Below are 72,089 nucleotides of genomic sequence, written 5' to 3'. Positions count from 1 at the left end.
TAGCAAAGGCAGTTAATGATACATGTTTGAGATCAGTTTGTGACTCTTATTTAAACTGCTGTACTACCTTTTAGCATACCGAGCTTATATGGTTAGATAAAAGGTTAATTGTAATATTATAGTAAACTAGCTTTTATACTGGTAGCATGTTATTGGTACGAACTCTCATGTTATTTTTTAAATATGTAGTAGCACACACATGGTTCGCCTCGGTCAGGTTATTTATTTTTTTTATGCCCAAGTTGATAATGTGTTGGTTAACTGCCATATTATGAGTAAAAAGAGGCCTTAATTCATAATACCTTTTTTTTTTTTAAAAAAAATTGTATGCTAAATTACTTATATGCACTTTTTATTATTAAGTAGATGACATGCTTACCTAATTTTGAACATTTTTTTTTATTCTTTAAAATCCTGCAGTTCTCATTCAAAATTAAATATATTATTAATATTATTTATGTTATATTTTTGATAAGCAATTCTTGTAAAATGTGATATATAAAAGAATCTTTAATATTATTCAAGTTTTATTACTGTTAGTGATTGATTGTCAATTAACATTCAATGCTTTTTGATGCAGTTAGATCGATATAGGTGGTTTAGAAATTAATGAACAAACAAGAGACCCGTCCTTTATGTATATATATATATATATATATATATATATATATATATATATATATATATAGGGTGGTCCTTAAAATGGTCATTGTCGATTTTTCTTGCTCCCAGGGGCTCAAATGGTTCCAATGGAAAGAGCATGGAAAAAATTTTGAAAATTTAAAAAAAATGTGTTAGGTATAACTTAGCGACAAATGAATGAGTTTTATTCATTCATTTGTTCGCTAAATTACATCTAAAAAACATTTTTACAATTTTTGAAAAATTTTCCATGCTATTTCCATACAAAACTTTGATTGAATTGCGCTCTATCTAAACGTTAATATTAAGAGCTAAAACTTTCAGAGAATCGTTTTTTATCAATTTGGAACCATTTGAGCCCCTGGGAGCAAGGAAATTCGAAAATGACCATTTTAAGGACCACCCTAATATATATATATATATATATATATATATATATATATATATTGTTGAAAAAATATGTGTTAAAGCAGCCAAACTTCTAAAATCCATCTAAAACTTCTAAAATCAAACTCTTTATATTAGACTAATTTAGACGAAATATGGTTTTTCTAGGCAAAACTTATACTATATTAAAATTTATCAAACAAAATATTTTCAACAAATTTCTGTGGTCTAAACTTCAAGAAAAATTATTTTTTTTAAATCATACTTTTAATATGACTTGCAAAAGGTTGTGTTAAATAAATAACATATATTATATGTATATTGAACTAAAACTGCTAATGCGACTTCTAACAAGGCTGAGTAAACATTCAACGTTACTATGGAGAGAGTATAAAATTGACCAATCAAGAATTGTCTGAATATGTTGCAAATTGCCTGAAAATGTTGCAAATTGTCTAAAAATCTAACTGATTTATAAAACCCATTGATTTAAAAATAAAATCATTAGATTTTCTCCTATCTGCAAAATACTTGTAACAATGCTCAGTTTAAAGATATTTCAAGCACTAAACTCTGTTTCACTAGAATGCATAAATTATATTTGCTAGGTGGCATTGAATAAATCGATAAAATTTAAGACAAAATAAAAAACGGCTTTGATCTCTAATATCTAGCTTAATATTGCACTTACTACTTTATAAGAAAAAAAGTTTTTTCATGTTTTATATGCTACAATTTTGTGCATCATGATCGAGAAAATGTTTATTATTGGAGATATTTTTTTCAAAAAAAAGGAAAACGAAAAAGTTAATAAAAACCTGAATTTTTAATTTCCGACAACTTCAAAAGATTTTTTTTTTTAATTTTATAGAACATTTTTTTCTTGAAATTATTTATTATTTTACTATTACATTTTCTATCGGTATTTTGAAAATATCTCTCTCAGATTGGGTGTGTTTAGATCACTAAGTTAAGGTTAAGATGAGCCGCCTTCCACAATTTTATGTAAAACTATTCACAGTAAAAAAAAAAATCGGAGCAGTTATTTGCTTTCAAAATACTAATTGTAAGTAAATAATATAAAATAGCTCAATAAATATATGAAAATAAATAGTACAATAATTATTTTTATGTATATTTTGACATAATATTTTATATTAATTTGTAGTCTGAGAAAATGTATTACAATATGAGTACAATATTTATAAAATTAGATTTTAGGGAAAATGATTTTTTCAAACCAAAATGGGAGGCACGGTACAAAAAGGTTCGTAATCACTTGTGTAAGTCATCTAACTTTACTCATACGTGATTTGATTATTATTCTTCTTTTTTTAATAATTATACATTCATATATGTAATAGCATTTGATTTGAATAATCTAAAAAACATTCAATTTGTAATGATTGGAAGAAGTGATAATTAGTTTTTGACAAAGGCAGGTGCAGCCATTTAGAAGATACAGAGCTAAATGTACAAAAAATGTCAGTTTTTGAGAGAACTAAGCGTCCGATTTAAATGATTCAAAAAACTTTCTGTTTGTGTTGACGAAATAATTGCTTTTGTAAAAAAAAATCGTTTCAATTTTTTTTTGAATATCAAAAATAATTGAGATTTCAATTTTAATTCTGGTTAAAGTTCTAAAGCTCACTTAAGTATATACTTTAAGTCAATAATGTTAACTTTGTAATTCTGTTTATATAATTCTTATAAATATTAGAAAATGTTACAGTATTTATAATAATCTAATTGAAAGCATTTAATATTCTCCGAACATTTCGTTACGGTACGAGAAGTTCCAGCAATTTGCCCTAAAACACGATACTATACACCACTAGTTTACTATATTATTTATATACGATTATTCTTATTTAAAGATATTTTATTAACTCTGATGCCGCGTTGATATTTATAATTAACAAATTTTTGGAATTATTTTTATTTTATATACTATTAATTTACTAAATATTAGCTTGTGGCGTGCGACCAGACAGGTAAGCGAGGGGTAAGCCACTGCAACGAGATTTCTGAAATTTTCATACATTAATACATTTTAGTTATTATGGTTATTACATACATTAATACGTTGGTTGCTATAGCAACAGATTCAACAATTAGGTTTGTTATAGTGAATGTCAAGTTTATTGAAATTAATGAAAGTCTACTACAATATATTTATTTATTTTAGGAAGTGATTGTGATTAATTTATTTATTCATATTCACAAAAGAAATGAACAAAAGAAAATGTTTCAGCGCTAAAACGGTTTTAAATGAACTGCACCGGCTAAAATGTCAACAGAATTATTTAGAAAAAGTTAACGGGGCGAAGAAAATTATAGAAAAAATATCTACAAACAATATCTTAGCTAAACAATTTTTGGAAAAGTTTGAAACTTGTAGAAATGACCGGTAAGTCTTTTTAAAAAATTTAAAGGCATATTGACTTTTCTTATCTTAAGTGTTAAATATTACCTATTTACATATATTTATAACGCCTTGTCAAAATCTGGATAATTAAAATTAAAATATATATAATTAGGTAATTTATTTTTGCAGAATTTCGGAAAACATAGAGCACCGTCACCGATTGACAAAAATTAATGATGATCTCGACATCCTCCGCAAAGATATTATATACGACGAAAATTTACAAAAACATGGTAAGTTTGAAGTGAACACAAAAACAAAATCATATCGAAATTTTAGCTTTTAATTATTTTTGAGCTTTGTAAATTTTTCTAATAAATTATTTTAAATTCAATTTTTAGATATTCAGTATTACGAGAATCATGTTTTGAATGTGGAAGCGGAGCTAAAATCGTTAAAGACTAAAATTAAATCGGAATTACGGGCCCTAGAGTCTGATACGAGTTTCAATGACGTCGATACATTGACAAATCGGTTGAAAAAAAAGGTTTCCCAATTGCAACCTTTAAAGGGTAAAGTCTGTATCATGTCTACATCGAGCGTGATCGATAAAAGTAAAGAACATAAGGTATAAAAACTATTAAATTTAGAAAAATATATAATTATATTTTATAATTCTAATTATAATAGTAATTATAATTATAACTATAATTTGAAATTATATATTTGAAACTAGAAAACAAATTTAAAATAAATGTTAACATTAACGTAGAAACACGTGGATATAAAAATTTAATTAGTTCAGAGCAGGGGTACTTACAAAGTGAAAAGTTCGATCTATTTTGAACTTATTTTGTAATCTTGGTTTTTATAAAAATTTTGATTTTTATAATATTTACCCTCTGAGACCGACTGTCTCATTTTGAGGACAACGGGCTGTCCCCTTTTGAGGTAAGTCTAGCATATGGCTCGGCTGTCTCTTCTGAGGCACTCATCAAATGACTCAATTCGCATTGAAGCGTCGAATAAAATAGATCACTGATGAACAACTCGCGAATTTTACTTATTTCACCAACTTTCGTCCATCAATAAATTATTTATAATATATTCTTTTCATGTTGCATTAATTTATGAAATATTTACATTTTCAATTTCGTGTTTTTATAATATATAGCTTATTAGTATACATCTACTTTGCAAATTAATAATAAGTTTTTAAATTAATAAGAATAAATCTAAGCAGTGGTAAGACCGTGTTGTCTTCTCAAAATTTACTATTAGTAATTTTCAAAGTCGTTTTTACTCTTTTTATTATATAATCATTTTTTCTGAATATTGTAAAACGACAGCAATTTGTAAAACACAATCTTCGTCAAAAAACAGATTTAAAACTAACATATTTCACTTTTAAACACAAACTGTAATAAACGGTTAAAGCGCTTATATATAAATAAATTCGCATAAATTCATATGAAATAAATTGCAAAACATGAGCAATAATACCAAAAGCGATGCCGAGTTGCTGATAGATTGTTTTTGGAAAACTTGATCCGGGGGAAAGACGAAGGGTTAACTTTAAAATATGTTTACAATGGGTCTAAAAATATTAATATTAATAATAATTTATTTGATGATTTATTCTAATTTATAGAACTCCATTGATTATAATGTTTTGGTGGATCCAAATGGGAAATGGACTCCTGAAGAACATGCGCTTTTTCTACGTGCCAAGCAACGATATAAAGATAATATCGAGAGCATAATTAAAGCTATTCAGAAAGTTATGCCGGGTATATATAAGTATTTTTTTCATTTTTTTTTTGATAAATTGATTGGAATTAAATTTTTTAATTAAGAATAAAATTTCTTAATTTGTTCCGTAGTTGTTTAGTGTGTTTTTGTGTGATAATAAAACAGGTTTATCTATTTCACGCTTCGTCAATCATAGCAATCGTAATACGTATTTTTATATACCTATAGATTAATATGTATTCAAGTGAAAATAACCTATTTCTGCACTGCGACATAGGGAATTAAAAGTTTTTCAAACTATCTCACTGGATCGGGCTGAAGTTCAACTTACAATTAGCTTACTGTCCTGATTTTGTATGGAGCACCCATTACTTTATTTATTACTTTAACATTGTAGCTTTGATATTGGCGTAGCATCACAGCTAATCTATACCAAGTTATTGCACCTGCTTTAAAGTCAATATATAACTTACGCTTAATTAACATTAATTATTATTAAAGTCCTTTATATAGAAAAAATATTCAGTGCAGTGATACAGTTTTATTACCTACTATATATATTACACGACAAAGCAGATATTAATTAGTACAATATTAATTTGATCAATACGTTGATAATAATTAAAGTGATGTTAGAATTCAAAAATATTTTAATCATTTTGAAGTACATTTTCCGGGTTCTATTTTGATTTTTGTTACAATTGGTATAAATGACATCTGAATGATCTTTTTATGTAATCAGGTTGCTTTTCGTTCCTTGATATATTCCTTTGTTTTATATTTTTTGCAATAGATATCTCAGCGGAAGAAATTTGCGATCACGACGAATGGCATAAGAAATTCCTTGCTGCTCGTGAAGAACGGCGTGCCGAGATTCGCAAATGGCGGGAAGATAAACGCTCCTCAACTTCTCAAGATGATTCCTCTCAACATTCCAGCGGATTTGATAACGTATGTAATTACACCTAGTACTGAATATAATTGAGTAGTGCAGGCCTTATTGTAACGATTTTTTTCTCAATTGGACATGTAAACCATCGTGCATAATATTGTCTTAGTTACCGTCTCGCAGACTGACGCAATATACAGAAATGTACTGTGAAGGTTCGTCATTTTTGACATGTTATATAAACTTGTACCATCATAAAATTTCTGTTTGCGTTATAATTATTAACTAATTATAAATTTTATACATTTTTGTGATAGTTAAATTGTTTAAATAGCTTGTATTCTACTTGGTATTGAAAATGAGAGATCATCTTAAAAATATTTCATGGCAGTTAATTTCGAAAATTTGATAAATTAGACTGTTATTATATTTAGGGTAAAAGAAAAGTTATGTACATATTATTTAGTTTTGTAAGCTTAATGTGAAATAGACATTTTTATCGGTCAGGTATCACAACGTGAAGCTTTGCACCCAACAAGCAAAGAGGCGCAATTGAGAGATCGCAAAGAGCGCGCAGAAACTAAAAGGAGAATTGAAAAGTGGAAGCAACTTAAAATCGATAAAAAACGAGCAGAAGAAGAACAACGGGAGAAGATGATCAAGGAAATTAGAGTAAGAGGATAAAAGATTGATTAATTACATATAAGAGATCTCGCTCGATCAAAAATTACTATTTTCTAGACCATAATGCAATCAGTCATTCAACAAGAGGGTCAAAATTTTCATTTAATATTCGAAAAGATTACATTATTATTTTTCTTCGTTCTGTTCTTCAAAACATAACAAAACCAGGTATTGCCGGCATTTTGTGTTATAGCATGTTACATAAATATTCCGACATGTGTGACATAATCGACTTCATTCATAAAAAAAAGATTTAAGAAAAGGTTTAACTGTTTTAGGCATCCAAGTGAGATACATAAATGTTTAGTGTCACTTTTGTAGATTTTTTGTTCGTCTTTTACAAGCTCTCGTATATTCCACTGCACGAACGAATAAGCACGCGCTTAGGACATACACGTGTGCGCCTAAGAGCGTGGTCTATTATGCTAAAATTTAATGAATTTTTGTAATTTAACTACTTTCCGTAGATCTCTAAGACTTTAGATAATCGCTTAGGCCATAATTCTTATATCAATGCAAATTTTCAAGAAAATCGTTTTATTTCAACGATTAATAAACAAAAAACGGCTCCCACAATCTACATCAAAACTATCAATAACATAATTTCCAACTGATAACTTTCGAACAATTTTTCGGTTTTTAAGTATCATTATTCGCCAAAACTAATTAATAATCTGTTCAAATAATTGTTTCTTACAATTAGTTAAAAAAATGTTCAAACTAATTTTTCTTAGGAAAAAGAGAGTGCGAAAGTATTGAAATGTGAGCTCCGTCATGAAGCAGTAGTGGAGTGGAAAACTAAGAGAAGAATGGAGGCGCAGAAAGTGCTGATGCAAAAAGAAATTGAACATATGCACAGTATGCAAAGAAGTGCTGAAGCCAATAGGACTTTACCCGATTTTCGGTAAAATATTATATATAAAATATTATAATTTGTGTCTTTTTACTGTTATTATAAATAATTTAAAATGTAATGCAGTTACTATAATTCTCTATAAACATCACAGGATATGGACTGTTGGTGATTCAAGCTTGTTTTCGGGATACATTCCCCAAATATGTTAGCCATTATAACAAGTCTTAAATATGATAACTTGAATGCGATACAATAATAGTGTTACACTTATATAAGAATACGAACAAACGCTGAAAAATTTGTATAAATTACATTTAACGGAAACTAACATTTTTTGATGCGGTAATAATGGGTAAAAGTTATTTTTACTTGAAAACATATTTCATTAACTTCCCGTAGGGCAAGTTATAGTAATCGCAAAAAAATCGAAAATGAAAATTTTTGCATTTCTCGACGTTTCAAAGGTTTCTGAATATTTTGGCATACCTTAGAAAAAATGTATGCGTGTGTGTGTGTGTGTGTGCGTGTGTGTATGTATGTGCGGATACAAATTTTCGTCGACGATTTCGGGAACACCGATCAACCGATTCGAATAATTCAAAAAACATTCGATTCGTATTGATAAGGAGACGTGCTGATTAGTTTTTGGCGAAGTCAGGTCTAGCCGTTCCGAAGATACGAGGCAAAAAGTGCCGAAAACGGTAACTTTGTTTTTAAGAGAACGGAGCGTCCGATTTTAATAATTCAAAAAACATTTTACTTGTATTGACAAGGTGAAGAACCGATTTTTATAAAGGCAGGTCTAGCGGTTTCGGAGATCTAATAAAAAAAATAAAAAAAATGCCATTTGGCGGTCAAAAATGATCATTAGATATATGCACATCAAATTATCAGATATTTTATAGAGATTTTAACAATAAGTATAATTTTGGTTTACATTCCTATGGGTTCCGTACCAATGTTTACGCGTTAGACCTCGACGCGGCGCTTACGCGGTTTGATATTTCGTCTTTATGCAGTTAAAGCAGTACGATTGCTTTGAAAAAAAGTTTAGATCTTTCAAAATATGTCAAAATAAAGAAAAATAAAAATATGTCAAAATAATAAAAAAAAAAAATTAAAAAATTTTTTTTTTTCAAAAAAAAGTGATTTTTTGTCTAATTGTTTGTCAAAAATCTTATTTTTTCGAAGTAAATTTTTTTCAAAAATGTTAATCGTTTTTAAAAAAATAATAATTTTTGGTACGGGAAGTTTCAGCAATTTGCCTTAAGGCACGATGCCTTAATTGCCTTAAGACAGAATTCCACTTACAGCTACTTTATATTTCCAAGTGAACCGATATCATTACTGCTTGAACCATGCGTTTCCAGAAGGGCATCAAACCTGGAATCTTGGGTTTCAAAGCCAAAGCTTTTAAAACAACTACTTGATTTATAAATCAATTTATGATCAAATATATCACATTGAAAATAATAATTAAAAAACATAAGTGAATTGTATATATTAGTATTAGTTATTTAAATTTATATATGCTGTTTATTTATGTAATGATTAAAAATCCGATACTTGTTAATTGACCTCATATTTGATCACATAACGTTAAATTATTTTGATAAAAATAGTTTATATACTATTTGCACATAAGCCCGCATTGTGCTTGTATTCTGTACATTTCATGCTGTCGACAATATCATTATCATATTATCTTCAAGTGCACAAGATCAGAAATACATAGCGCGCCGCCGTGAAGCTTCGCTAAACCGCATAACGAGCACGAGCCGGCCTCCGCTGCGCGTGCGGGCCTGCTTTCCGTCGCTCCAGCGCGATCCAACGCACGCGATGCGCCCGACCGAGTCGTCAATCAGGCGGGAGCAGCGACAGATCAACGTGAAAGGGTCACCGAGAGATCTTAGCGAGCCTCAACAGGCGGAAGCAATGAGGCTGAGAGAGCAGGCTAGGTCGCTTAGTGTTCGGAATATACCTAAACTGTGAGTGAATTATCGGTATTAATAGTTAGACTTATAAAACTTATAAGATCTTATACTAAAAAACTGCTTGCTTAGATAATAAAAAAACAATCAATTGAAGTATAATAAATAACAAAAATGAAGGAACTAAAGGAAAATAATCAAATGAAGTAAGAAATAAAAAAATTAATTAAAAAAATTGGCTTGGTGAAAGGTGTTGTCGACTAAGTTTTGCCGGAACACGCATTTGTTTACTGCAGCGGTAGGTCACAGGGCCATTTTCTTGTCAGTCTTTTTCTGGGTCTGATCAACGTTTTGATTGTTGGATTTGTTTGCATTCGCAGTTTGTCGTAAGTTTTTTTTTTACAATAGTTAAATAGCAATCAGAAAAAAAATCTATAAGCTATTGTGTTGATTATTAGAAGCCCAGTAACAGTACTGGAATTCTATATATATGACATGACGGAGATCACCCCAGTGGGTTACTGCATTTTAATGCATTAGATCGAAGGGATGCTTCTTCTTCAATCTTTTAATATGTGATGCTTGTAACACTTGGAAGTAATGTGGGGATGAATTCCACTTCTGTTTTTCACTACCTCCTGGACAGTATCGATTCTTAGATCGTTATGTAGTATTCGGTTGCTGACATACCAAGGTGCATTTGCAATACACCTTAAAATTTTAGATTGTTTCCTTTGGATAGATGAAATTCTTGATTTACTGGCGCAGCCCCACAACTCTACGCCATAAGTCCAAATCGGTTTTACTTTCGCTTTATAAAGTAGAATTTTGTTTTCTAATGATAATTTAGATTTATCATTAATGAGCCAGAACAGTGACTTCATTTTTCTTTCCATTTGTTTTGTTTTGCTGTTTATATGAGTAATCCAATTTAATTTGCTATCCAAATGCATTCCCAAATATTTTACAGAAGCAGATTCAGGGATATTTTTATTATTAATAGACGCCGAAGGACATTTACCCTTCATTAATGTAAAAGTTATATTTGTCTTCATTGATTTTTGTGCGCCAATAGTTAGACCAGTTTTCAATTTTATTTAGATGATGTTGCAGTTTGATGCTTGCCAGTAGAGGATCTTTGTCAGTAGAAATAATTACTATATCATCTGCAAAAGTTTCAATGGTTGTATCTTTCAAAACCGGAATGTCTCTTGTATATAATATATATAATAAAGGTCCTAGAGCGCTGCCCTGCGGAACACCTGCTTCAAATACGCGAAAATCAGAAAAATCAGTACCAATTTTTGTGCGAAATTGTCTGTTATGTAGATACGACTGGAAAAAATGATGGTATTCGGGCAACAAATTATTAATTTTTGTTAGGAGTCCTTCATGCCACACTTTATCGAATGCTTGCTTGACATCTAGAAACGCTGCAGTACAGTATTCCTTCTTTTCAAATGCTTTAAGTATATTATCCACAACCTTGTGGCATTGCTGAATCGTGGAATGCTTGCGTCGAAAACCAAATTGGTGATCTGGAAATAAGTCATTATGATTAACAAATATATCATTCAGTATAAGTTTTTCAAACACTTTTGCCAAAGTGGAAATGAGATTTATTGGCCTATATGAATCAACAATCTTAGGGTTTTTGTCCGCTTTTGCTATCAATATAATTTCTGACGATTTCAAAGCATTTGGCCAGTAATTAAGTGTTGTAAGTTAAGTCTCTTGATTTTATTTGTTCATGGATTGTTTATGGAGGCAGGAGTTGGAGATATGCCATGGTGCATTTCTAAGTAAATTTTATTTTGACATCATTGAAATGTATTGATGTTGGATTTACTGGCACAGCCCCAAAGTTCTATGCCACTTGGGCTCCAGATCGGGATGATAGCCGTTTTGTAGATAAAGTCTTGCCTTTAAGTGATAAATTACATTTTTTACCTAATACAAATCTTTTATTTTTAATTGTATTTGTTTTTTCTTGTTATTATATGCTTTTTCCAATTTAATTTGGAGTCCAGGTGCATGCCTAAATATTTTACACTGCTGCAATTCGGAATGATTGACTTATTGAGGAGGACTATTGTGCTTTCTCAATGAAAAAATAATGTGTTGCGATTTGTCGGTTTTGATATTAATATATCATTTGTGGTACGAGAATTCCAATGATAATAGGAATTTTTAGACTTTTTTAGTGGCAGCTGTAATGTCCACGTTGTTGGAGATTATTGCTACGTCAGAGCAAAAAATGATCGAAAATTTTGTGCAATGAATACGAAGCTGGATGCTGGTTTCGCGATTATTATTATTTTTTTATCTTTGGCTATTTATAATTGTTAATTAAAAATTTTTTATAATATTCATTCAAAATATTGTTATAATTTTAACATAAAATAATTGAATATATGTAAATATATATGTGTGTGTAGTATGATTGTAATTGATGAAATTAGCTACGTTATAATAGCGATACATGAAAAATCATAAGCAACTAGAAATCGGGTTGATTTTCAGCTCAGGTGAATGATGTCGCATGTATAATATAGAAGTTTTATACACAGAGTAGATTATAGAATAGAATATAAAAAGCCCAATTGACATTGATTAGTTTTAACATAATGCATAATTGCATAATTGCGTTAATTAAATAAAATCAAAATAAATTCAAATTAATTAAATGTATTCTAAACATAGTAAATGTATTAAAAATATGTGTTTTGTCAGAAATCTAATTCAAATAATATTTATATAAATTACTGTTTATATTTGTGAAAAGAATTGACATTGCATTCACCGTACCCCATTTTTAACTATATTAGGACATTATAATTCAGATATTGACATATGAACAAATCGAAAAATCCTTCTTGAAGTTTTTTATTATTTAAATTAAAAATGGTATAATTTTTTTTATTCTATTTCAGGAAAACGTCGCCTTGGATACAGGAAACTAATAATGTCTAAACGCAATGCGATATTCCAAATGAAAATATTCATGTGCGGTACTTTTTTACATAATTGTGCTATTTGTGTGGAATTTGACATAAAATTTTATAGTTTTACTTGAAGATAGTTTTTCATTTTAGATAAAATGTGAACTTGAATAAGTTCACAAAAGTTTGCCTTATCGTACTAATATCATAAATTTTATATTTTAAATAAATTTATAAATAATGTTTCAGATTAGCAAGTTTGTCAATTATTAGTTGAAAATTATATAGGGCAAATTATAGTTAAACTATAAAACTAATAAATTAAAAAATATTAATATTTTTTGGCAAAAAAAAACATGTTTTTAAATAAATTAAAACTTGTAAAAAGCCTAGAGCACAGTACAGAGTTTTTTTTTGATAGAGATTAAAAAAACAAAAAGTTCTTGTTTTTAAATTGATAAAAATTTGTAAATTTTTAAAAGGCTCATATTTTATATGTAAAATTTTATATTGAAAAGACTCATATTTTATATGTAAAATTTATATGGAAAATTTATATTGAAAAGGCTCATATTTTATATGTAAAATTTATATGGAAAATTTGTAAATTTTAAAAAGGCTCATATTTTATATTTGTAAATTTTAATAAGGCTCATATTTGACATATATATAGCTCATGTTTTAAATCAATAGAGAATTGAAAGAAGCAATGGAACCCATGGAATATTATCCATGAGTTTTATTCGATTGGAAAATATTAAATTGAAATCATGGACTATTATTATCTATAAGCTTTTATAACAAGTTTTATTCGATTTGAAACATGGCTATCCAGTAGAAAAAATCAAATCATTTTTTTTTTAATTTTTCAGCTTGAAAATCTATCGACAGTCTTTAGTTTTATACAAACGTGATTCGATTCATAAATTTAAATATTTCAGTTTGAAAATTTGTGAAGTCTTTGATTTTATAACAAGTATTTTCGATTCATAATTTTCAATTTTTCAGTTCGAAAATCTTTGGACTACAGTCTTTAAATTTAAACTCAATTGAACTGTTAAAAACGTTTTCTTGTTTGAACTGCAGATTAATTATTATTGAATGTTTATGACATATGCGTCAGATGTCACATAAAAAAAATTTGGGATGTCACATAAAAAAAATTTGTCATGGTAACCGTTAATATAAAATTTTCAGTAAAATTATTTTGCGGTGGCAACCGTTGCCATGCTTACCGTTTGATATAATTTGTTGGTTTATTTAAAAAGTTTGAACCGACTTTATACAAGTTTTTACTAATTTTATGTTATTTTTTTCCATTTATAACTTTCGCTGTGGTGTACTGATGATAAGTTGTACATTTTTTACAACTCATAACGCACGCTGTGCAGTACTGTCTGTGAAATTAATAACTAAATTCCTTTTGTTGCTTGGCAACCGTTGTCATGGTAACCGTTAATATAAAATTGTCAGTAAAATTATTTTGCGGTGGTAACCGTTGCCATGCTTACTGTTTCTATGGAAAGTTTCAGTTCATCAATAGCACACGACGTGCAGTACAGCTAGGAAAATGTTAGTCAGATCCGTATCGTTGCTCGTATGCAAAAAAAAAAGAGGATATCTCCACACAAGGGCGTCCCGTACGCGATTGTCCCCATAACGCTCGATTTCTCGATTTTGAAAAATTAGTAGAAGCAATAAAAATTCATTTCATTATTAATGAAATTCCTTTCATTTCATTATTGTACGGCAGTACTGCACAGCGTGCGTTATGAGTTGTAAAATATATATAACTTATCATCAGTACAGCACAGCGAGAGTTATAAATAAATGGAGAAAATAACAAAGTTAGTAAAAACTTGTATAAAGTTGGTTCAAACTTTTCAAATAAACCAAGATTTTATGTCAAAAATCAATCAAACTCTGAGATCGACGAAGACTTTGAAATCTGTCGTGATCACTAGTCGACTGGAGACCCGGTCGACCAAAATCGACGGTCTCACGCTAGTCGACACAAATATTGAGGCCATACCATTATCTCCCGATGTACGGGACCCAAAAAAGTCCAGATGAGACGACTCAATCACATTCTGCTCCAACCGATCTCGAGGCATGTTTGCAAAAGTTGAGTTGACACTCTGGATAATACTAAATGCAATGAAACAGCTGTTAGGTCGTTATTTCATAGTCACCCTTGCTGTATTTTGAAGCGTGCTGTATGCATCAATGCCAAATGCATTTATGTTTGGCGCCATCTTATTGTGTTTAATAATAACTGGCAGAATGACTAGTATTTCACCGTGTATAAGATTGTTTATGATGATACCCTGATGAAAGTTGTAATGAGCTAGCGGAAGAAAAGGGTATGGTTAAAAATGACAGGGTAGCACGATCGAAACATGAATAAAACTTAAAGAAAAATGGTATTTGTTTCATTAATCAAAATGTAACAATTATATATTAATTAATATTATTATTTATTATATCACTATTTGAAATAAATAATTAGGTACGGTGTAAATAATTACTTATCATTAGTAGCTATGAAGTGTAAGTAAATATTATTGTTATTCGTATTGATTTAATTGAAAATTCCATGCAAGCAACGGTAACCATGGCAATGAAAATCACAAAAACATTTTTATTTATATTTTGATGAAAATATATTTTATACGCATATATTTTGTCCTCATTTCATTTATTCAAATTTATCAGGTTCATCTATTTGTACTACTTATATTGAATTATTTCATATACAACGCCACCCTTATTCTTTATCTATGACGTCACCATTGAGATTTATATAAAAATGACCGTGATCATCCTAACCTAGGCAATATAGGGTGTGTTCGGAGTGGCAGTTTGTGACGATCCACAACTCTTACAAACTCATTGTGATTTGTTACACTGCGCATGCGCCATCTCATGACAGTTTCCAACTATTTGAGAGGACGGTTTACATCAAACGCGACCAAACCTTCACAAACAGCTGAGCATTTTTTCAGATGTGTTTAGTATAATTTGTTTTGTTTTTTATGTTTGTTTGCGCAGTTTAATATTGATCTAATACTACTAGTTTTAATTAAATTATATTATTTATTATTTATATTTTTTTAGTTTTATTGTTTAATATAATAATAGATCAAAAATATAATAAATAAGTTTTTTTATGTTTATTTTCATCAAATATATGAAACAGTTATTCAATTATTTATTTTTAATCGTTAAACTCCTGTAACTTTTGGTTGTGGACTGTCGGTGACTGCACTTCGAACAAACCCATACTAAGTTTTATTCAATTTCATAACATGGACTATTTATTAGCCATTAGATTTTCTAAAAAGTTCTATTTAGTTTGAAAATATCAATTTTAAAACATAGAATATTATCCATGTGTTTTATAAAAGGTTTTATTCGATATGAAAATATTAATCTGAAAGTATGGACTATTATTCATGTGTTTGTATAAAAAGTTTTATTCTATTTGAAAATATCAGTTCAAAAATATGGACATATTATCTATGGTTTTTTATAACAAAATTTATTCGATTTGAAAATATCAAGTTTCCAACTATTTGAGAGGACGGTTTACATCAAACGCGACCAAACCTTCACAAACAGCTGAGCATTTTTTCAGATGTGTTTAGTATAATTTGTTTTGTTTTTTATGTTTGTTTGCGCAGTTTAATATTGATCTAATACTACTAGTTTTAATTAAATTATATTATTTATTATTTATATTTTTTTAGTTTTATTGTTTAATATAATAATAGATCAAAAATATAATAAATAAGTTTTTTTATGTTTATTTTCATCAAATATATGAAACAGTTATTCAATTATTTATTTTTAATCGTTAAACTCCTGTAACTTTTGGTTGTGGACTGTCGGTGACTGCACTTCGAACAAACCCATAATAAGTTTTATTCAATTTCATAACATGGACTATTTATTAGCCATTAGATTTTCTAAAAAGTTCTATTTAGTTTGAAAATATCAATTTTAAAACATAGAATATTATCCATGTGTTTTATAAAAGGTTTTATTCGATATGAAAATATTAATCTGAAAGTATGGACTATTATTCATGTGTTTGTATAAAAAGTTTTATTCTATTTGAAAATATCAGTTCAAAAATATGGACATATTATCTATGTGTTTTTATAACAAAATTTATTCGATTTGAAAATATCAAGTTTATTCGACTTGAAAACATCGACTATCATCCAAGTGTTTTCAAACAAGTTTTATTCGATTCGAAAATATAAATTTTAAAGCAAAGAATATTATCCATGTGTTTTTATAACCGGATTTATTCGATTGGAAAATATCAATTTGAAAACATAAATTATTATCAATGTGTTTACGTAAAAATTTTATTTGATGTAAAAATATGTTTTTAAATCGATAAAAATAATTTGTAAAAAAAGCAAGAGCATAGCGTACACGGGAACAATATTTCACTCCGATGCAAACCTCTGACGGAGCAAGCCTCTAATAGTCAGTCGTGTCGGAGGATTGATCTTTTTCTAATTTCTTAAAATTTGAACCATTCAACGATTTTTCGATTTGCTTATTCACATTACAAATAACATTGTTTATACTAGAGCAACAGAAATAGCGGAAAGGTTTCTCAAAAAATCGCCTTATTGCTTTCAATGTCAAGCATATCATTATTATGATTATATTGATTAATAACAAAAAGAAAATTAATAAATATATGTTTACTAAAATGTAGTTTTTACAAAAAATCTTAAATTATAATTAATCACAGATAAATTGAACAATAGAAAAGTATTATCAAGCTTGCTGCACAAATCTTGTTCTTTACTAAAATGTAGTTTTTTACAAAAAATCTTAAATTATAATTAATCACAGATAAATTGAACAATAGAAAGTATTATCAGCTTGCTGCACAAATCTTGTTCTTCATCCACCGGAATCTATCGAGGAGCATGTCGGCACAGCGATCGGAAATCGGACGATTTCAAATATCTTGCCCATTTTTCATTGCTTGAGCCATCTGAAAGATATGGGGAATACAATTAGTCAGTATTTCATCCTAATGCATAGTGGTGTATAATTTGCGGAATATCATGAAATTTTTGTTACCACAAAATTTTAACGGAAAATTAACTCCGCCAACTTAAAAATATTCACAAAAAAGAAAATTTTTAGCAACATGGTGGTGAAATGTGCATAAGTTTTGTTATATCCATGGATTTCTGATTTTCCAATAATATTTTAAATAATTTTAATTTACTACTATTTTCCGTAGTTCTATCAAAGTAAAATTTTATTCGTATTAAAGTCTAGATGAGTTAATATTCTCAAGACTGAATGCTAAAGTTTAAGGATACCTTTGTCCCCATGTGATAGGTCTTCCTGTAAGATAAATTTTAATGAGACAAAACTTACACTTGAGCATCATATGCGTTCAGTGATTCAATCTTGAATTGCAAATTAAGATAATTACGTCATGTTTACATTTCTAAACCAAACATTGATTTAATGTAAGAATGTAAAGGTGTATTTTTTTTGAATTTTTATTTTTAACTTTAAATTGAATTTGACGTACCTGTGTATTCTTCAACCGTCCCCAGGCCCATAACTGCAACATCGGCCTTACCTTCTGCTAAACATCTGCAAGAAAAAGCTTTTAATTGTTTTGCATACATTTGTAGTCGTACTTTGACGCTTTAGTGCAATGACGTACAATTTTAATTTAAAATCACACCAACAAAAAGTAATTCATTAAAGTTTCGATACATCCACAAAAAAATAAAAGCAAAATGATAAATAATAAAAATATATTTATTAACTTCCCGTAGAGAAAGTTATAATAATCCCAAAAAAATCAAAAATAAAAAATTTTATGTATCTTTGCGTTTCAAAGCTTTCTGATTATCTTGGCATACCTTAAAAAAACTAGATGTATGTGCGGATACAATTTTTCGTCCATGACTTCGAGAACACAAATAAACTCAATTGAATGATTCAAAAAACATTCTATTCCTATTAATAATGAGATGTTCCGATTGGTTTTTGGCCAAGACAGGTCCCACCGTTTCGAAATTCGCGGAAAATGTGCCAAAAATGATATTGATTTTAATGATTCAAATAACATCTTACTTGTATTGACAAAATGAAGAAGTTATTAAATTTTTAGCCAGCGGTTTCGGAGATCCAATAAAAAAAGTAAAAAAATGCTATTTGGCGGTCAAAATAAATCATTAGACATATGCACATCAAATTATCAGATATTTTATAGAGATTTCATTAATAAGTACAAATTTTGCTTATACTTCTAAGAGTTCCGTACCAAGATTTATTACATTTAACCGTTAGAATCTGACGCGGCGGTTACGCGCTTCGATATTTCGTCTCTAAAACAGCTAAGCAGCGCAATTACTATAAAAAAGAATTTTCAAAAATTTCAAAAGTTTTTAAAAAACTTAAAATTACAGGACGGGACGTATCAGCAACTCGCCATAGCATCGTGCATGCAACACTAGTTATGTATATATATATTCAATAATTTATTAATTCCACGAATTCTCAGAAATCGAAGATCCAATAGATAAAAGCTGAAAAGTCCAAGAAATAGATGGAAGAATAATTTTGCTTTTAAATTTTCCATGCGTTTCAAGTACATTACTTGTCTCATCATCAAAGTAAAATTTAACATAAAAAATATATATCAATACAACACTATATCAATTATTAACTTCCCGTGGGTAGTTATAGTAATGAGCCAAAAACCGAAAATGAAATTTTTGGCATTTCTCGACGTTTTGAAGGTTTCTGAACATTCTGGCATACCTCAGAAAAAATGAATGTGTGTGTGTGTTTTGTGTGTCCGCATTTTTTCGTTCACGTTTTCGGGCGCACGGATCAACCGATTCGAATGGTTCAAAAACATTCGATTCCTATTGATAGGGAGATATGTTGATTAGTTTTTGGCAAAGGCAGGTCCAGCAGTTTCGGAAATAAAAAGCAAAGATTGCAGAAAATAGAAATCGAGTTTTTGAGAGAACGGAGCATCCGATTTGAATTATCTAAAAAACATTCAATTTGTAATGATTGGGAGAAGAGGTGATTAGTTTTTAGCAAAGGCAGATCCAGCCATTTCGAAGATACAGAGCTAAATGTGCAATAAATGGCAGTTTTTAGGAGAATTAAGCGTCCGATTTGAAAAATTCAAAGAACTTTCTGCTTGTTTCAACAAAGTAATTGCTTTTGGAAAAATATGTTTGCTTCTAATTTTAAAATTTTAATATATATATATATATATATATATATATATAACGTGTGTGTGTGTGCGTTGTATGTATGTATATTCGAATAAAGTTTTCATTGACACATGGGTTTTGTGTACTGATTCGACGATTCATCGACGATTTCGAGAGCACCAATTTGAATTTATTGATTGTATAAGAAGTACATATATTGTTTCCATTTCTATGGGTTCCATAACAAGATTTGTAATATTTAAAGTTCACTCAAAATGATCCAAACAAATACCCTCGGTATTATCAACGAAAAGGAACAACCGACTTGAAAAAAATATTCAATGCGTACTAAAAGCATACTAGTTCTAGAAATCGTAGAAGAAAAATTGTATCCAAACCTGCATACTACACATACCCACATATCTCAATTTTTTTAATGTAGAAGTGGACAGGCATTTTCAAGTCAAATTTTATAGAAAAAAGTAAATTTTACCTGAAAGCCCCTTCCTCTCCTATATATTCTTGATGCGCGCCGCACAATTTGTTGTCCTTGCTACCAGGTATACAAAGTTCGGAGAAAAAGTTTCTCAACAAATCTTTTTCATTGCAATTATCAGCGTTTTGAATCATACTTTGATTTCTCAATTCGTCTAGTGCAGAAAACCAAGCTGATCCTTTGTTTGATGCAAAGCAAACCCTTTTGTTCTTCAAGCCAGAAATGCTGTGAATATCAGAGGTCGACCTTACCACAAAAGCTGAACGATAAAAATGTTTAGCTTCTAGCGGGTACTCGAATAAAATCGGTTGTAAACCTAACCTAAATGTAAACGTGATGCATTTTATCTAAACAATTATGAGATTAAATATAAAAATCCTGGTTTTGAAAACAATACCTTTCAGCTTCAAATCTATCCTCTTGCTGCACTATTGTAACATCTACTTCTCCATATGCAACAGCACGAACGCACTCTGTATCATTCATCTTTCTGATACATTGAACGTCTGGTTCAACACCTTGGACTGCTGCTGATTCTTGCATCCATGTACATTTTGCTAATGCTATGGTACTGCTTGTACAAATAGATATCGATCTGAAAAAAAGTTCGATCTTAGGAATAGGTGAAAAAAAACATCTGACTAAATAGTAAACACTAAGGAATACATCTTAATGACTCAAAAAAGTGGAAAGCATATTGATATTGATACAATCAAGAATTTAATTACCTACATTATTATTACACTTCCCGTAGGATAAGTTATAGTAATCGCAAAAAAATCAACCGATTTGAATGATTCAAAACACATTCGGTTCTTACTGATGAGGACACGTGCTAATTAGTTTTTGACAAAGACAAGTCTAGCCGTTTCGAAGATACGGAGCAAAAAGCACCAAAGATGATATTTCACTTTTTGAGAGAACAGAGCGCCTGATTCGAATGGCAGTCCCAGCGGTTGCGAAAATCCAAAAAAAAATATCATTCGATATATGCACACATAAAATTATCAGAAAATTTATAGAGATTTCAATAATATGTACACATTTTGTGTAATTTTTTTTGAGTTCCGTACCAAAATTTCTAATTTTAAGGTTCACTTATTTGCGAGGGATAATGAAGGATCGCATTGCCTTTGTACTAAACTATTTTTAAAATACTGAAATAATAAACAACAGTTTTACTTTAAAATAAATATTACCAGACAAAGCGACAGTATAAAGAAACCAATTTGAATGATTGTAAAAACATTCGATTCGTATTGACCGCGAGTCGTTTTTGTGAAAGGCTCGTCTAACCGTTTCCTGTGAAGTGCAATAGGTGTAAAGATGGTCATGCAATTTTTGAGAGAACAGATCATCTAATTAGAATAATTAAAGAAATATTATGCTTATATGTACACGATGTGAAAAAAAAATCAAAATTTGTTTTAAAAATTCAAAATTTGAAATTTTTCATATTTAAAAAAAAAAAACAAAGTATTGACAAATTAAAAAAAAAAATTTATTAAACGATTTTCAACAAAAATTTCAGAATCCTTCGAAATTTTCAAAAAAAGCAAAACTTTCAAAAAAAACGAATATTTTCACAAACTTGCACATTCTCAAAAATAATCGATTTTTTAAAAAAATCCAAAAAAATGTACGATTAAAAAATTTTCAAAATTTCGAAAAAATTCCAAAATTATTAAGAAAATTAAATTTTTAAACTTTTCACCATTTTCAAAAAAAATCAAAATAAAAAAAAGATAAATTTCTTGTAAACATACACATATGTTTATAGAATACACTTGTTTTTAATTATTCAATAATTTGTATTGATTATTGATTATTTTGATTACTCGAATGTTTAATTACGGTACGGAAAGTTCCAGCGATTTGCACAATGCCATGCACCACTAGTTTTATAGTGTTATTGTATTTTGTCGCCATACCCCAAAATGACTCTGTACATCATCCAATCTGACCCAGGCCACTTCTCCTTGACCATCTGTCAAACAAAACAGTGGACCTCGGCGTCCCCAAAATTTATCACCTGCTGAACAAGCGCTCGGGCTGTAGCACAGCGAACATAAGGACGGATATCGTTTTTCTTAAATAAGTTTAATAAATCTAGATAATATATTCAAAATTATTAATTACAAGTATTAAATTCATCATACTCAGTTCTCTGTCTTCCACAATATCCGTCACCCAAGGTCCTGCCTTGCATGCAGAACTGAAGAACATGGATGACGATTTTATCCTATTTTCGGCGAGGGATAATGAAGGATCACATTGCCTTTGTACTAAACTATTTTCAAAATACTGAAATAATAAACAACAGTTTTACTTTAAAATAAATATTAACAGACAAAGCAATGATAGATCATGAATAAACAATACAAAATAATGTTGATGCTCGGATTCAATATTTCTGATATGTTGATAACATAATAAATAAATGCTTATAATAATTTTTTAATTTTGCTGCTAATATTTTTTTTTGTTTTTATTTTAGAAAGTACTTACATTAGCTAATATATCATTCCAATCTGCTTCATATCCATGTCCAGGGTGGCATAGCCTGCTGCCTTTCAAATCTTGAACGGTGCTAATTCTTGCATCGTTGTTAACCACTGCAACTACTTCGTATTCAAATGGTAAATTATGAAAACTAAAAATAATAGATTAGAATTTTTGTAATTATTACAGGAAAAATAAGAAAACATTATTAATAGTTCCCGTAGGGTAGTTATAGTAATGGGCCGAAAATCTAAAATGAAAATTTTTGCATTTCTCGACGTTTCGAAGGTTTCTGAACATTTGATGTGTGTGTGTGTTTTGTATGTCCGCATTTTTCCTCCACGTTTTCGGGCGCACGGATCAACCGATTTAAATGGTTAAAAAAACACTCGATTTCTATTAATGGGGAGATATGTTGATTAGTTTTTGGCAAAGGCAGGTCCAACCGTTACGGAGTTACGGAGCAAGGAGTGCAGAAAATAGAAATCGAGTTTTTGAGAGAATGGAGTATCCAATTTGAATGATCTAAAAAACATTCAATTTGTAATGATTAGGAAAAGAGGTGATTAGTTTTTGACAAAGGCAGGTCCAGCCATTTTGAAGATACAGAGCTAAATATGTGAAAAATGGTAGTTTTTGAGAAAACTAAGCGTGCGATTTGATTTATTCAAAAAACTTTCTGCTTGTTTCAACAAAATAATTGATTTCAGAAAAAAAATTGTAGAACTTCAACACTTCAAAATGTGTATGTGTGTATGTATGTATGTATGTTCAAATTCATAACAATTCATCAAATTTCTAACAATGAATTTCCTTATGGCGTAACTCACATGGTAAATTCTGCCACAGTTCTTACAAACACTCACACTTGCAGAAGGTTTTGTTTCACATCAGTTTTAGGATTTTTTGGAATCCGATTCCGGAATATTTAATTGTGTCAGAGCCATTACAATACTTCAAATATTCCTCCTTATCTCGTATTTTTGTAGAAAGTAAGCCGACTGTTGATCCATCAATATTTTATTATTTCATTATTAGAAATTATCTACCAGGGATAACTTATTACAAACTTCCCGAAGGAGCAGTATGTGTAAAAATTTAGAGGTTTTTTGCAAAGAATTGTTAACAAAATTTGTACTTATTATTAATATTCTTATAAAGAATCTGATAATTTGATGTGCGTATAATCCATGATCATTTTTCACCAACAAGTGTTATTTTCATAACTTTTTTCTGGTTCTTCACAACCGCTGAACCATTATTTCAGCCTTCTCAAAAATTGGCTAATTCTTCATTTCGCTAATATGAGTAAAATGTTTTTTGAATAATTCAATTCGGACACTCCGTCCGCTCAAAAACCGAATTTCTATTTTTGTCATTTTTTGCCCCGCATCTTCGAAATGGCAGAACTTGCCAATGAGAAATCGTGAACCAGCAGCAAACTACAGACCCATAGCCAAATTGCCGATATTTTCGAAAATTATAGAAAAGTTGTTAGCATTGGGAATTAGTGCTTATTAAATTGGGCGAGGAGCGTATTTCTCTTGAAAATTTAAAAAAATACCATTCGGCGGTCAAAAATGTTCATTAGACATATGCACATCAAATTGAAATGTGTAAATTTCTTTGGGTTTCGTACCAAAATTTTTAATTTTGAAGTTCATTTATATGGTTCAAACTGATGTCCTCGACATTTTCGACACTATGGAATAACCGATTTGTATGATTAAAAAAACATTCAATTCGTACTCGATTGCGAGGCGTTTTTGCAAAAGGTGCATTTAGCCCTTCCGGAGGTATGGAGCGCAAAAGATGTAAAAATGGTCATGCAGTTTCTACCACAGCCCGACATTTATTGGCTTTTTTTAAATAATATTTTATTGATATTCATAAATTTTCTGGTCATCTGTGTAACTTTATAGCAAAAGAATTACCCTGTTATTTCAAGTTACACTCCATCAATTCAACTGATGTCAAACTTAAACTTCGACATCAGTTCTATCTTAGTCTTCTTGACGGTCGCAATAGTTCTTTCAATATATCAATTAATCGAGTATCTGTATAGCAAAATTTGTAAGTGCGTTTAAGTGAATTCATCATCAGAGCAATGGCAACTGGACCTAAAACCAGTACTCTCTGGAATCATTTTTCGTCAACGGGGTATTCTAGTGCAGAAATTCAAATCAATAGTTTTTTTTCATATTTTTTAATTTAACATTTTAAGAATATGTGTACGAGAGGATTTTCAAAAATTTAAATTATTTTCGGAGATACAGCTGTATGACCATGATAATCCTCTTCTGTCTTTATTTTGTATAACTTGAAATGCGTTTTTCTAAAAACTGTCTTTTTCAATACGACGCCCACGATTTCTTAGTTCCACTGGACCGATTTACATGAAATTTTCGGAAATTATTCTTTATAGACTTTTCTCATACATATACTATACTTATCCCCAAATTTTATTTTTACTATTTTTGAAAAAGTTGTGAAGCTCAAAAGGTGTTAAGAAATTGATCCTTTTTTTCAAACAGTCGCCATTTTATCAAAATTTATTTTTTAACTTAATTCTAGTATATACCATTACTAGGAGGGTTGCAATCGTGGGCTTGGTCACGAGTCAACTTTTCAGATCACCCACTGCTAATTTTTAAAATTATTTTTTTTTTAATTTCCTATAGAGCAAGTTACAGTAATCGCAAAAAAAATCGAAAATGAAAATTTTTATATATTTTAACGTTTTAAAGGTTTCTGACTATTTTGGCTTACCTTAGAAAAAATGGATGTATGTGTGTGCGTGTGTGTATGCGGATACAAACTTTCGTCGACGATTTCGGGAACACCGATCAAGCGATTTGAATAATTCAGAAAACATTCGATTCGTATTGATAAGGAGACGTGCTGATTAGTTTTTGGCGAAGACAGGTCTAGCCGTTCCGAAGATACGGGGCAAAAAGTGCCAAAAATGGTAACTCAGTTTTTAAAGGAACGGAGCATCCGATTTTAATAATTCAAAAAACATTTTACTTGTATTGACAAGATGAATAACTGATTAAATTTTTGGAAAGGCAAGTCTAGCGATTATGGACTCTCAATAAAAATAAGTTTAAAAAATGCCATTTGGCGGTCAAAAATGTTTATTAAATATATGTACATCAAATTATCAGATACTTTATAGAGATTCTAATATTGTGTACACATTTTGTGTAAATTTTTTTGGGTTCCGTACCAAGATTTAGAAATTTATTTATATGGTTCAAACAAATGTCCTCGACATTTTCGACAGTATGTAATAACCTATTTATAAAATTGAAAAATCATTTGGTTTGTACTCGATCGCGAGGCGTTTTTGCAAAAGGCAGTTTTGCCGTTTCAGAGGTATGGAGCGCAAAGGGTGTAAAAACGGTTACGCAGTTTTTGAAAAAACGGATCGTCCGATTAGATTAATTCAAAAAACATTTTGCTTGCGTAGACGGTGTACAAAAAATGCATGTACAGAAAATTTTGTAATTTTGAAAATTTCGAAAAAAAATCCAAATTTTCAAAAAAATCAAAGTTTCAAAAAATTCAAATTTTCGAAATTGTTTATTATTTTTTTAAAAAAATCTAAATTTTGAAAATTAAAAAAAAAGATTTCTTACAAAAATTGGAGAATATTTCGAGAATTTCAAAAAAAAAAATCGAATATTTTCAAAAATTTCCAAATTCTCAAAATATTTAGAAAAAACGTTTTTTTTTTAAATTCCAAAAAAATTCGAAATTATCAAAAAAATCTAATTAAAACAAATGGACTCTTGTAAACGTACTCATAAGTTGTTCATAAAATACGCTCATTGCCCAGCTTAAGAAGCACTTATAAGTTTACAGTATGTAATAAATAATCTATTTTTTTTTCATACTTCTGAAATTAATTCACTATTAAATTCATATATTGATTAATTTATAATTATTTTCAAAAATAAATATGATAACATTAATTTAATAGCTCATAAACACTATTTTAGATATAAATGTTACTAAATATTCCATTTTATATATTATATATATATATATATATATATATATATATATATATATAAATGTAATGTATCATACATATGCATATTATACATACATACCGACACGCGTATATATGTGTAATAGAAAAAATAACGGTATTATTGGGGTTGTTCTTAATACGGGCTATGTAACCGTATCTACTCTCCAAGAATATTGTTTATTCTCTCAAAAAAAAAATTTTTCTTATTTATTTTTTATTCAGAATATATTTGATATATTTGTTATTAATTAATTTTAATATACATCTGTGTAAAAACGATTTTTTAAACAATAACATGGTTTTTATCATATTTAAAATTTTTTTTTTTCAATTTTTCGGTTTTATCATGATACTAACTGAATTTAAAAGCAATATTTTATCATTTTGAAAAATCCGATACAAAGAAAAAACCAAGTTGAGAGATATGTATAGCACTATAATACACCAAGCGCAGCGGTCAGGCTCCCGAGTCGAAGGTGTTAAAAGATAAAAGAGCAACTCCTTCTTTTGCAAATACTGGAAATTTAATAAGACACTTGGAAAGAAAACACACCAAAGAAAACACGTAATAAAATTATATAGTATGTTTATAACTCCTACCGCATTTCGTTCGTGACGAGTATATCAATTCCGGACCACCTCGCCGCCACCAAATCTTCAGCGCTGAAAACCGCGAAATCTGCGACGCCTTTTCCAATCCGCCTTAAGCAATCTAAACGATCTGCACCCAGGATGCATTCTACTGGTGCATTTAACTTGTCCAGAGTAGGGCAAAATTTATTTGCTTTTTTGTAAGCACCCCGAGATTCCACTACGCAGACACGATCTGTAAGAAGTTATATAATCATAAGAAAATCTTTTAGGCGATACATTTTTGGAACAGTTATCTACAATGTTCTATATAGATTCCAACCATCAATTTTTATTAAAAAATATCGGCAATTTAGGGTCCATTAATGTACAAGTTGTCTTTGCCGTTTCTTTGTTTTTAGCACATTATTTGAATGTTTTTATAATACTGCAAAAAAATAGATAGAAGATAATAGATAGTACTGAAAGAAATAGATGTAATGATTGGATAGCACCAAGTTTCTATAAAATTTATTGTTATTAAAGAAACTTGTAAATTATTAAGTTCAAAATTATGAATCATTTAACATTAATGCCGTGTTAACATACGCAGCGTAAATTAATTCAACTCTCCTGAATTTGCTACAGTAACAGTCTCTAGTTTTGTGAAACAGATAAACAATATAACATGGAAGCACCTTGCCTTATCGATAGTAATCTAAAAATGTTTATATATAAAAGATATCATATAAAATTTGTAAATCCTGTATAGTGTAAAGTAGCGCATAACGTACAATAAATCCTGTATAGTTTAAATAATTTAACATGGAAGCACCTTGTTTTATTGTTAATGATCTAAAAACTTGAATATATAAAAGATATCATATAAAATTAGTGCAGTAAATCCTGTAATCTAATATCGGTAAATCTGGTTAAATCATGCAACAGATAGTGTAGTTTCTTTTCTTTTTTTTTTTTTCTTTATTTATTATAGACAATTAGAATTACAAATTTCTATGAGCCTATGTGGTCCATTAAATATGACATTTAGAGGTATCTTTCACTGAAGAAATACCCCTGTAGATAATCTATGTTAATAAAATAAATCAACGTTAATAAAATATATCTATGTTAATAAATAATCTATGTTAGTAATATAACAGAGCTTAAATTAAGTTAGTAGATCTTCTGGCCATTTTCTTTTGAGCCTTCTAGTTGGATCATGATTTTTGATTAATTGCATGGCTGGATTTGGATGTTGGTCTAATCTCATATGGCAAGAATTGCTTCTTTGCTGAATTACTTCTTTTACGGTCAGTATGTTTAAATCTGATGGAATACTGTTATTGGAAACGTATCATGGTGCATTAACTATTGCTCTTAAAATTTTATTTTGAGTTCGTTGGATAATATTTATGCTGGACGTGCTTGCACATTCCCATAATTGAATACCATAAGTCCATATCGGTATAATTACTGACTTGTATATTAGTAATTTATTGTTGTATGACATTTTAGATTTTCTTCCTATTAGCCAGTAGAGTTGTCTAAATTTATTCATAATTTGCTTCCTTATTTGCTTTATGTGAATCTTCCATGTTAGTTTGCGGTCCAGATGTAAACCTAAGTATTTAATGCTGGCACAAGTCAATATTTCCACGTTGTTTATAAATACAGTAGGACAGTTTTTCTTTCTTGTAGTGAAAGTGATATGTCGCGTTTTATCCGTGTTTAGCTTTATTTTCCATTTTATTAACCATTTCTCTAACTCAAACAGGTGGTCCTGTATGTTTAGTGTTGCAATTTTTGGATCTTCGTGGGTAGCCAGGATCATGGTGTCATCGGCAAATGTGCCGAGGGCTTAGTGGCATGTCGTGTCGGAGATACGGAGCAAAGAGTGCAGAAAATAGAAATCGACTTTTTGAGAGAACGGAGTATCCGATTTGAATGATCTAAAAAACATATAATTAGTAATGATTGGGAAAAGTGTTTATTAGTTTTTGGCAAAGGCAGGCCCAGCCATTTCGAAGATACGGAGCTAAATATGTAAAAAATGGCAGTTTTTGAAAGAACTAAGCGTTCGATTTAAATGATTCAAAGAACTGTCTGCTTGTCTTAACAAAATAATTGATTTTAGAAAAAAAATGTGTTTCAATTTTTTTTTTCAAAAAAAAAATTTTTTGTATATCGAAAATAATTCAGATTTTATTTTTAATTCTGACTATAGTTGTAATATACTTTAAACAAATAATTTCAACTTTGCAATTCAATTTATATAATTCTTATAAATATTAGACAATGTTACAATATTAATAATAATCTATTTGAAAACATTCAGTATTTCTCGAACATTTCGTTACGGTACGGGAAGTTCCAGCAATTTGCCTTAAGGCGCGATGCCATACACCCCACTAGTTTTCATTTTGCATTCATAAGACAACACTCTACTATTAAACTGATTCATAGTGTTGTTGACATCATCAATATGTCAACGTATGAAGCTTTTCACCTCAAAAATAGAGAATAAAAGTAATCACTATTCAATTAGTATAAATAGCGCAGGGGTCTAAAATAAATTTATAAAGATAAATTTTATTAACTTATTATATATTATATCTTAAGATCCACTTATTATATTTCTACGAAATAAAGATAAAGAGTTTCTACAACTATTCCTCTACAAGTAAAAATAATTTCACTAATGTTGCTCATTCTTTCACAATTAATCAATTTCTAGAAAAAGTGCGCTCTTACAACTTATCACGTGTTCAAGGCTAGTTACTATACATTTCATTTAATCTTCTCTAATTGTTATGTCCTCATGTTACAACTAGCCCCAAGGTATTGTCTCAACTAACCCCAGGCGCTATTTTTTACACAACATACTAACAAGAATTGATAGATTTGAAACAAAATTAGATATATATTAGGTGCGCAACTAAGTTCTCGCTGTTTTTAGATAAAAATGTAACTTTTACATTATAAAAAAACTCTTACATCTGAATCATTCAAAGTACTGCCCACCGCTAGACACAACTTTTGCGCATCTTTCTGGCAGAGCTCGAATACGTTGACACCAGAAGTGTTCGTCTTTTGAGGCTATCAACGAATCAAGCCATTTCCAGCCAGGCCATTGTGCCATCGAACGGAACAAGTAAAAATCGAACAGAGCAATATCTAGAGAATATAGCGGGTGGTGTAGGACTTGCCATTTGAGAGTTCCCAAGTAGGTTTTAATAGGCATAGCAACGTGAGGCCGAGTATTGCCATGCAATAAAATCACTGTTTCGTGCCTCTGCTCGTATTGCAGCTGTTTTTCGCGCAGTGCTCGGCCAAATTGCATCTACTGAGTTTGATACCGTTCTCCAGTGATGGTTTCGCTCGGTTTCAAAAGGTCATAGTAAATAACACCGACCTGGTCTCACCATAAGACCATAAAGATGATAACCTTCGCAGCGTGAATATTCGGCCTAACCGAGATTTTATCCTCTTTAAATTGCTGGAATGTATTTATTTTTCGTCACCTGTCCCGATGCGATGAAGAAACCCTTCCTGTCTTGCCGCTGCAACAGTTGTTCATTGGCGAAAATCGACGCTCCACGAATCTTGCCTTCAACTCATAATATAAGGAACCCAAGTTTCCTGCTTCTGAATCATCCGCGACGCATGGAATCGCTTGAAAATGGTTTGACGGGTAATTTCTAATTCTGAAGCAAACTTTTCTTGAGTTTGGCACGAATCCTCTTAAAGCAAGGTCTTCAATTTAGCGTCTGTGAAGGCTTTGGGCTTTCTTTCACGATTGCGGAAGTCAACATCAAAATCACCGTCTTTGAAGCGACAAAACCAATTACGGCATGTTGTTTCGCTCAAAGAAGCATTTCCGTATCTCTCGCTGCGCTTGAGCTACCGTTTTTTCGATTGGAAGAAGAAAATCAACACTTCCCGCAAATGACGATTGTTTGGCATAAAATTAGACATATTTACTTAACCAGATGCATATAATGCAAAAACGAAATCACTTATGTGTCGCAGCAGTTTGTTTACCATATGTCTAAGCTTGGTTCGTGAAGTTTTGGACATGTCAAAACTGAACAACCCTTATACTGCTAGAGTCATATACTGACAAACAGCGAGAACTAAGTTGCGCACCTAATAATATTCAACATAAGTCGATAATAATAACTCAAACCGAAATTTTATGATTATCATAAAATCTATTGATCTATTAGATCAATTTTATATCGCCTGTCGAAAATGACGGACCGGTACAGTTCTGTTTATTGCGTCGGCCTGCGGCACAGTAGCTTTGACAATATTATGCAGAGCGGCTTACATGTCCAATAAAGATAAAAAAATAATTTTAAGAATATGTATTTTTGAAAATATCGTTTAAAATTTTATTGAAAAACGCCTGTTCCTAGTTGGCCCTGTTACAGATAGCCCCTATACCGGCATAATAACGTTTCTTAACATGAATTCTTGAATAATGAATATTTAAATAAAGAATTCAAAAATATCGCAATATCATAATGAAGGACTGACAAAAAACGATTACAGATCAGCGTAGGAACAAATAGAATAAAAAAATGAATAAATCCAAGTTGTAAGAGCAAAAATACATATAAAAAATAAGGCTATCTAAGGGCATCTAGCGGTAAAAATGATCATTAGACATATGCACATCAACTTATCAGATATTTTATAGAGATTTTAACAATAAATATAATTTTTTTTTACATTCCTATAGGTTCCGTACCAATGCTTATTGCGGCGCGGCGCTTACGCGCTTCGATATTTTGTCTCTATGCAGTTAAAGCAGTACGATTGCTTCGAAAGAAAAGTTCAGAATTTCCAAAATATTTTAAAATACACTTTTCTTCAAAAAGTCTTTTTTTTTCAAAAAAAAAGTAAATTTTTGTCAAAAATGTATAGTTTCTCAAAAATCTAATTTTTCTGAGTGAATTTTTTTCAAAAATGTTAATCTTTAAGATAAAAAAAAAATTGGTACGGGAAGTTCCAGCTAGTTAAATTTGTTCAGATGTAAGAGTTTACATTGATTTAACAAAAATGTTACAACAAGCCCCTAGCTACGCAACCATTTAAACAGATAGTGATTATAAATAGCATATAAAATAAAAATAGATCTAATAATAATTTGAAGATTATTAAAGATATAAGCAACTTCAAATTTTCAATGATTGTGAAAAATTTTCTCTGTAATTTTGTGAATATAATATTAATTTTTTAACATTCTTTACTGCCTAACTAATTATTAATCTATTGCTGACTTATATCGATATCATCAATATCAGAAATCATTAAGTTAGCATAAAACAAAACTGAGCACCCTTGACTTACATATTATAGATCATGAACACATTTAGCACGCCAGAGTTTCCATGCAACGTTAATTAATATTTATGATTTCGAAGGAAATTTTTCCATATAAATCATATAATTCGATGGTATGTTTAAATTTAACCCTTATGATATCATGTTTGATACTATTGTCCAACTATTCGTTTAAGTATAAACTAGTGGTGTATGGCATCGTGCCTTAAGGCAAATTGCTGGAACATCCCGTACCGTAACGAAATGTTGGAGGAATTTTAAATGTTTTTAAATAGATTATTATAAATACAGTAATATTGTCTAATATTTATAAGGTTTATATAAACAAATAATTTTTTTTTCCAAAAGCAATTGTTTTGCCAACACAAGCAGAATGTTTTCTGAATCATTCAATTCGGATGCTTATTTTTCTCAAAAACGGCCATTTTTTGTACATTTAGCTCTGTATCTTCAAAATGACTGGGCCTGCCTTTGCCAAAAACTAATAACCACTAACTCCCGATCATTATGAATTGAATGCTTTTTAGATCATTCAAATCAAATGCTCCGTTCTCTCGAAAAATCGATTTCTATTTTCTGCACTCTATGCTCTTTATCTCCGTAACGGCTGGGCCTGCTTTTAACAAAAACTAATCAGCGCATCTTCCTATCAATAGGAGTCAAATGTTTTTTGAACCATTCAAATCGGTTGATTCGTGCACTCGAAAACGTGAACGAAAAAATGCGGACACACAAAACACACACACATCCATTTTTTCTGAGGTATGCCAAAATGTTCAGAAACCTTCAAAACGCGGAGAGATTTTTATTTTCGAGTTTCGGTCCATTACTATAACTACCATACGGCAAGTTAAAAATTACAGACCTGATGTCAAATATCGCAATTAATCCTTACGTTAATGGTGCAGTATATATACGGCGGCTTGCATATATGTATGAATATGCAAATAAATTTGCAAAAAATAAATATGTATATATGTATGAACATATGAAACAGTATTACCCAAATTGTACTTAAAAAGTGTAGATATGAGAAAATTTCAAGGTAATGTTGAAAGACGTTCAGTGGTGTCACTCCGGCGGAATGGACTGTCGTAAAGAAAGGGTTAATTTATCTAAGAATATTTCAAAAAGCAATTTTTTTCTGGCATTCATAAAAAAGTAATCCTTGTTTTAAACTATTGAAAAATAGTTTCATCTGTTGTAAATTGATTTATTTTGAATTTTGTACTTCTCAACACCAATCAGAACTATAGTCCAGTCATTTAAGCCTAAATTAGATAAAAATCGCAAAACTTACATATAGTACGTACACCCTACCATATGTAGGTTTTGAGACAACTTTTAATTGTCAATATACAAGTATTTACAGACTTACAGCTGCGTATCTCAAATTCCGAGGTAAACTTATTATAATGACTGGACTACACTCATAGCTGCTGCATAGAATTGTGTGTGACTTAACCTACTATTTCAAAAGTAGGTAACCCAGCGTATGTTTTAGCAAAGTGCCCGAAAAGCTATTTTCACGTGAGACTTTATTTGAAATTTATGATATCAATGATTTTTGAGATTTATAAAAATCTGATCTCATACTGCTTGATACCGAGCTGCCCGACTAAGGATTGATAAGCCACAATTGTTAGTAATATTAAATTTTCGACGCTCATTTAATAAAATAAAAATGGTTTACATCGATATTTGCACTGTTCGATAATATAACATAATATAGGATAAAACGGAGCACAAAGGTCCAATTTGACTTTGAGCACTTATATTGTGAAAGCCAAACTAAGCACATATATATCATAAAAATAACTCATATCAAATAAACAACTATCTGTCCATGTTCTGTGAATATCCCATCTATTTCGTATTGAAGAAATGTGTTTTTTTTTTAGTGTTTGACAAAATTTAGAACGTGGCCCTTTTTACCCCATAAGCGAAGTAAATTGGCACGGCCAGGGGGCAAAGAGGACGAATGTTTTATTTTAATTTTGAAGGAATGTTACAAAATAATAGCTACATTATTTAACCAATGCAAAATATAAATTTCATGGGTGCATTTTTTACAAAGATAACACTAGAAATAACTTTGATGGGGTATTTCGTCAAAAATAATTATCAGAACAGTTGGAATAACTATTTACCTAATTTATCTCTTATAAAATTGCTTTCTCAATTTAATTTACTTTTTTATTTACTCTTTTGTATTTTATACACCTTTGCCAAGGTAAATGTTCAGTTGATTCTTTTTACCCTAGTCAATTATTTGTAGAAGTTTTTATAGAGGTTAAATAAAAAAAACTGTTGAATCTAATGTAAAATTAACGATGCCTCTTATAAATTAATTAAGTAACAAATACCTAAAAATTATATTAAAGTCTCGTAAACCAGCATCAGTGCTCACTAGCGACCTAAAGAAAATACGTATGTTTTGGATTTTCAAACATTGTGAATTTTCCCCGAAAGCAACGTCATAAGAATCACGGAGATGACTGGTTTCACATCTTTTTCCCTATATTTTAAAATATTGTTAAATTATTGTAACAATACTTGTTTTTGGATATCGGTGGTGGACCTTTTTATCCGGGAATCTTTATATAACAAGTTAATTAAAAATGTAAAGTAAATTATAGTATGAATATATGGCATGTATTAAAAATGTGATCAATTGCAAACAACGAGATGACATGATTATTTTTTTATGTTCCATCTGGTGAGATTAGGCTGACGTTATCGTTCCAACACACACACACACACACACACACACATATATATATATATATATATATATATAATAATTAGATTTTATTGTTCGACAATATATATTACTGATGTGCCGACTCGGAAAATTCCCGATGCGAATGATTCGAATCAGAAAAAAACCTGATTCAAATCATGATTCGAATCAACTCGAATCAAGTATATATATTGACAAAAGAAAATCATGGATGTATTTATTTAGTAAAAGTGATTCAAATTTATAATCAATATTATTAGTTTAACCAATATAACAGACAAAGTAGAAATTGTAAACATAAATTACTATCAAAAAGTATATTCTAAAAATTATTAAAAAATAATTTAATTTTGAAGGCGGTTGATACATATCTACAAGTTGATTTACAATAATAGATTACCAAACAATTGTGCATCACTAAAGCATATGAAATAATATTTGGAATCATGGGTCAATTGTTGATTTTACTATGTTATCAGTAAAGGATGGCATATAAACTGAGAACTGAAAGTTAATTTCATTAATGTGAATTTGCCATTACTTACATAATCAGAAGTTGAATATAATTTACTAGCTTTCTGGTGTTTAGTACCATAATTGTTTTAAAAGGGTATTATATTGAAAAATTCCCGAAACTCGTTTCATAATTTTGAGTGGATTATTCTGATAACATTTAAAATCTAAAACACTTAATTATTATTAAAATTGGTTATTGATACTTCACGAACAAAATCGCTCTCAGCGCTCCGTAAAATAAATAAACACGCAAGAACGACGACGCATTGTATCTGTTTCGAACTCATATCGCAAGTCGGATTGATTCGGTTTGAGTCATATGAAGTCGATTGAAGTCTTATCGCTCGAAGTCGGAATGATTCGGCTTGAGTCATATGAAGTCGATTGAAGTCTTATCGCTCGAAGTCGGAATGATTCGGTTTGAGTCATATGAAGTCGATTGAAATCTTATCGCTCGAAGTCGGAATGATTCGGTTTGGGTCATATGAAGTCGATTGAAGTCTTATCGCTCGAAGTCGGAATGATTCGGCTTGAGTCATATGAAGTCGATTGAAGTCTTATAGCTTGAAGTCGGAATGATTCGGTTTGGGTCATATGAAGTCGATTGAAGTCTTATCGCTCGAAGTCGGAATGATTCGGCTTGAGTCATATGAAGTCGATTGAAGTCTTATCGCTCGAAGTCGGAATGATTCGGTTTGGGTCATATGAAGTCTATTGAAGTCTTATCGCTCGAAGTCGGAATGATTCGGCTTGAGTCATATGAAGTCGATTGAAGTCTTATCGCTTGAAGTCGGAATGATTCGGTTTGGGTCATATGAAGTCGGATGATATAGTTAATAGATGAATGCGGTTAAAGTCATATAAAGTCGATTGGAGTCAGGTGATAGATTTAAGCGTATTAAAGTCGGTTGGCTCGCATGATTTAATTCATGATTATTTTTTATATTTATGTCATTTATGTTATTTATTATTATTTTTTATATCATTATAATATTAAATTAAATTAAAACATTTTTTTATATTTATGAAAAAATTGTGTTCATGCATATTTTATCACAGTAAATATTTCGCGGCTTGATACAAGTTGATTCGAATCAAGTAAAATCTGATTCGAATCAAGTCGTTAAATGATTCGAATCACTTGATTCGACTTGGCACATCACTAATTATATATATATATATATATATATATATATATATATATATATACTAGCTGTACCTCATCACGCGTTGCTGTCCTCTACAAATAAATGAAGATCTAAACAAAAAATCCATACTGTTACATCTAGTTATTAATATGGAAAATAGCGCCCGTATTTTGCATGATTGATTGTTCAGCTTCATCATCGAGAGAAATATCCCATTCAGCAACCCAATATACAAAATAAGCTTATAAGCATATCAACAGTAATTATAATGTGAAAACATCACAGCATATGACACATAACAAACAACCAACTACCGTAACATGTTTAGTACATTTTCCAGCTAAATATATTGGTGAGGATCACTTTGATTAATTTGATATTGAGTGGACTGTAAATTATAAATATTTCATCACCATAAGAAGATGTGAATAAAACCACTATTTAATTTATGACATATATTGAGCTACTCTCTACAACCTTCTTCTCTTATTACATTTGCTAGACTCCCTTATTATTATATGTTACAGGTATTTATACCCATATAATTGTATACCCTACCCCGAAGGGTCCCAGGTTAAATAAAAGCCCTGGTCAAATCTTGACCATATATAAATATATTTTTTCTTGTTTTTTTCTAAAATTCATCATCTGTCGCCTCTTACCCTATAGGGGGCAAATATGTACAGCTAATTTCATGGGCACATTGTTACGATTATTTTTTTATATTATACTCAAATGTTCATCAGCATAGTTGAAATAACTATTAATGTAATTTATTTCTTATAGCTAAATATACTCTTTCATTTACAATTATTAACTTCCCGTAGGGTAGTTATAGTAATGGGCCGAAAATCGAAGATGAAAATTTTTGCATTTCTCGACGTTTTGAAGGTTTCTGAACATTTTGGCATACCTCAGAAAAAATGGATGTGTGTGTGAGTTTTGTATGTCCACATTTATTCGTCCACGTTTTCAGGCGCACGGATCAACCGAATTGAATGGTTCAAAAACATTCGATTCCCATTCATAGGGAGATGTGCTGATTAGATTTTGGCAAAGGCAGGTCCGGCCGTTACGGAGATACGGAGCAAAGAGTGCAGAAAATACAAATCGGGTTTTTAAGATAACGGAGTATCCGATTTGAATGATCTAAAAACCATTCAACTTGTAATGATTGGGACTTCTCTTGGGATTCGTGATCAGTTTTTAGCAAAGGCAGGTCGAGCCATTTCGAAGATACATAGCTAAATATGCCAAAAATAGCAGTTTTCAAGAGAACTAAGCGTCCGATTTGAATTAATCAAAGAACTTTCTGCTTGTTTCAACAAAATAATTGCTTCAAAAAAATTTTGTTTTGGTATATCGAAAATAATTCAGATCTTAATTTTAATTCTGTTCTAATATACTTTAAACAAATAATTCAACTTTGCAATTCAGTTTATATAATTCCTATAAATATTAGACTATGTTACAATATTTATAAAAATCTATATGAAAATATTTCTCGATCATTTCGTTACGGTACGAGAAGTTCCAGCAGTTTGCCTTAAGGCACGATGCCATACATCACTAGTTTTATAAAGATTATATTAAAAATCTATTGAATCTAAGATAAAAAACAATGCAATGCAATTGAATAACGTATAGTTATTAACTATATTTAGGTCTCACAAAAGTAAACATTTTTATACCCGCGGACTTAAAAATGTATAATTTGGTCACATGTTTTTTTTAATCAGTTTGACTAGTTTTATTTAAAAGAAATTTGTAACAGATCAAATTTTCTATATTTTTGTTGAATACCTTTATTGAAAATAAGAATTAAAAATTCATAAAATTTGACGAACAAAATAAATCTATAATATAACTAGCCGGCCCGACAGACTTCGTCCTGCCAAAAAAAACTGTAATGTGGCGGTGTTTTGTGTCTACCTTTTTTCTATTATTTGCAAAAAATTATCCTGAACAGAACCGTCACCCTGGTAATAATTCGGTGTGAATTAAAAATAATTAAATAAAACACTATAAGCATTTAAAAGTAAGTAATTTTAATAATGTAAATCATAATTCAAAAATCAGTTCAATTTTCATTGTAGTGCTTTGTGATAAACGATGTTTTTTGTTTGATTACCTGGCGCATAGACAAACAAATCTGATGGTTTTCCAATACGGGAATAAACAACATACAATTTTCCATGTGAAAAACATGGGTTTTTTAAATTAATACCACAAACACTTAATGATACCATAAACGCACTGGAAACGCATTGGGATGCATGGTGCGAGAACATCTTCTGCTTTATGCTATCCTTTGAATATAGTTGGTCGATATTTCGCAACATTATAATTGCCGATCCAACCTTTAATTGAAGATTGTGAGGTGACAATCCTAGCAAACCCAGCAAGTTTAAATCCTAGCAAATCCAGCGGTGGATCGTCTTGATTAGTTGCCGAATCAATTGATTCGCCTGTAATTTGTTCTTGAATTTTGAAATTTAATTAATTTACATCAATGTTTTTGGCTGCCAATATAGCTTGATTAAAAGAAAGATATTTCTATGTTTATATAAATATATTCAAAATTAGATTATCAAAAACTACACAAAATGTCATGACATAGATCATTGTTTTTTTTACAAATTGCGTTGCCTACTCGATTAAAGAAGAAAAGGGCTGTTTTTAGGGTTTTCCCGGCAATTATTCGTTTTTTTCTCGCCGTAACAACCATCCTTGGACTTCAACGAAAATTTTAAAAAAAGAATTGGCCAAATTGGTCCAAGCGTTGTTGAGTTATGCGCTTACCAACACATTTTGCGATCCATTTTTATATATAAGGTATATCAGTATATATTATTACTAATAAATTTTAATGAGCAATTTTGTAAATTTTGCTCAAATGTCACAGTACAATTGACACAATTTCAAGTATATGTACTATATAAGAAATGTTCACTTTCTCATTTATAATATATGCTTTTGAAATAAATACTTATGAACAACCTACTGAAATCCAATATTTACTGGAGCGTTTCGAGGTTATTTATAAATTTAGGTTATGTATTTAATCGATTTAAGTAAATACACAGCATTAATGAAGAAATATTTTAAAGAAATAATTAATTAAATTAAATTTGTATAAGGCTTAAAATAAATTCATTGAATAAAAATAAATTTATAAAAGTTTGGAAGCAAAAGTTCAAAAGAGAAAATGCTATAAGCGTATAAAAACATGAACTAGTTGGTATTGGTATTTTACCTTGAGGCATGAACTTCCCGATAGGTGTAAGTAATCAATATCAACAAAAAATAAATTAATTTATGAGTGATTAAAATTATTCCGAGTGGATTTATTACACATATTTGAATAAACACGTTAACTCGGAGTATTTTCTAAAAGCAAATTTTCAAAAATCAATAATTTTTATAATTGAACCTGTTACCGAAGGATTTTAATGATTTAGTACGTTCATTAAAACCAAGTACTCTATCGTTATACCAAGTAAATCGTCTAATTTTAATTTTAACAAACGTCAAAAAAACTACTCATTTTCTCAAACTTTGATGAATTTTTTACATTAAACTACTTGTTGTAAGGCCGTAATATTTCAGTAAGTTCTATAAGACCATGATATACATATATTGCGATATATATATATATATATATATATATATATATATATATATATATATATATATATATATGTATATATATCGCTAAAAAAATTTTTTTTTCAACAGTTAATTACCAGAAAACGGTAAATTTTTACCTAAAACTTATACGTATCATTCCCAACTAATATCTTTAAAACAAATTTTGATTTTTTAAAATCCATTCGATAGTATGAGGACGAAAATGTGGACGAAAAGTTTAACACTTTTTTAAAAAGTTTAACACATTGAGATACATCAAATGGCTATTAAATTTCTGAAATAGGTTCAGGCGTTTTTGAGCAAACGTCGATGAAAGGTCTAGTTTTGATAAATGCCAAAAAAACGATACTAATTTTTGCAAACTTTGAAGAATTTTTAAGATTAAACGACTTGTCGTAGAGCCGTAATATTTTAGTATGATCTATAAGATTATGGTATCTACCGCAAAATAAAAAATCATAAAAATCGTCGAAATTTTTTTTAACACTTTATTATAAGAAAACGGCCTAGCCGATCTTTACCAAAAACTAATCAGGTCAATTCCAAACCAATATCCTTCGAACGGTTTTTCAATTTTCAAAATTGATTCAGAATTGCGGTCTAAAACGTGGACAAAATTTTTTTCACTTTTCTGCTATTTACAAAGAAACGGTTCGGCTGATCATTGCGCATTATTAATAAACGCTAGTCCTCTTCGAGATATATCGAATGGCTTTTAAATTTTTGTAATCGATCCAGTCGTTTTTGAGAAAACGTCGATTTACGGCAAAAAATCTGTTCACATACACGCACACACACATACACACATACTAGACATAAATTAATTTAAAAAATATATATTAAGAAGTTACAAAAAATTAGTAAACACTTTTGGAAATACAATACATATATTGTCTTATTTTGAACATGTTTTGCATACTTTGGACAAATGACTCAAAACTTACAAAGAAATAATGCCTAAAGTGTCAAAAAAGTTGCTGCTGTACAAATAGTACAACAGGCTAATATCAAAAATAAAAATGATGACGATTTTATGCTATAAATATGATGACAATTTTATCACCAAAATGATATCACAAAATTACTCAACTATCCTCCTCAATAAATTTATAAAATAATTTATAGGAAACAAAAATTGTGACGCAATCTTTCGAAATATTTTTGTGATTACTTGGATTTTCCTTTGGACTGTTATTCTTGGAAAATCACATGTCCAGCAATTGTACAGTTTTGTCCGTACAAACATGCTGAAAGTTATTCAGAAAACAAATTAACGATTCAAATATAATGGTGCTTCGCAGAAATATCACAACTAAAAGTAGCACATTCAATTAGGTGTTTGATTTTATAATTATAATTGATTATAGGCAAATGATAATATATATATATATATATATATATATATATATATATATATATATATATATATGATAATACATGATTTTCTGTTCGACGTTGAAATATATTCTAGTTTGTGTGCCATCATTCAGCAAGTTATATAAAACTACAAAAGTAAACATTTTACCAAATATTACTACATTTTTACAATATTTTACTAAATATTGTAACAAATATAATTTTATATATTAATATATACATTCTAAACCAAGAAAAAAACTAAAATTAAACATTGTCCTTTGCGCTGAAACTTTGCGTAATTTAAACTTCTTCGGGAATTAATCTTTCGAGAAATGAAAATATACAACGATCAATGAAAATTATTTAATAATTAATTACAATTGATTTAAATATTTTCAAATAGATTTTTCATTAGAATAATTGTAAATTTTTGAGTGCTTATTAAATTAGGCGACGAACGTATTCTACAAACAATGTATGTTTAGAAGAAATTTCTTCTTTTTTTTTTAATTTGATTTTTTTGGTAATTTAGCAATTCAAAATACTGAATTTTATCAAAGTGCAAATTTTAAGAATTTTTTTTTAAAAAAAATAGAGATTTTACAAATTTACTGAGAATTTGGAAAGTTTTGAAAATATTCGATTTTCTGGAAATATTCTAAACTTTTTGTAATAAATCTTTTTAACTTCGCATAGGGTAAGTTATAGTAACGGGTCAAAAATCAAAAATATTTTTTTGCATATCTTCTCGTTTTAAAGCTATCTGAATATTTTGGCATACCTCACAAAAAATGTGTGTGTGTGTGCATATGTGTGGAGACAATTTTTGGTCGACTATTTCGGGCGTATGGTTGAACCGATTAGAAAAATTCAAATAGCGATCGATTCCTATTGATAGGGAAATGTGCTGATTAGTTTTTGGCAAAGGCAGGTCCAGTCGTTACGGAGATTCGGAGCAAAGAGTGCAGAAAATAGAAATTGAGTTTTTGTTAGAACGGAGCATCCGATTTGAATGATCAAAAAAACATTCTGCTTGTGTTGGCAAAACAATTGTTTTTGGAGATTTTTTTATTATAAAAATGTTTTTTTCCAAAAAAATTTTTTTTTGTATATCGAAAATAATTCAGATTTTAATTTTAATTCTGGCTAAAGTTCTAAAGCTCACTTATATACATTAAATAAATAATCTTAACTTTGTAATTCAGTTTATATAATTCTTAGAAATGTTAGAAAATTTTACAGTATTTATAATAATATATTTGAAAACATTTAATATTTCTCGATCATTTCGTTACGGTACGGGAAGTTCCAGCAATTTGTTTTAATGCACAAAGCCATACACCACTAGTTTTACTATGCCACATTTTTTTACGAAAAAACTTTTCTAATATTGATATATTTTTTTAAATTTTCTAAAATACGAAATTATCCGTAAAAGCATTTTTTCACACCGTCCACACAAACAAAATGTTTTTTGAAATAATCTGATAATCCGTTCTCTCAAAAACCGTATGACCATTTTTACAATCTAGAATGTTGAAATCGCGAAAGCTAAATCGAGAATGTTGAAAAATAAAGAACTTAGATTTAGAACTATATTTTCTAACCATTTGATATGTCACATCTACGCCAAATTTAGTGTTATTATAATAAGCAACATTTTCAGGTAAATATTTGTTTGTTTTCTCAATTTTTACAAATTTATGTTTTGAACTTAGTAAAAAATTTTTTTTCGGTTTGCTTTTATAATTTGTCAGTGTACAATTATGATTTATAAATCTGAGATGAGACACGTGGCATATTGCCCTTTTTGTCTCGCGGATTTCGGCAGTTTTCTTTTATTCGATCGAAGGTAGTTCTCTTCGATAATTTTTGTTGCCAAAGATAAGCTTGTAAAAAAGTTACCAGTAGTTATATTTCAACCGCATCCTGTAAATGGTCCAGCGAGTTTGAGTACAACATATTCACTAAGTAACATTGATGAAAGTCTAGTTTCATCTTTTCCCAAATATGGGAATCCATTCACAACATATTTGCTATCAACATCCGATGCCAACCAAAATTTGATTCCAAAGTTATCTGGTTTGTTGAGCATATATTGCGTGAATCTACATGTTACTCTTGTTGGAAAGAGCTGTTCATCAATAGTAATATTTCTCGGTTTATAGCAGTTTTGGCTGTTCTCTATAAATGTGTTCCATGCCTCCGAGATGAGCGCCAACTTGTCAGTTTGCAAACGCTGGCTCCGGTCCCTTTTTATATCAAAACGAAAAAACCGCATAATTTCCGTTTGTGCAAACTATTGTTGTTTTTATCATCACAAAAAAGAGCGGTCAAATGACCGACTACGGTAGTAATAGGTATAGTACATATGTATATTTTACATATGTATCACATACATCAATACATAAATTACACATACATCAATTACAATATATGACACATACATCCATTTTTCTAAGGTATGCCAAAATGTTCAGAAACCTTTGAAACGTAAAGATATATACAAATTTTCATTTTCGATTTTTTGCGATTACTATAACTCACCCTACGGGAAGTTAAAAATATATAAACAAATATTAAAATAAAAGTGTTTAGATTTTATTTAATATCTGCGCCTATTCCATTATGAAACATCAGCAAACTTTTGATAGTTCTTAAAATATGTCTAAATCGAATGTCAATTCAGTAATTGGACGCGCGGGTATAAAAAAGTATTTCGGGTTGCAACATGATTTATGAAACTCAAATGAACGCAGTCAAATATAATGTCCAAAAATGATTCATAACGTACTATGCCCAATTATATAAAAGTAGAAACTATTATATAATATATAATGGTTATATTTTTTTAAAAAAAAGTTTCAATTTTCAACATTTTAATTATCATTTTTAACATTCCTACGCATTTCTACTATTTTTTTACTGAAACCCGAAACCGCTAGACTTGCCTGTTCAAATATTTATTCAGTTCTTCATTTCATCAATACACATAAAATGTGTTTTGAATCATATTCATTCATCATATATTTGAAAAATAAAAGATCTTCGGGTGTCCAACTCCTACCACTTGGTTTCAGTCAAAATATCGGAAAACCTGTTCAGGATTTACTTAACAGTTTCCTAAATTTTCACGGCGATCGGACGTGTGAATATGAATGCATACACAAACAGGAACATTCCAATTTGCATGCAAGTCTGTACACCATATTACTTTATAAATTGGTTTAGTTTATTTAAATTATGTTAGTTATTTTATATTTTGTTTCTTTCAATTTGTAGTCCACTGAGGATGACGTAAAAGAAATAGAAAATAAGAAAATAGAAGTTCGGAAATATTAATTGAGCGGCTGTTTGAACTCTTTGAATTTTGCATTGTTTTATATTGTTTAGTATCATATAAGCATAGTCGTCGCATATATAATTTTCAAATATTTGATGGGTAGAAATTGTTTGTTCAGTAATTTGTTTAATTGTTTTGTTAAGTCATGATAAGATTCAATTTCAAAGTAGATTTTTCAAAAATTTGGGCAAGCCCGGGAGAAAAAACCTGAATGTGGAACAAATATTGCTTCTAGAAAACCCCGGACCGCAAGGTGGAAATCACGGACCGTTTCGGCAAAACCTGGACGTATGGCCACATTATATTACTTAAATCTAACTATTAATATTAGTTAATATCCAAGAGATTTGTTAAATGTTTCACCGATATAATAATAGTAAATTATTATATGGCTTTCACCCAAAGCGAAAGTGTTAAAGTCATTACTTATCAATTTTTAAATTGCCACCTGAATTTACAATTTGCATGTTAAAATCACGGATCTAAACTTTTTTTGTTATATTATTATATATAATCTGTCATACTAAGACATTTAATTATATAGTTTTTTGAATGGGTGGCAACAGAGTAGTTGTCCAATGCATTTGAGACTAATACTCAAAGTATTTCTTGACATTTTATGTTTTTATATTGTAACAACAATTGGTATTGTCGTCAAAGGATTGCACAACCTTTAGTGCAAATGGACTCCCCCACCTACTTCTACTAGGTTCCTGCAATATAAGGTCCAAGTTGAGGGTTGAAAATGTTCATTAAGAAATGTAACATCTTTCGAGGAGGTCGCTCGGATCCAGGCGCGAGTCGCTGGACCCGCTTTGCGTATAGTGGTGTGTGTGTTGTGCCAGGAGAGGAGAACCTGTTCCAGCAAAGGTCAGATGCATTATTGTTTAGTAGCTATTCCCTCCGTTATGTCAGTTAGTACGTTCCAATACTCCGTTATTTAAGTCCAATACTCCGTCAGTTAAATTAGTCCGTTAAGTAATTAATAAAGATATTATCAGTACGTTAGAATTTAGGCATAGGTCATGACTGTACGTAGGTACTGTCATGACCTCACACCTGTAACCTTAATTAGTTAAATTAAATAAGCTAAAAGTACATTCTCTTTCATTCGCGTAGGTAGTTGGTTTAGTTTTTACAGGTAATTACAGGGTGTTCCTAGAAGTCGGGTTAAGGAGTTGGAGTAACCCTTTCATAATGGGGATGCAACGCTAAGATATAATATTTGGTAGTCGTTGCAACACCCGAGAAAGGGCCTATCAACCCTTTTTTAACTCGTCACAATGATGGAAGCGCATTCGATCCCCCTTAAAACTCTCCTCACAAATTTTTAATATTTTTAATTATTAATTAATTTTAATTATTATTAATTATTTTTATTAAAAGCTAAGCGAGTCGCTCCCATTAGTTACGCTTCTGTTCTATGTAACTATTTAAGATAGTTGTTTGTTGTTAGACTACGTTTTTCGGTCAATTTATTGAATATAATATTTGAATAATATGTGATGTAATTGTAATTGTAATAATGTTGTAATTGTAATTGTATTTTTTTATGTGTATTTGCGTTTATCTGTGACTTTTTAAATCGGTACTTCTAAGTTAAGTAGTATTTTTAATTTGTGGAAAATATAAGTGATTATTTTTAATAAAGTTTGGATATGAAATTTTAATGTGATAATTTAGGTTAATTTCTCAAATCTATTAGGTTATAATTATTACCTAATATTTGTTAACATTAGTTCTAAAAAATATATAAAATTATCAAATTTCAAGTAACTTAACTTATTTAAAATTATTGAACTTATATTTGATTAACCTACTTAAGTTTATAATATTAAAAAAAATACTAAAAATATTATTTTTATTTTAAAATCAGATATAATTTAATTGTTGTGTGTATTCGTTCTATTTTTTTCTCTGAATATAATATTACAAAAAATGTAATGAAGTCGGGTTAAGCAGTTGGAGTAACCCTTTCGTAATGGGGATGCAACGCTAAGATATAATATTTGGTAGTCGTTGCAACACCCGGGAAAGGGCCTATCAAACCTTTTTTAACTCGTCACAATATGAAGCTATATCCACAAGAGGCAATTTTCACTTAAGGTTACATTTGAAATCTATAACCTTAAGTGAAAATTTTACATCAAAACTGGGAACGGGAATAGAATCAGTAAACGCGGGACTAGTTTGTGCTAGCAGTCCGAACTAATTACGCCACCGCTGGGTTTCTGATGATCTAAACTTAACTGCTTCGACAATTTTGCTAAAAAAATATTCATATATATATATATATATATATATATATATATATATATGTATATTAGAGATGGGTAACTCACTCCGGAGTTATCACTCAGATACAACTCCTCTCTCGGAGTGAAACCGAGTGGAGTTGTCTCACCGGATTTGTCATATCCGACTTCCCTAAACTGGTACTAAATCTGTTACTGCGTTTTGGCTTTCGGAAGGAAGCTGTCGCTTTCTCGTCTCACAGGCAGTTTTATGACCCTTTAGGTATACGGTTTTTTCCAGAAAATACAAAAATATTACTTCAATGATACAGAACAATAAAATTGTGTTCAAGTGTGAATAGCTCCAATGTATAATTTATTGAATGGGGTCATATTTCTAACTACGACAATCTTTGGCCGCGAATGACGGCAATCAGGAATATACATACCGAAAAATACACGAAACAAAATACATTTAATCTGGTTTTTCCATAGCCTGAAATAACAACACTTTAGAGTGCAAAATATATCAGTGACGTCAGTAGTATTTAAGCAGCAAAAAATATATAGTATTAAATTTTTACTTTACACAATTATATAATTGTGTAAAAGTAATAATATGCTAATCGAACTACCCGATATAATATTAATTCTCGAATAAAAATAGCAGAAGAAAAAATTAGAAAGCAGAAGTATTATTATTTGGTAAAAATATTTTATGATAAATGTTTTGCTTTTATCACAAAGTTTACTACATTATTTTTATATAAAATTAATCCAAAAAATCAATTATTTTCTCATCAGAAAAAATTAAATTGAATTTGATTTTCAAGTTTTGCGTTTTTACTTTGGTCAACACTGTTAAAATTACGAGTCATTGAGTCGATCATGTGGTCGAAAAATTTTACAACTCGTCATTTATTTATGAATTTTTTAGAAAAATTATTTTATTGATATTTTTTAATTTTATTTTATTCATAAATTTTCATTTCAAATTAAAATTTATAATATTTATATTTCATTTAAAAAATTAAATTGGATTTGACAAATCCTTAGATGCATAAACAACGCACTATAGAACGCATTTGTGTCGAGTATTTCGGTTTCAAAGTTGTCGGAGTCGTGGAGTTGTTAAGCGGATATAACTCCTCCCTGAAGCGGAATCAAATCCGAGTCGATCCGGCTTCGGATATGATAAGCCCATCTCTAATATATATATATATATATATATATATATATATATATATATATTAGGGCGGGTCCATTTAAAGGTCACATAGGCACATATGATTCTAGGGATCAAAATAAGATACTTTTCTCAAGAAACCATACCTAAAAAATGAATTCTAATGACCCGTACATTGACCCAAAGATGAGGGTTAAATATGAAAAAACCCTAAGAAAGTAAACAACGGGCATGAGTGGATCGGCCTTCCAAAGTTAGTGGGGGTCGGTCATACATTTGGATACGATTGGGGCACTCTAAATGGGTCAAAATAGAATTTTTCAAAGTTTAATCCTTATTTTTGGGCCAATGCACGGGACATCAGAATTCATTTTACAGGTATAGTTTCTTCAGCAAAGTATCTTATTTTGATCACCAGTATCCGAAAATCATATTTGCCTAAGCGACTTTTTTGACCCATACAAATCGACCTGCTCTAATATATACATACGAGTACATTATATGTTCTGTAGTGGTATATTTATTTTTGCATATTAACACTACTTAACACGGATCTTCAATTTATAAATACATAAATATTCACATGCATGTATAAATATTTAATATGTATGTGTGTATGAATAATATTGTGCAATTGTCATATGAGATTATATGCTTACTTACACTTTCCGTTCGATGATAACAGATGCTTGCCGGTCACGCTCGTTATAGCAACAAAACACAATAATAATAATAATAATAAAATTTTGTTCCTATTATTAAAAACATGACTAGACCGTTTCAACACATATTGTTTTTTCATCATTTTTGTTAAAAGTTTTTTTTAATTATTTTTATTTTCTATACTTTGCACTATCTAATTAACTTTACTTTATATTTAGTGATGAACACAGAATTGTTTTTGACATAATTATCTGAAAATTTTTAGTCAATTTAGTTATATACACAATATGATATACATAAATTGTGGGTGTTTACGTATCGGAGGTCAATGTATACGAAAGTATATTTATATGCAGTAGTAGGTATGCAATGGTGATAATATTTATATATACGTATAAGTTTTTAAATTAATTTTGGAAATATGTGTGCAGATGTATGGATGTATAATATCTCAACTTTTACGGATATTGATATATTTGAACTAACGGTTTCTTAATAAAAAAAATCCAATTTTAAATTTTTGTAAATATTTTGAACTTTTAAATTTTTAATAATTGAATATTATTCATAAATATATTATTATACTGAAACAAATTGCACTGATCATAAATTTTGGCTAATTAATATAATTGCTTCTTAACTTCCCAAGGAAATATCCGAAGAACATTCGAATTGTTTTATTTTTTCTCGACGTTTGAATTCATTCACCAAAATTGAAATAAGTATGAGTATGTGTGTAAGTATGAACAAGTGAATGTGAACTAAATTTAATTCAAATTTCAGAATTAGCTGTATCGACTATAAAAACTTAAAAACCGTTTGATGAAATTCAATAAGATTTGCGTTGTCCAAAAGAGCGGACAAGTCGTTTTTCAAAATTAGCAAAATAATGAACCGCGTCAAAATTTTAAAATTTAATCGTCACAATGTGAAAAGTTGTTAAATCTCAATTCTTGATGATCAAATCAATTATTTACACTCGCCTTAATGCAAAATTCCACCTAGTTATACTATGTTTCTTTTTCCGGCACACTTTCACTTAAGGCAATTATGTTCAGTCTTACGTTAATGTATTATACTGTTTAATACAAATAACAAAATGAGAATCGGATCGTCCGGCGGCTAACTGTCCGGTTTGAATACTGGACTGACGCGCACACCTAATAATAATATAACTGGATGCAGTCAATGAGTGCGCGTCTAGCGACGTCACACAACACGTTTCGGGGAATATCCCATGAGAATTAAACGGCGCGCTGCGCGAAAATTTACTCGATCAGTTTTTAACCTCCAGCTGGGATATCTTTACGTTTAAGGGTTCTCAAGCATTATGACAAGTATTGACTAGTGGTGCACTGCTTCGTGCCTTAAGTCAAATTGCGGAAACTTTCCGCACCATAATTAAACATTCAAGAAATAAAAATAATCAATAATCATTGATAATTATTCAATAATTAATAATAATTGTTTTAAATATTTTCAAAAGAATTATTTATTATAAGTACTGTAAATTTGTAAGTGCTTATTAATTTGGGCGAAAATTTTGATATTTTTGAAAAGCTCGAAAAATATCCTGAACTTTTTGTTAAAAATCTTTTTTTTTTTTAAAAAATATATTTTTTAATTTCTTCAAAATTTTGACTTTTCGAAAATTATGAAAAATACTATAAATTTATAAGTACTTATTAATTTGGGCGGAAATTTTGATATTTTTGAAAATTTCGAAACATCCTGAAATTTTTGTAAAAAAGTCGATTTTTTTAAAAATTTTGATATTTTTTGAAAATTTTGAAATTTTGACTATTACTAAAAATTATGAAAAATTCGGAAAATTTGATTTTTTTTAGATTTGTTTTTTTTTTATTTTAAATTATTTTTTTTTTTGAAAAATACGAATTTTTTTAGAAGCATTTTTCACATCGTCCACATAAGTAAAATGTTTTTCAAATTATTTTAATCAGATTATCCGTTCTCTAAAAAACTGCATGGCCATTTTTACACCCTTTGCGCTCCATACTTCCGAATAACGGCTTGACATGTCTTCCACGAACACGTCTCGTGGTCACTACTAACCGAATATTTTTTCAATCGTGACTTCAATAAGTAAATATTAAATTAAAAATTTTAGTACTGAACCCAAAAGAAAATGACACAAAATGTGTGCATATTATTAAAATTTTTATAAAAATTCTGATTATCTGATATGCATGCATATGTCCAATGATAATTTTTGACCACCAAATTTCATTTTTTTAACTATTTTTCTGGATTTCCGACAACGCTGGACCTGCTGTTCAAAAATTATAATAAAAATAAATAAATTCATTTCGGTTGATCCGTGTCTCGAAATCGTCGACAAAAATTTGTATCCGCACACGCTAAACCGCTTGAAAATTGAAAATTTTCAAAAAACTAATCATTTCTTCACACTGTCATCACAAGCAAAATGTTCTTAGAATCATTCTAATGGAATGCTCCGTTCTCTCAAAACCGGTCATTTGTTGAACTTTTATCTCCAAAACGGCTGGACTTGCCTTTGCCTAAACTAATCAGCACGTCTCCCTGTCAATACAAATCAAATGTTTTTTTTAAACATTCTAATCGGATGTTCCGTTCTCTCAAATGATGCAACTGTCACTTGCACTATGCACACGCTATGTACTTGCACTTTATACTTCGTGTCTATATTATGTGCAAAAGGTCTGATCGCATAGCAAATACATAGCTTTTTGACAGTTTTTACTAGCAATTCATACGGAGATAGAATCCTGACAAAGCATTGTCATAACATTTCACGTTTTATAGGATAATTGGCCCCCTAAAGAAATTTGTTAGTCATTATTACAAAATTAGGAAGAAGTCTGCAAGTACATTCTTGTATGCTAAGGAGAATGGACAGTTGCATTCCTCGTTCTTCCATTAAATAAGGCTGGAGGTATGAAGTTATTATTTTATTTTATTCTTGTATCTTAACAGCAATCAGAACCTTACGTCCTATAAGCTGTTGGTCTGAAACTTTTCTTTACTTTGTATTTTAAGATGATTAATCCATCCTTATTTGATGATTTTATTACTAAAATTTATCCAATAGAGCTGACTTTTTATTGGTGCAGCAACGCCGAATTAAGGGCTATTTTCACTTTGAAACATATTGCTATCTATATTTCCAAGTAAAAATCGTTGTCAACGCCAACTGACAACAGGCTTTTCGAAGTGGGTATCGAACCCGGGACCACTGAATCAAGTCCCGTCGCTCTTAACCGCTTACCTACGGGCGAGCGTATATGTTAGATAGATCTACAGGCGTATTGGCTATTTTCACTTGGAAAGGCATAGTTTAATGAACATTTACAAGTGAGAATTAATAACACTACTGTGTGACTGCAGGAATTTAAATTTGTTACCTTGTGATTTCAAGGTCAAGGTCCTACCACTCCATCCAACAACGTTATAATCACGTTTTTGTATAATAATTTGTCATTACCTGTATGATTTAAATAAAAAATGAACCAAACAGTTGTATGTCAATCATTATATCATATTAACGAAAAGAAAGATGTGTCAGTACTGTTAATGCTATCAATAATCATCCTTATTATTTCACTACATTATTTATACAATTATCAATATTTGCTGATATATACACACACATATATATATATATATATATATATATATATATATACATATATAAATACATATATATATATATATACATATATATATATATATATATATAATCTGCGATTACCTAATCACTATAATAATATCGAATTAATTATATTCAATAACACGATTCTCTCTCCAGATGTCTTATTCAGCCGAGTTGAACTTGTTTGGTTTCTACACTTAATCATATGCCAAAATTGCAAGGTCAAGTAAATATTACATGAAATTATATTGCTGGAATGGAACATATATTTAAACAAGTCAGTCTTTGGTTTTTTCCTTATGATGTGTCTCATTATTGAAGATTGAGTACCATGAATTTGGAAAATGTCAAAAATTCAACTAATATTAATTAATTTAAAACTAATATTTTGTATTCTGTTGCATAAGTTTGTAGATTGTATTATTATAGAGTAGAATTTGGAACTTCCACGTCTCATAATTTTTACCTGCCTTTTAGCAGTATTTGATTTTAAGCATAAAGTGTATTTAAAATTTTTTTGTCAATCAAAACTTTATTTAAGATATTTAAAAAATAAAAATCTTTCTAGGAACAAATATCCCTCCATATCACATCAAATATGAATGAAATGTATGTAGAGTAAAACCTGTTTTTCGCGTTATATGGAAACCAATAATACAGGGTAAATTATAAATTATTTTTATTGAATTGAAGATTTTATATAGGTATATAATGAAAAAATATGAATTATTTTTATGGACATTAGAAGTTCATATAAGGTAATAATATATAATGTAATAATAAATATTAAATAAAAACTAAACTCAAACTAAAGTCTGTTTTCCAACAAAATAAACTTAGGCAGTAATATTTCATTACGGTACAGAAAGTTCGAGCAATTTGCCTTAAGGCACGATGCCATGCACCACTAGTTTAATTTATTAAATAATATCGAGTATACGTACATGATAATACGTGACAAACCTACCAGTATTCCCATGCTTCATATTTCACAAAATAATTAAATTTCTTAAAAAAAGTGCCACTTTTTTGTGAAACATGACGATAAAGTCAATGCTCTCAACAGTCCTCCAAAAATTGATTAAATTATGTAAATTAATTAAAATTTGAAATAATAAGCTACAATTTTGAGACATACGTACAAGCACGTGTCTATGCACTCAAATTCATTTCATAAAATGAAGAAAAATTCATAGCTTTGTCATATAGAGCGGGCGCTGTAGGGAATCCAGTGTGCATAATATGAGAACCGCCAACCCTCTGCAGATTCTTACCTGAGGTGCCAAACAAAATGATAACCCATGTTGCCTGCTTCGGAGTTGGTTGAATTTCCCTGTACCTGTCTTTTTCCTTCTATGCCTCCATGCGTCGTAGCGCTCGTCGAAGCCAGTATAAAGCTATTTTCGGTGCCTAATGTATTTTTCATTTATATTCACGACATAATATAATATAATATAATATTTATATTTCCTTGTATCTAAATTTTTCATTAGAGCAGAAACACTGAACATGTCGGTACGAGTGATAAATGTTAAGAAGCAAAAACAAAGTGGAATATACTGATTTTGCGAAACGGATGATTTGGTCGCAAAACTAAAACCACATTTATTAGAAAATATTTAAAAAACAAAATTATGGAAAAAACGTAACAAAATAAAATATAATACAGACTTTACCATACACAATTTCACATGGCATCTAACTTATATGGCAAGTTACTTGGTGGTTTAGGTCTTTTAGGTATGGCTTGATGGTTCATCGTTCATCTACATAGAAAGTCTTTTCAGGATGCTATTTGACTGCTCAATCAATAGGCGAAATCATTTGTGATATTTGCTTCAAACAACAAAACCAAAGCTTTGTTCAGTCTCAAACAAAAAAAACAAAGTTTAAATGTTGCATCGCTGGATTTTGTTCAAATAACTCTACCACTTTTAAAACATCTATATCTTAATGGCAACAAATAACTTAAATAAAAACTATAGGGTCTGGCAGAAATAATTGGTGGATTTCCAGCATCCACTCTTTATGTAGGAGGAAGTCTCCGAGTGCCGTGCACCTAAGGTTATTTTTAAATAAATCAAAAAATATTTTACGAAATGTTTATTAAATTATAACTTATGTTAGATAACAAAGTTAGAAATCAAACTATATTAACAAAAATGCAACCTTTGCTAAAAAATAATTAATATCATCAATCAAATTTTGGTAACAAAAAATATGATTTTACAAAGTGGCACCTAATAACGGACGTTTCAAAATAACCAGCATTGAACACATATGTAGTCATATCCACACTCTGGAATGTCTGCACATGTGTTTTCGACAAATATTCTTAGATATTGCAAAAAAAAAATCACTATTTATCCACCTTTTTGGCTGGGCTACACCGATGCTCTCAGCTGGAGCATTCATCGTGAGCTTTTCATTCTTTGACTAGGAAATACGACAAATGGTGGTATGTAGTAACCGTTAGCACTCATACAGAATAAAATTAAATAATTAGAATAAATTACGTCAATTCTCACAAGAAATATCAATATGCTTACTGTCCAGCGCTAAGGGACGACTTAGTGTCCGGTGTTAAGGAACAGACATATTCGTTTATTTGGTCGTACCTACTAATATTGTTTAAAATATCTAATATTATTCTACCATTTTACGGATAACAATCAAGTACTACTTTTATCTTCGAATGCCACTCAAATGTAAATGCATAAATATACTAAAATTACTTCCATTGATATTTAGGTGACGCCGTAATTTTGAGCCAAAAACGGCAAAGGGTTCCTTTCGCCGTGGCCGTGTGCGTCACATATGAGTTTTAGCGCGTGATTCTGCACATGTGTGCCCCCATGCCCTTTTCTTATATTTTGAAATAAAAAGATTTATACTCGCTTAAATAATACGTGTTAAACAGTGTGTCCGGCGTTAGGTGCCGTTTTGCGTTACCGAACTTCCCCCTATATTGGGGTAGAAAAATGTATTGGGTGCATTAATGAAGGTTTAGTAGCCATTATTGTCAAACACATGCGATTGCGTGTGTTCTTGGATAGTGTCTGCGTTTGTTTGACCACAAAAACCGTAATTCTTTGAAAAGAATGGTTCGGCTGTTATAGTTACATCGGCTCGTTAGTTTTACACGTATCACAGACCTTCGTAAAACTTAAATTAGAGCAACCCAATGGTGAGATATGATTTTATCATGACCTGGCCACTTTGCACAGATCACGTCAAAGCAGATGTTTCCCGGACACATTATTTCACAACCCAGTGACAAAAGGTGACATCATTCGCAAGCGATCTGACATCATGTGATTTTTTTCTAATCTTGTCATCTTGGAAAAAATATGTATACTAACTGTCTTCAAACCATCTATGCCTCAAAAAATGCAATCAGAGCAGAAATTGCAAAGAAACCGTCTGAAATGACATCACGTTATATGAAAAGCTTCAGAGAACACCTAAACCTCTGTATAGAAAACAAGAGGCATAATATGTAAGATATTACATTTTAAAAATCTTTCTTCTTCTTATCTTCTATATGCTGTTTGCTGCTATATATTTATTGTTTTCCAAAAAATCATACGTTTTTCGCAAAATCACTATATTACACTTCGTTTTCGCTTCTTAACATATATCACTTGAACCGACATTTTCAGCGTTTTTGTCTGAATCAAAAATATAGATACTAGTAACTATAAATAATATTATATTATATGACGTGAATATGAATAAAAAAAGTGTTAGGCATAAAATTGCTTGATATTGGCTACGACGCATGGATTCATGCGTAAAGTGAAAAGGCAGGTACAAGGAAATCCTACTAACATAGAAGATGGCAACATGGGTTTTCTCTTTAATTAGCATCTCAGGTAAAATAATTTGAAAAGAGTAGAGTCTACTCAGTAGACGGTCTTCATATTATGCATATTCGATGCCTTACAGCGCATGGACTAGTAGGTTTGTATTGTTCTCTTTAAAAAACGGTTGAATCTTCAGATTTTAGAATTCAATTTCTGCATTTTCCTGTAAGCCATTCTACGTCCTGCTTGTGTACATCGGGAAATACGAATCAGCAATTATGCAAAATTTGATTGATAATTTGACGCATCTATAGATGAAATGAAGGTGAAAATTTAGAGATGTATGTATTTTTCAAGCCCGCATTAAAAAAAATTAAAATATAGACAATTGATTCCAAAATTTAAAAAAAAGTTAGGTTTGAATTCATATGTATTCAAATTCATTATGCATATTTCGATTTGCTTTTGAAGGAATATTTTTATTACAAATCTATTTAACAAACAAACTTAAAAAATGCATGTCGTAATTATTGATCTTTATATAATGAAAATTTTTTAATATAATAATTTCACTTAAAAGTAAGCATTCTGACAAACGATGCTCCTACACAGCCAATACCACATGGGGAAGCAGAGTAGGATCCATATAAACTTAACATTTTTTTTATTTCTCTTCATTGAATTACAATCTGTCTTTACAAAAAGGAAGACATTCAGTAATTTCGATGATATATGAAATATTAAACCTTAGATCTAAAAGGTTACCCAGTAGTCAACCTTTTCAATTTTGATATATTGAATTTATATATTGTGATTATATAGAGTGAACTTAAAAATAAAATGATCTATGAGGTAAATGAGTATAACTTAACAATTTATTGCTATGCATGTCCATACGTAATATATTTCGCAATAGGTTACCTTTTTATCTACTGCATATTTAGAAAATATTTGTTTCAATTGTGCAAAGAAGCGTTATATTTTTTGGAACAAAAAACCCAAAATGTGTTTTTGTTTGATGTAGAATCAATAGGTTATAAGTCAAATTTGAATCAAGAAAACTGGAAATTTTTATTCATGTTGATGCCAAAAGTTTTTTGTCAACTAGTTGTTATTGGTATTTTGCCTTAAGGCAAGTTACATGAACTTCCCGTTATGTGTAAATAATCGACTTAGTCCATGATAAATAAATTAATTTATGAGTGGTTTTATTACACATTATTAATAATCGAACACGTTAACTTTATAATTAAACCAGTTTTCGTAGGACTATAATGCTTCAGTTTGTTTAATAAGACCAGATACCGCTAAACCGCTTGGTATCACTATACCAAGTGAATCGTCTAATTTTAATTTTAACCAGTGGTGTTGTGCTAATATTTTTTTTGCCGGACCGCTAAATTTAAAAAAACCGGTTCAAAAAACGGTTTTCATGTTTGTTCCGGTTCCGTTCGAAAAGGAAAGAAACAAAATTCATTACAAAACCCATTTTTTGCACATATATGTATGTTTATTACCCAAAAAGGCCCAAAAATGATTTGCCGGAACGATGTTCCGGCCCGACAACACCACTGATTTTAACAAACGTCAAAAAAATACTCATTTTCTCAAACTTTGATGAATTTTTAAAATTAAACCGCTTGTCATAAGACCGTAATATTTTAGTAAGTTCTATAAGACCATGATATATATCGCCAAAAAAGGTCAATAAAAATCGGCTTAAATTTTTTTTTTCAACAGTTAATTACAAGAAAAGGGCTCGGTAGATTTTCACCTAAAACTAATCAGTATCATTCCCAGCTAATATCTTTCGAAAAATTTTGGATTTTTCAAAATCGATTCAGTAGTATGAGTTTAAATGTTAACGAAAAGTTTAACACTTTTTTTCAAATTACAAAGAAACGGATTTGCAGATCGTCGCACAAAACTGACAAATGATAGTCCTCATTGAGATACATCAAATGGCTTTTAAATTTCTGAAATCGGTTCAGGCGTTTTTGAGCAAACGTCAAATAAAGTTCTAATTTTGACAAACGCCAAAAAACGATACTAATTTTTGCAAACTTTGAATAATTTTTAAAATTAAACGACTTGTCGTAGGACCGTAATATTTAAGTCTGATCTAAAAGACTATGGTATCTACCGTCAATAAAAATTCATAAAAATCGTGGAAATTTTTTTTGAACACTTTATTACAAGAAAACGCCCCGGCTGATCTTTACCAAAAACTAATCAGGTTGATTCCCAACCAATGCCTTTGGAACAGTTTTTGAATTTTCAAAATCGATTCAGAATTGCGGGATAAGGCGTGGACGAATTTTTTTTCACTTTTCTACGATTTACAAAAAACGGCTCGGCCAATCTTCGCACAAAACTAAGAAACGCTAGTCCTCATCGAGATACATCAAATGGTTTTTAAATTTTTGAAATCGATCCAGACGTTTTTGAGAAAACGTCGATTTACGGCAAAAAATCTGTTTACACACACACACTTTTTCCAAATTTGGTCTCATTAGATTCAGAATGGCTTGAAACTTCAAGAAAACATAAAATTAGCGAGTTGGATTTTTTTATGAAAGCATAAGCTTCTTCTTCGTGAAGTTAAAAAAACATACTTTAGTCGAATTTTCGCTCGCATACATACACGCATAGACAAACATACTCATAAACATACATACATAGATAAATAAACATAAATATGCATACATAGTTTTTCCAAGTTTGGTGTAAAACGATTCAGAGTTACTTGAAACGTCGACTAAAAATAAATATGAAAATATTTCAGTTTGCCGTTATTTAAAAAAATTATCGAATGTTTCAGTTGAATGCAATTTATGCAAGAAACAACTGAAGTGCATCGGAGCAAGTACCAGCTCACAGCAACCATATGGCTTTTATTAGTATTCAGCACAATTATGTGTAAAAAATGAAACGTAACATAGCCTTGCCATAACATTGGTCTATTTTACGGCATAATCAAACCATTGAATGTCGATTCATAGTATATTTGATATATGCAATATCGACAAAACTTTTGTTCAGAAACACCTGCTACAAAGAAACAGAAGTCAATAATTTATCGCTTTTCCATAAAAAATAATTATAAAATCAATAATTATAAGCTTATATATAAGAAATAAAAATAAAAAATTAATTATGTATTTCGATTTTAAGTCAAAGCGGCTTATAATCTCGCATATGAAAATGTTGTTTCAAGTTGAAAAGCCTAGGACCCTAGTAGAAATGTATCGTGGCTAGAGGGGTAAAATATCGTGGCGCAATATTCGAATCTTGTCTTTAGATGGACCGGACAATATTTGTTTTCAAAATTATGGAAAATTTGGAAAATTCATCGGAAAAGTGTTTTATATGGTTTATTACAAATAATAAACATGTTTCCCATCTGATTTACGCCTCTAATTTTATATTTACACAAATTATACATAATTTTGAAATGTGGGTTTCATGCATTTTTTTTCTGGGCGACCAAGATTCGTTTTTTCAGTATTATCGAACTTGGGAAATACATGGTATTTATAAGGGTCACGAAAAAAATTAACTTTAAATAATTAATCAGCCCCAAAATCATGATTAAGGCTTTTAAAAAGTCATATGCTCGATCGCAATTAATAGTTTGATACATTTTTCTTATAAATTCAATATAAATTTTAAATGTGGGTTTCATGCATTTTTTTTCTGGGCGACCAAGATTCGTTTCTCCAGTATTATCGAACTTGGGAAATACATGATATTTATAAGGGTCACGAAAAAAAATTAACTTTAAATAATTAATTAGCACCAAAATCATGATTAAAGCTTTTAAAAAGACATATGCTCGATCGCAATTAATAGTTTGATACATATTTCTTTTAAATTCAATATAAATTTTAAATGTGGGGATTATGCATTTTTTTCTGGGCAACCACGATTCGTTTCTTTAGTATTATCGAACTTGGGAAATATGTGGTCTTTATAAAGGTTACGAAAAAAATTAATTTTAAATAATTAGTTAGCACCAAAATCATGATTAAAGCTTTTAAAAAGTCATATGTTCGATTGCAATTAATAGTTTGATACATTTTTCTTATAAATTAAATATAAATTTCAAATGTGGGGGTTATGCATTTTTTTCTGGGCAACCACGATTCGTTTCTTCAGTATTATTGAACTTGGGAAATATGTGGTCTTTATAAGGGTTACGAAAAAAATTAACTTTAAATAATTGATTATCACCAAAAACACGATTAAAGCTTTTAAAAGGTCATATGCTCGATCGTAATTAATAGTTTGATACATTTTTTTACATTAATGCCTTTGTGTAAGTGTCAATATTAAAACCAATATGGGCTCCATATGATATATTGATAAACAATATTAAAATCCCATTCAAAACTAATATAAGCTCAATATTGAAAATCAATATAGGATTAATATAAATAAACAATATTTACCCCAAATTCAAAATTATTATTTAATCCACATTTAAAAATATTATTTAATTCATATAAAAAACAGAATTTAACTCATTGATAATATCTTAGCTAATACATAGCTAATCATTGATCAGCTCGATTGTAATTAACAGTTTGATATAAATTTTATATGAATTCAATATAAATTGTAAATATTATGTTCACATTTATTTTTTCTTTATTATCGAACTTGGGAAATAAGTAACATTAACATTGGTCAAGAAAATAATCAATTTTAAATCATCAATTAGCACCAAAAACATCAATGGCGACTCTTAAAAAACAGATTTTTGATCAGAATTAATTTATTAAAGCTAAATTAATTAAATCCATTATTAAACGTGAAGATATGCAAAAATCTTCATTTTTGATTTTCGTCTCATTACTATAATATAAATACCCTAGGGGAAGTTAAAAAACCAATAAATAATTTAACTATATTGTATTTATTTATTAACTATATTATTTAACGACATTGTAAGTATGTCATCATTCAATAAACAAAACAAAAATAAAATTATACAAGATTATAGCAGTACAAAAGTACCAGAATAATTAACAAACTTAAATAATGTCAGTATGTACCGCACTGAGAAAGAAAAATTAAACAAAATGTTTGATAAAAAAAAATCAAAACTTCGAATAAAATAAATGTTAAATAATGAAATTTTGTAGTTAGTCACATGACTTGCTTAAATTTGTTTTTTTCTTGTTTGGTATGTATTAATATTATTTAAATCTATTATCATCTGTAAAATCTGTTAATATATCGATTTATATTTATAAATATAGACGTTTTATATTTATTCCTATAGAATAAAAATATTCTGAAATTGCACTATTAACATGCATATGGCTATGTATGAACATCTGGTTTTTGAGAATGTCTCTTCTTTCTTTCATATAACCGATATTTGTATAAGGCTATCTCGCTTCGTGTACGGTCTAGGGTTTGTCGGTTTTCAAAAACCGGTTTTAAAAACCGGTTTTTTGGCGAAAATTATGGAATTCAAAAACCGGTTTTTTAGTAAAAAAAGTCGGTTTTCACTGTATAAATGAAAAATGACAAATTAGCCAAATATAAAAGATACATGAAAGCGTTTTGTTTCTTGAAATCATATCTTTTAAATAGCATTTGATATCTTATCAGTCTGCAATGGTTCCCAGAAATGTTTTGTATATAATAATTTAGATTTTTATACCAGTGTATATATTAATTTAAATCAGTGTGACTTCTTCTTGAAGAAGTAACTTCCTCTCCTCAAACTTAAAAAAAGAGTTTTAAACCATAGAAGGCACAAATTAAAGAACAAAAAACTTAGAATTATTATATTAGGCTTTAAAAACAATTAAGCTTAATTTGGTCTCGAGTATTTTCTATTTCAGGAAATTTTGTGAGTAAACAAAGGACACGTAAATCATATTTTATTAAACAAAAAACAATTAGAATGTTTAAAATTTTTTAATTAAAATTGCTCGGAACAGAAATAAAAGTTTAGCTTAATTGTTTTTAAAATTAAAATTTATATTAAAAAGTATGTATGAACATGTATCTAATATAATTTTATTTTTTTTTATTTAATGAATTTTTTTTATGTAAAAATGTATTATTTTTATTTATTCGAAAACTTTCCTTTCACTATCATAAAAATATTTTCATTCTTATATGTGAAAATGATGCATGAATGACGAATAATTATTTTCAAAGTTATTTAATCAAGATAAACTATTATTTTTTAGTTCTACTAATTAAAATTAAAATAATTTTGTTTACTATCTATAAAATTGAACAATAAATAAATTCAGTCAAATACTATACTAAATTACACTAAATTTGCGGATAAATTACAGAATATTCGAGCAAAAATTTATTTTTCATATAAAATTCGAAAACCGGTTAAAACCGGTTTTTTGGTAAAATTGAAACTCGAAAACCGGTTTTCTGAAATGTCGGTTTTTGTATAAACCCTAGTACGGTCCTTCGTACGAATCGTTGTCCTTCGTCCTCGGTGTTTCTAGAGTCTAGAATCTAGACTACCTAACTATATGTCAGTTATGGCCGAACTTATTTTATACGTATTTTATGAACTAATATTATATCATTGCACTTTTGTTTTAATTATATATTCTTGCATTTTTAATAGCAATTATTATTTATATTACTATACTAGTTTATTATTTACATTAATGTTATTTAAGAGTAAAAGTTTAATTAAAAAAATTATTTAAAGGCAAAAGAAGTCTTCTTTAAATTTATTACTGTGTACATAGTAAATAGTGTGATTATAAAAAATGCTTGTTGGTTAGTTCTTGAAGAAGGAAAGAATCCATAAGCCCATAACGTAGAATAAAATAAGTGAAATATTATTATGTTTTGTGAAGATAAAATTTATTTAATATAATTCAGCAAAAAAAAATTAATAATAAATATAAACATTAAAATTTTTCTAAATGTAAACATATTTGATATAATGATAATTAATAGCAATTTTATTAATTTTGTTTTGAATATTTTCTAAGTAACGTTTCACTGATTATGCAATTTACTAACTCTCTCATATTGAAATGAATGAAAAGGGAGTTATGGATATACTTTACTAAACTAATAACGACAAATTAATGAGCGTATACTTTGTAACATAAAATGATACAAAAACATAAAAATACATAAAAATATGTTAGAACCGCCCTTTGATTAACAATGCTCTAAGTCTACTGCATCAGCATCGAACAAAGCGCAGAACCTCGCATTTTTCAATAGTATGAAATTCGTTACGCAGTGCATTTAGCAATTCTTGTTGAATTTAGAAATTATTATAATATTAAAATATATTCCTAATATATAGTAAGTCTGGAAAAATGTGAATATTTAGTGAAAAATAAAATGATCTATGATATCAAATGATAATTGGCTAAAAACATATTTTGTGAACAGTTTATAATTAAAATCAAGCGGTTAATTAACATAATTTTGAGTTTTATGTTTAAGGTACGTAAGTATATTCATTACTTATATTATATAAACAACATACATATTTAGTAAACAATGATGTATTTTATATATTCTAGATTGACTAAATTGAAATGGATGTAAAATCAGCTGTAATATAAAAACTATCACATAGCAAAAATGGATTTGATAAAAGGTAATAAAAATATTAACAAACTTATTAAATGCAGACTTTTCAATAATTTATTATCGCTTTTGAATATTTGATATTAGTATTTCCATCAACAGTTTTTTGTTTTAATTTAAAATTATAATTGTACTGTTTTAAATTAATGTTAAAATTTTATATTTACTGTATTTTTAATTATTTCAGATTTAACTGTGATCGAGTTCTAGAAAATAGTAGTTTTCAATAAACTACAATGCCAGAAATGTTTTTTTATTAAAAGCTAAGTAATTGAATTTATGATGAGTTTATAAAATCAATATATTCCAGAAGTATTGCTATAAAATATTAATATATTTTATCTTATTTCAGGTGTAATCGTGATCGAATGCAAGAAAATGTTAAAAAATGTGTGAAGATATCCAAATAATATAAGAATTTCCATCACTAATTAAAATACTTATAAATAGACAATTAAGGCGATAGGATTAACAAAGATGAGATTATGATTTACCATTAAGATCCTCCAAATTATTATAATGACTGAAAATATTTTGATTGTTCTATATCTTATTATCATAAAATAATGTGTAAATTGTTAATAAAATTATTAAGATTCAATACATAAACTATTTAAAAATGTATGTATTCATTTAGAATAAATAAACTTTTATTATCAATGAGTTAAATACTGTTTTTCTATATAAACTAAATAATATTTTTAAATGTGGGTTAAATAATAATTTTGAATTTGGAGTAAATATTGCTTATTTATATTGAGCTTATATTGGTTTTTTATGTAGGGTAAATATTGTTTATTTATATTAATCTTATATTGGTTTTCAATATTGGGCTTATATTAGTTTTGAATGGGATTTTAATATTGTTTATCAATATTGGATTTATATGGGGCCTATATTGGTTTTAATATTGGATTTATATGGGAAAATGTTAACAGAATAATATTATAGCAATATTGGTAAACAATATAGAGCCCATAAAAAGTACAATATTGCGCCACGATTCGTTTCTACTAGGGGAAAGTTATAAATATTGATATTGGTTGCTTTGACAATTTGATAAGATTCTTGCCATCTCACAAAAAACGATAATTATTTGGTAAAATATCAAAAAATTTGAAATGCGACCTGAAAGTTGCGCGGGTCCATCGAAGGTTAATATTTTATCAATCTTGATTTGCTAATCTATAAATTATTTGATACTTTTTTAAATATATGTTAAAATTAAGTATAAGTTTTGTCATATTTAATTTGAAACACATTATCAGTAAATTATCTCACATGTGTTTAATATGTATTGTTAACTTCCCGTAGAGTAAGTTATAGTAATCGCAAAAAAATCGAAAATAAAAATGTTTAATCTTTACGTTTCAAAGGTCTCTATGCAGTTAAAGCAGTACGATTGCTTTGAAAAAAAAGTTCAGAATTTCCAAAATATCCAAAATAAAGAAATTTTTTTCAATAATTTTTTTTTCAAAAAAAAGTAATTTTTTATCAAATTTATAGTTTCTCAAAAATCTAATTTTTTTGAAGTAAAATTTTTTCAAAAATGTTAATCGTTTTTAAAAAAATAATAATTTTTGGTACGGGAAGTTCCAGCAATTTGCCTTAAGGCACGATGCCATGCGCCTCACTAGTTTTACATGTTACATTAATGTAGTAGCGCCATCTATTATCTACACTAAACTCTAAGTGAGTGTTTTATGTATTACACGTCGGTACGTCTGTTTTAAAATATCTTGCGCCATTGATAAATAGGCATGCCTATGATCATAGGATATATCTGTTATACTTTTCTATCCGTTTCGTGTTATTGTTCTGATTTAAGCCTCGAACTTCTGGACAATAAAATAATCTGTTCGGACTAGTAAAGGTATTTTAATAGCCAGTGTATATCATTTTCCTTCATTTAAATATATTTTAACTGGTGGGGTGCATGGCATCGTGCCTTAAGGCAAATTGCTGGAACTTCTCGTACCGTAATTAAAAATCTCGGTAGGGAATCCCCAAAAAAAATTACACAAAATGTGTACACATTCTTGAAATCTCTATAAAATATTTGATAATTTGATGTGCATAAGTCCATAAACATTTTTGACCGCCAAATGACATTTTTTTAACTTATTCTTATTGAGAGACCGTAACCGCTGGACCTGCCTTCCCAAAAATTCAATCAGTTCTTCATCTTGTCAATACAAGTATAATGTTTTTTGTTTCAAAATGTTCAGTGTTTCAAATAAATGTTCAGTGTTTCAAAATGTTTTGAAACGTAAAGATATATAAAATTTTTTATTTTCGATTTTTTTGCGATTACTATAACTTGCCCTACGGCAAGTTAAAAAGTATTTTGTAGTTGAAAAAATGAGTATAAGTATAAGTGTGTAAAAGAGCATTATTCACATATTAATTTCATACAGATTGTTAATATAGATACACAAATATATGTAATTATTAAAACGAATGATATAATTGAAATTAAGACTCAAAAAATAAATTTATTAGTTAATTAATTATTACAAATGCAGAATCGCAAAAGGCATTGCTGTAAAATAAAATAGTGAGACCAAAAACCAGCCAAATCAAATTATTACTTTAATAAAATAATATTTCGTTGCCATTATGACAACCGATATGCTAAAAAAGATGCAAAGAGAAAAGTTTTTACATTCAGATTTTCTCTATATGCAAGTAGTTGAAATATTTAAAAAACTAATGACAAGTTTAGAACAAATAATTAAAATGCAAGTTATATGAAATAAAAATCAGTAAAAGCAGACAAACACCGTTAAATTCCGAAATAAATTTACGATAGAACAAAGAGCAACATTAAAATTTATACTTCAATCTAAGGTTAGATTATTATTAAAAATAGATCATGATTATCAAAGTGTTCAAAGTATGCATCAGATGCAATTCTGTTTTCGAATTTTATAATCATTCAATGATATTATTCAACATTATTTTTTACATAAAATATATTATTTGTTTATAAAAAGGAAGTATAATAAGTAGAAGATTTCGAGTATATAGTATTATGCATTTGGTTATTAACAAATAATAATTATAATAATTAGTTAATTAGTAATTATATATTATAATAATTAGTTATTCTTCAATTGCTCATAAATTATTAACTTCCCGTAGGCCAAGTTATAGTAATCGCAAAAAAATCGAGAATGAAAATTTTTATATATCTTTACATTTCAGAGGTTTCTGAATATTTTGGCATACCTTAGAAAATGGATGTATTGATATAATATATTGAAATTTTATTTTGCGCAAAACAGTTTTGAAAATAATCTACGTATCGAAAAACGTTTTATCAATAAAATTCTCAAGTCAAATTTGAGAGAATACATGAAAACTGATTTGCTTTTTGAATTGCAATAAGTCAACAAAATACTAAAATAAAATTGCAAACCGTAGTTCAGAAAATATATAGAAAACGTTCTTATTTGTAAAATAATTGTCAATCAATTCAATTGTCATCAATTTGTGCCATGTTTATGTAAATTTTATCGATTTTACATAAAAATTAAAGTTGCTCAAGATTAACAAAGTATTCAAGTACCAGATTCAGTAATCAAGTACCAGAGCATTGAATAATGTGATTTAAAAAAACACTCCAAAATTCTAAATGTTTCACACGAAATATGTAATTCATTTATAAAAATAAGTTTTATAAGTAAAAGATTTCGACACTGTTGCACTATATAATTTTCGAAGTTAAAAGTATATTGTATTTGTTATTTAAGAAGAATTGTGAAGAATTAAAATGCAACAATTTTTATTTTTTATTCAATGAATGTAAACGTTCAAAAATTCTAGAAAATTTCATTAGAATTAAAGTAGTTTGAAATAAATATATTATACTTGCATTATTCGTACAATATTATTGTTATGATAATAGGGAAATATAAAATCAAATATATTAAAATCAAAATCGTAAAACTACAGCATTTCTGTAGAGACTGTAGTACCAAAAAATAATAATTTATTAGAAAGATGTTTTGTTTACAAAATGCATTATTACAACCGCAAGAAGTGCAAAAAGAGCAGAATTTTTTTATGTTCATATTATCACTATATTCAAGTAGTTGAAAATATTAAAAAACGAGAGTTTATACAATTAAAAATGAATTTATAAAAAGTTCGAAATTTATTAACTGCCTGTAACATCAAAAAGTAATACACAAACAAATAGATAAGTGCAAAACTCGATGAGAAATAATTTAAGAGATGAATAAAATAAATCGCTACTATATAAATTAATATAGCAAAAAAGGAACAATTTGTTGCATATTTACGTCGAAATTCATAAACGAACAATCAAATTCTTGGCAAAAACGAGCAGACATGGAAATGATATTTAAACAGAGACTGATACTGAAACGGAAAGTGCCACATTCTTAATATTTACTTAATTAAATTTAATTAATGAAAAACACAAATAGGATTTTCATTTTCACAAAGTTCACAATATGAACATATTACTAAAGTAGATGAAGTGAATATATAATCTAGTAAAATTTGGATTAATAATAAATATAATAAGTCATTAAATGCAGAAATTCAATAATATTTTTAGTGCAGAGAGAATATATGCAGAATCTTCCATTTATGGATTAACAAGAATATTAACACGAGGCACAAAATTTAACAAAGATTATTAATATTTAATTATTTACCAAGAGCTGAAGCGACTTTGGATATTTGACTTTTTTCAAATAAATCAAGCGATTCATCTAATGATCAAAGAAATATGCAATAAAGTTTCTATAAATACAAATTGATTATATTTAAATATAAATGTAATATAGACCTATTTCAAAAAATATATTAATCAATTGTTACTTGTTCATTATAAATTCAACAAAAATAATGTTAAACTTATAAAGGTTAATGAATTCATCAAAATTGAAATTTACAATTTTAACCATAAATGGATTTATATGTATACATAAAACATTTGCTAAAAGCATTTGATTATAAAAAATAAGTTATAATGAGGAATAATATATTGTATGAATATCTTCAGAAGATAGTTTACACTATTAAAATCTTTTTAGTAATAAGATTTATTAAAGCATTTATTGATTATATATTATATATTGAAATATTTGGCTCCGAAACTTATTATATTTCACATAAGAATACGTAGGGGAAAGTCCCGTAACGCCGGACGGCACCTAATGCCGGTTTTAACCGGAATTTAACACGTATTATTTAAGCGAGTATAAACCTTTTTAAACAAGTAAAAGTAGCGCGGGGGGCACACAGGTGCAGGAGCACGCGCTAAGACTCACCTGTGACGCACACGGCCACGGCGAGAGCAACCCTTTCCTGTTTTAGGCGCAAAATCACGGCGTCACCTAAATATCAATAGAAGTAATTCTATCGTATTTATGCATTTACATTTGAGTGACATGCAAAGATAAAAGTTGTACTTGATTGTAATAGATTGTTATTGAATAGATATTATCTATTGTATATACAATAGGAAACGTAATTTTTAAAAATTTTAAACGTATCGAAAGACGTTATATCATTAAAAATTTCAAGTGAAATTTGAGAGAAAACATGAAAATTGTTTTGCTTTTTGAATTGCAAGATGAATCAACAAAAGACTAGAATAGAAGTGCAAACCGAAGTTCAGAAAAAATATAGAAAATGTTTTTATTTGTAAAATAATTGGCAATCAAAAATTATGTAGATTAATATTCAAACAGGGACAATTTGTGCATGTATATGTAACTTTTCTCGATTTTACGATAAAATTTAAGTATTAGGATCAAGTACCAAGGCATTGAATAATGTGATTTAAAATAGGACTCCAACTCTAAATTTTTCACATAAAATATATTATTTATTTATAAATAGTAAGCATAAGTAAAAGTTTTCAACATTGTTGCACTATATAATTTCCGAAGTTTATTGTATTTTGTATTTTGTTAGTTGAGAAACGTGGAAGGAACCACGTGCATCCATGATATTTTATGTGATGTGAAGAATTAAAATGCAACAATTTTTATTGTTTATTTAATAAATGAAAACGTTTAAGAATTCAAGAAAATTTCATTAGAATTAAAGTAATTTGAAACAAGTATTGTTATAATATGGATATATAAAAACAAATTCATCAATGTAGAATCGTAAAACTACAGCGTTGCTGTAGAAACCGTAGTGCCAAAAATTAATAATTTAATAAAAATATTTTTTTTCACAAAATGCATTATTATAACTGCAAGAATTGTAAAAAAACAGCAAAAATTTCTTATGTTCAGAATATCTCTATATACAACTGGTTGAAAATATTAAAAAAACGAATGTAAAGGTACAACTACAAATAGAATTAAATCAAGTTTATACAATTAAAAATATATTTATAAAAAATAATTGAGAATGTATAACGTCAAAAAAGTGTCTCTATTCGTTAAAAAAGTGTTAGAAATATATTAGATGTCCAGAATATTAAAAGTTAAAGAAAAAATAGATAAATTCGAAACTCAATAAGAATTAATTTAGGAGATGAATAAAATAAATCGCTACTTTTACAATATAGCAAAAAAGAACAATTTGTTGAATATTTAAGTTGAAATTCATGTAAAACAATCAAATTATATATATTTTCTCTAACATGTTTTCGAGTTTTTGTCGATTTCTGGAAAAACGAGCAGATTTATATATAGGTACATATAAATGTATATATAAGTAAATTAAAAACTATAAAATTCAAGTATAAAATATAAAAATCAGTTGACAAAAAATTTAAATGATTATAAAATACTTTAAAGATTCATAGATAATGTGCACCTTCATAAAGCGAAATTCAAAAATATTTATAATGCAGAGAGAATGTTCATATTTAAAACTTCATTTAGCGATTACTTTTGCATATGAATATAGATATTTAGACAATAAGGCAGAAAATTTAACAAAAATTATTTAAGCACAATTACCCAGACCTAAAACTACTTTGAAAGTTTCACTTACAATTAGCAAAGAAAATTTTCTACAAATAAATCAAGCAATTCATCTAATGTATAGAATCATAGAAATATGCAATGAAGTTTCTATAAATACAAGTTGATTAAATTTGGAAAAAAATGTGATTTATGTCAATTTCAATTGTTAGTTGTTCATTATAAATTCAATAAAAAAAATATTTCAAACTTAACATTTGCTAAAAGTATTTGATAAAAGTTTTATGAAATGTTGATTAATTTATATAATGTAATTGAAAAGATATAATGTAAATATCTGAACAAAATACTTCCAATTTGAAATTTGGGTACATACTTCAGAAGATAATTTACTCTATTAAAATGACATTTTCAGAATAACTCTGAATTAGTTAAGCAAATAATAGAGTGTTAAAATAATAAAAATTATAGCCCAAAAACATTGAAAATTGTAAATGATTAATTAATACATGTCAAAATGTTTGGCAAAGATTTTTCAAAAAACGATTTTGAGATAAATGTAGACGGCCTTGCAGAGAAACTGAGTATTTTCAGAAGTTAAGTCGCATTTGCAAT

At 29.0% G+C, this 72,089-nt stretch overlaps 2 protein-coding genes across 2 annotated transcripts; one reads left to right on the top strand and one right to left on the bottom strand.

Annotated features, from left to right (window-relative positions):
• The first annotated feature begins 3,432 nt into the window (after nt 1-3,432).
• Nucleotides 3,433-9,570, top strand: LOC113375877 (DNA ligase 1-like). Its single transcript, XM_026615825.1, has 7 exons — nt 3,433-3,439; nt 3,799-4,025; nt 5,049-5,187; nt 5,943-6,100; nt 6,546-6,710; nt 7,457-7,626; nt 9,291-9,570. Exons 1-7 carry the CDS (start codon nt 3,433-3,435, stop codon nt 9,568-9,570), a joined length of 1,146 nt encoding a protein of 381 aa, XP_026471610.1.
• A 7,824-nt stretch (nt 9,571-17,394) lies between these two features.
• On the bottom strand, nt 17,395-49,722 carry LOC113375876 (transferrin-like). Its single transcript, XM_026615824.1, has 10 exons — nt 49,486-49,722; nt 27,321-27,546; nt 22,688-22,832; nt 22,339-22,483; nt 22,111-22,268; nt 21,278-21,336; nt 20,577-20,774; nt 20,177-20,500; nt 18,030-18,094; nt 17,395-17,474 (listed from the first exon to the last, which is right to left on the bottom strand). Exons 1-10 carry the CDS (start codon nt 49,625-49,627, stop codon nt 17,395-17,397), a joined length of 1,542 nt encoding a protein of 513 aa, XP_026471609.1. The 5' UTR covers nt 49,628-49,722.
• Nucleotides 49,723-72,089: the final 22,367 nt, after the last annotated feature.

Source organism: Ctenocephalides felis, unplaced genomic scaffold (genome assembly GCF_003426905.1).
Source record: "Ctenocephalides felis isolate EL2017-DRISC unplaced genomic scaffold, ASM342690v1 CF-g0.4_SCAFFOLD_01886, whole genome shotgun sequence".
Lineage (NCBI taxonomy): Eukaryota > Metazoa > Arthropoda > Insecta > Siphonaptera > Pulicidae > Ctenocephalides > Ctenocephalides felis.
Note: the sequence above shows the minus strand (reverse complement) of the source record. Positions and strands in the feature narration are given on the sequence as shown.

Bases quoted from the DNA above. Each gene is read 5' to 3' on its own strand.
- LOC113375877 (XM_026615825.1), top strand. The intron at 6,101-6,545 runs GTATGTAATTAC...TTTATCGGTCAG, and splicing joins ATTCCAGCGGATTTGATAAC to GTATCACAACGTGAAGCTTT. The intron at 6,711-7,456 runs GTAAGAGGATAA...AATTTTTCTTAG, and splicing joins AGATGATCAAGGAAATTAGA to GAAAAAGAGAGTGCGAAAGT.
- LOC113375876 (XM_026615824.1), bottom strand. From the start codon at position 49,627: ATGATGAAAAAACAATATGTGTTGAAACGGTCTAGTCATGTTTTTAAT. The intron at 20,501-20,576 runs GTATTGTTTTCA...GTTTACATTTAG, and splicing joins GATAGATTTGAAGCTGAAAG to GTTAGGTTTACAACCGATTT. The intron at 17,475-18,029 runs GTACGTCAAATT...CATATCTTTCAG, and splicing joins GACGGTTGAAGAATACACAG to ATGGCTCAAGCAATGAAAAA.